Source organism: Neoarius graeffei, chromosome 22 (genome assembly GCF_027579695.1).
Source record: "Neoarius graeffei isolate fNeoGra1 chromosome 22, fNeoGra1.pri, whole genome shotgun sequence".
In the NCBI taxonomy this organism is placed as follows: domain Eukaryota; kingdom Metazoa; phylum Chordata; class Actinopteri; order Siluriformes; family Ariidae; genus Neoarius; species Neoarius graeffei.
Window position 1 is genome coordinate 31828054 of NC_083590.1, and position 72089 is coordinate 31900142.

Below are 72089 nucleotides of genomic sequence, written 5' to 3' on the forward strand. Positions count from 1 at the left end.
GGCAATAGGTCATTAACATGACTGGGTATAAAAAGAGCATCTTGGAGTGGCAGCGGCTCTCAGAAGTAAAGATGGGAAGAGGATCACCAATCCCCCTAATTCTGTGCCGACAAATAGTGGAGCAATATCAGAAAGGAGTTCGACAGTGTAAAATTGCAAAGAGTTTGAACATATCATCATCTACAGTGCATAATATCATCAAAAGATTCAAAGAATCTGGAATAATCTCTGTGCGTAAGGGTCAAGGCCGGAAAACCATACTGGGTGCCCGTGATCTTCGGGCCCTTAGACGGCACTGCATCACATACAGGCATGCTTCTGTATTGGAAATCACAAAATGGGCTCAGGAATATTTCCAGAGAACATTATCTGTGAACACAATTCACCGTGCCATCCACCATTGCCAGCTAAAACTCTATAGTTCAAAGAAGAAGCCGTATCTAAACATGATCCAGAAGCGCAGATGTCTTCTCTGGGCCAAGGCTCATTTAAAATGGACTGTGGCAAAGTGGAAAACTGTTCTGTGATCAGACGAATCAAAATGTGAAGTTCTTTATGGAAGTCAGGGATGCCGTGTCATTCGGACTAAAGAGGAGAAGGACGACCCAAGTTGTTATCAGCGCTCAGTTCAGAAGCCTGCATCTCTGATGGTATGGGGTTGCATTAGTGCATGTGGCATGGGCAGCTTACACATCTGGAAAGACACCATCAATGCTGAAAGGTATATCCAGGTTCTAGAGCAACATATGCTCCTATCCAGACGACGTCTCTTTCAGGGAAGACCTTGCATTTTCCAACATGACAATGCCAAACCACATACTGCATCAATTACAGCATCATGGCTGCGTAGAAGAAGGGTCCGGGTACTGAACTGGCCAGCCTGCAGTCCAGATCTTTCACCCATAGAAAACATTTGGCGCATCATAAAACAGAAGATACGACAAAAAAGACCTAAGACAGTTGAGCAACTAGAATCCTTCATTAGACAAGAATGGGTTAACATTCCTATCCCTAAACTTGAGCAACTTGTCTCCTCAGTCCCCAGACGTTTACAGACTGTTGTAAAGAGAAAAGGGGATGTCTCACAGTGGTAAACATGGCCTTGTCCCAACTTTTTTGAGATGTTGTTGTCATGAAATTTAAAATCACCTAATTTTTCTCTTTAAATGATACATTTTCTCAGTTTAAACATTTGATGTCATCTATGTTCTATTTTGAATAAAATATGGAATTTTGAAACTTCCACATCATTGCATTCCGTTTTTATTTACAATTTGTACTTTGTCCCAACTTTTTTGGAATCGGGGTTGTACGTTTACTCTCGAGCTATAACATTCATATAACAACCAAATGGGCAAAGGCAATTAGAATACTTGTTTGGCAGAGGTTGGCACTCAGTGAATGTTGTAGCAATAGACAGAGCACAGTTTATTCCAAAGATACCATTTATTGAAATAGCTGATGTGAATTAGCAAACTAATACTGATCAGATATAGCAACAATTGCAGCCAAGGAATAATTCAATATAAATGGTGATACAATGTATACAAATAAGAATCAGTAGTGTATGATGATAACTAAGGCACTAATAGTGATCAGAAGTAATAAGCTACATGCCAGTGTTACAGTGTAGGGACGAGTGGATGTTAAAATGTGAGAGGGAAATCACATGTTTGTGTGTCTTTGTGAGAGTGTGCATGAGTAGGTGTGTGTGTAAGAGAGTGTGTGCGTGTGTGTGTGTGTGTGTGTGTGTGTGTATGGAATGTGAAAGGAATGCACGAGCCTTGTGCTAGGCCTCGCCTAGAGGGGGATGTCAACAAGGAGAGTGCGCGAAAGAGAGACAAAGGATCTGTAGTTTAAAAACTAGTCTCGGCTAGGCCTTAAACCCAACTTCTACTCAACCCTTAGCTACTCCTGAAATCCCAATGTTGAGGAGTGTAGTACGATGGAGGGAGTTAAAAAGAGAGTGAGAGAGAGAGAGAAAGAGAGAGAGAGAGCATGCACGATCTAACTAAATACAGATAGTAAACAAAGTAAATCAAACAACACGCGGTCTAAGACCGACTTTCATGTGAATCAAAATGCGTGCATTTAAACCATAAATTAATTCAAATAAACCACACTCTTCACAATAACTAGCCACAACTAAGACTAACAATTGCCCAGATGCCAGCCTTACTTGAGATCGCTCTTGCTTGGTGACTGAAAGTGTGCCGTCTGTTATCCGAAGACAGTGCGGAGCGCAAGTCCAGGGAGAAAACAGTGCTGTTACTTTCACTTTTACAGCTCGTCAGCTGAAGATCTTCGGTGTCCCGTCGGTCGTCCGATGATCTGGAAGGAATCTTGCTTGTAGTTTGTCGACGTTGCGAAAGGGAAAAGGGATCCGGTCACCTTTCCTCTTTAAAATACTGCGTGGGCGGCAGTAACTAACTGGTTCAGTTATTATTGCAACGATGCGAAGATCAAATACATTGAACTTTGGCTAAAGGTCCGGTATCAATAGCTCTTTCTTTGTCCTTTGTTCTTCTGTAGCACAGATGCAACGACGGCTCTCTTTCACATGTGGAAACCCACCTCCAGAGATCAAGAATTTCGATTCCGCTGCAGGTTTAAAGCGCAGTTGTGACGTCACTGTATTTGGTATCCGGTATCATCTCTGTATCCAATACCATCACAGGGAGTCAGAAGAATGGGCGGAGATAGAACATGGCATCGAGTACAGGGATTGGTGTGTTCAATGCTGTACAGTGAAAGGGGGAAGATGGCTACTATGGTTACGGCATGGCAACCCCCCCAACAGTAAATGCAATATTTTTATTATATGCCTTAAATTAAAGATGAAATTCTACACGTCAATCACATCTTGATTCGTTCAGTTCAAATCCATTGTGGGGGTATACAGAGACAAAAAATACTTGTGTGTGTGTGTGTGTGTGTGTGTGTGTGTGTGTGTGTGTGTGTGTGTGTGTGCATGCATGCGTGCATACGGTATGTATTCAATACAACATCTGCTGGAAATAAAGAAGAGTTCTCTTTTATTCTTAAAATATTAATTTTAAAATAAAAGAAAACATTTGACCCACCTATTTCTGTCTTTTATTTGACTATGAACAATGAATAAATGGCATTACTGTGTGTAGAGTGTTTCTGCTTCTGTTCAGCTAGAGAGAATATCTGTGCATGTGGGGGGCTTTTAATATCTTGTTGAGAACCAAATGTCCCCAGATCATGGGAATATCTAAATTTTTACAGTGGTGCTTGAAAGTTTGTGAACCCTTTAGAATTTTCTATATTTCTGCATAAATACGACCTAAAACATCATCGGATTTTCACATGAGCCCTAAAAGTAGATAAAGAGAACCCAGTTAAACAAATGAGACAAAAATATTATACTTGGTCATTTATTTATTGAGGAAAATGATCCAATATTACATATCTGTAAGTGGCAAAAGTATGTGAACCTTTGCTTTCAGTATCTGGTGTGACCCCCTTGTGCAGCAATAACTACAACTAAACGCTTCTGGTAACTGTTGATCAGTCCTGCACACCGGCTTGGAGGAATTTTAGCCCATTCCTTCCTACAGAACAGCTTCAACTCTGGGATGTTGGTGGGTTTCCTCACATGAACTGCTCGCTTCAGGTCCTTCCACAACATTTCGATTGGATTAAGGTCAGGACTTTGATTTGGCCATTCCGAAATATGAACTTTATTCTTCTTTAACCATTCTTTGGTAGAATGACTTGTGTGCTTAGGGTCGTTGTCTTGCTGCATGACCCACCTTCTCTTGAGATTCCGTTCATGGACAGATGTCCTGACATTTTCCTTTAGAATTTGCTGGTATAATTCAGAATTCATTGTTCCATCAATGATGGCAAGCCGTCCTGGCCCAGATGCAGCAAAACAGGCCCAAACCACGATACTACCACCACCATGTTTCACAGATGGGATAAGGTTCTTATGCTGGAATGCAGTGTTTTCCTTTCTCCAAACATAAAGCTTCTCATTTAAACCAAAAAGTTCTATTTTAGTCTCATCCGTCCACAAAACATTTTTCTAATAGCCTTCTGGATTGTCCATGTGATCTTTAGCAAACTGCAGATGAGCAGCAATGTTCTTTTTGGAGAGCAGTAGCTTTCTCCTTGCAACCCTGCCATGCACACCATTGTTGTTCAGTGTTCTCCTGATGGTGGACTCATGAACATTAACATTAGCCAATGTGAGAGAGGCCTTCAGTTGCTTAGAAGTTACCCTGGGGTCCTTTGTGGCCTCACCAACGATTATACGCCTTGCTCTTGGAGTGATCTTTGTTGGTCGACCACTCTTGGGGAGGGTAACAATGGTCTTGAATTTCCTCCATTTGTACACAATCTGTCTGACTGTGGATTGGTGGAGTCCAAACTCTTTAGAGATGGTTTTGTAACCTTTTCCAGCCTGATGAGCATCAACAACGCTTTTTCTGAGGTCCTCAGAAATCTCCTTTGTTCGTGCCATGATACACTTCCACAAACATGTGTTGTGAAGATCAGACTTTGATAGATCCCTGTTCTTTAAATAAAACAGGGTGCCCACTCACACCTGATTGTCATCCCATTGATTGAAAACACCTGACTCTAATTTCACCTTCAAATTAACTGCTAATCCTAGAGGTTCACATACTTTTGCCACTCACAGATATGTAATATTGGATCATTTCCCTCAATAAATAAATGACCAAGTATAATATTTTTGTCTCATTTGTTTAACTGGGTTCTCTTTATCTACTTTTAGGACTTGTGTGAAAATCTGATGATGTTTTAGGTCATTTTTATGCAGAAATATAGAAAATTCTAAAGGGTTCACAAACTTTCAAGCACCACTGTAGATTGTGAGTTCATTTGGCTGGTTTTCACATGGACGACTGCTTTAGTTTTTACAAAAACTGCAGCTTGTATTTAAATATTAAAACATTGCAAAAGATTTTGGTTGGTTAGGGTTAGATTTCAGGTTAGATTTAGGCATAGCCTTAATTAGCTGCATATGTGAATAGAGTATCCTCAGAAGGTGTGTGGGTGTGTGTGTGTGTGTGTGTTGTTCACAGTGATGCATCTGACATTTAGTATGCAAGGAAGTCAAACAATGCCAAATGATGTTTAAAGATGGCATTGTGCCCTATATCTAGTTTTTATTTATTAAAACATTTGAACATGAGCCTTGTTTTAACAACATGGAACAGTATATGTAGTGCCTGGGTGATAATAACCGTATGCTGAAGAAGAATATGTAGCTGACTTAGCCTAATTAGACATTACACATTCATAGTTGCATCAGCATGCATCAAAATGAAAGTTCCTTTAATTCATATGAACAGGCTCTTAATGTTGTTGATCTAATTAGTGGAGCGGTGATGACAGAGGGACAATGGGGTCACATCAGGTCTGTGTTCAGAGTCAGGTGCCTGACAGATGTAAATTACTGAAATCGCACACACACACACACACACACACAGAGAGAGTAAAACATCCATTTTCCCCTCATCTGTTCTTGGAACCAACAAAAATCATGAGAAAACAAATACAGTAAATAATTTCTGGCTTTACAGTATTTCAGAAACCCTTGCAGTTTCAACAAAGGTGTGTGGATGGTTCTTATCCACTGTTCTTGATCCAGAAAAGTCAGTGGAGATATTTGCTCCATTTGCAGGCTGAATTCATTCATAAAGCTGAAAACAAAAGATTACAGTCTTTGCACTAAGCACTCTGTATGTCTTGCACAAAATAAAAAAGAAGATGAATGCTGCAGTTACAGTGAGGTCTAGAATCTGCATCAAAGCAATTCATAATGGGTCATTACAGCAAAGATATCCAACTTTCCTCAGAGAGATATATAGAGAGACTGCTTTAATAAACCAAGGTCAAAAAGACTCGCCAACCAGTATGGTCTTCTGAATGAATAAGCATTTCATTTGACACCTTCTGCACAGACCCAGTATATGACTGACAGCTGCTTGATTAAGGTCATGCGGTATTCATGTGTATTCTGTAGAGGTCTATTTCATGCCGACTGTTAAAGGGTTATTACATTTTAATATACTAATTTTATACTGTTTTATTATTGACCAGTAGAAGACTTGACGCTTAAAGATAGTGTTGAAGTATTTGAGATTGGTTTTGGTCTCAAGAACACTATTTGAATGTCTCAGTCTCATTTCAGAGTCGACCGTGTTTTTACTTGGGCTTTGTTTGGGTCTCAGACATAGAGAACTTGGGATTTTATTTCAAGACCGGTCAAGACCACAACTGCGGGGATATGACTAAATTGCCTGTGCATTGACTGATATATTTGTTAACATCATTACTGTGATTGGATGTAAAAAACTTTTTATGGTTAACAGCTTTCAGCCCTCCCTGTCCCCCTTTACATGCACTATCTCACCCTGCCTTGGTCCTGGACTTGATTTGGTCTCAGACCCCTCAAAGTCTTGGTCTTGAGACACTCTGATCTTGACCATGACTTGGTCTCAGTTTAGGGGGTCTTGACTACAACACTACTTGAATATACTTTACTTCAACATTTATTCACTTACATCAAGCAAGTAATTAACTTTTATTGCAGCATGTCAGATTTTGACAAGACTAGTGGATACAACTGAAGGTTAATACTGTATAAGTGCTGTGGTTTGTTAGCAAAATTGGCCCAAGATTATATAGCAAGCAAAAAGAGCAAAGAGCACATGTGCCAAGGCAAAAGGGATAAAGCAGTTATCAAAAAACAAGCCAAGCATGAAAATCATAGGCTATACTTGCAAACAAAGCAGAATATATATATAGGTTTAATGAGATGGGTAAATGAGTAACAGATGAGATGAACCAAAATGCTGGTGAAATTGAGGAATTTGAGCAATTGTAGTTGCAGGAGAGTGAGGGGTGTCGGCATGGTTAATGACTGGGAATTGTTGGAGTTGGAGTTCCAGGACATAGAAATGTTTCTGACGGGGTTTCAACAGAGACACATAAAATGATGGTGAGATGCAGGAATTGAGTGAGAATTTGTAACCTGTAGATGACATCAATATAAATTAAATGGACCAATGTCATGGTTTAAACCTTGAAGAGATCCAACCACAAATGCACTGGACTTTCTTTACAGCATAGGTCTGTCTGTTTGATTTGCTCCTCAAAATGACAATTCAGTTAAAATAATAAAGTTTCTCAATTTTGTGAATTAATATTACGAATAGAAATTGCTGGTGGTCAAGCAAAGCAAAACGGCTGCCATAGTGCAAACAACTAGTGATAACTTATCAGAGTATGCTCGTAATCTAGAAGCCACTGCTGGCTTTAGATATATTCTGAAGATTGCTATGTGCAATGGAATCGACCCCTACAGTCTGGGAAAGAAGGATTTGTCATACGATCTCAAAAACTACCCTTCAGTCGAGTTCCCCGACATCTCGAACTATTTGGTGTTGCAGACGTCCTTCTACACCACAAAACAGATGAAAGTGTGGAAGAGTATGGAGGCTTACAACGTTTTTGTATGTGGCTGGGTAAAGGACCTCGGTATCAAGTCGCTGCCGAATGTATCCTGTATTGTTTTTGCCCATGAAAGTATGTTTTTTTTTTTAAAAGCTTTTCGTTCACGTCTTTACAACGAAGTGCTGCAAGTTGAGGTGTAAACAAACAACAGCTGGCTTGATTCTCACTTGTGTTGGCTCTTATCTCTCAGGTAAATCATTCACAAAGATCATCAGAAACCCCTTTAAAGACCTGGATCTTAGTTAAACAAGATAGAGAAGTGATCACGGCGCATTGTAACTGTCAGGTGAACGTGATAACCACTACGCTATGGGAACTGAGCCAAGGCGCATTGTAACTGTATGGCTGGGTAAGAATTTTGTCGCGACCTTCATACATATGGACTTTATTATTCATGGTTGTTTTGATTGCGTGGACTTGCTGAAAGACTCGTTGAAAAGACCACGAGGACACCCTGTGAAAGAAAGCGAGACACGTATTGTTTTCAGTATGGCGGCCATTGAGTGAGGAGTAAACAAAGAAACAGCTGGGGACTTTAGCATTTTGTGATTAAAAAAGTACTGTAAAATAACAACACATAGCAAGAAAAGTACTTGAAAAACACTAACGCCATAGCTGAGAGGGAAATACAAACCTTTCACCAAGTGATCACTGCAAACTCGAGCATGCTTCGACTCGGCTCCCTTCAATTTCAGTGAGAGGTTCAAAAGCCACCTTTCTCCATGGCTTTTGGGGAAATCCTGTGTTCATTCACCATTTTTTATTAGTTCATGGGGAAACCTGAAGAAACTTTTATCAGTTCCACAGTTTGATCGATTTGAAAAACCTAAAACAACGCAAGCAAAAGGCATTTTTCATGTAAGCAATGCACCTTCTCCAAACAAATGCTTTGTCAACTGAGCTTTGGTAGACCACCAGCTAAAGTTTTGAATAACTAATGAGGCGGATGTGACGTCGCATGAAACCCAAGAATCCCCTTCTTCCACTGGACAATCAGATGGAAATGTCCTCATGAATATTAACTCAAGATTCATGAGGCAGTTCTCGAGCCATGAGTATAGATAGTTTTCACTGACATCACGGCATTCCGGGGAACGCCCCCCAGCTGCCATCTTGGGGGGCAAACAAAACGGACCATCGCCACTACTGGCTATGTTATCTCGGATGAATTTATGAAGTTATATAGTCAGTTTTCTAAAATAAAGATCAATGTCAGCAAAATCAAGCAAACAGAAGTATATAGATACATTAGACGACATCTCACGATAACGGTATGCAGCCAAACTGGCCTTGATTGGGGGAATTGACCCCTACGAAGTGGACAAAGATGCATTTTCAAGTGACTATGCAGGGCTGCCAAAGCCTGAAACTGCCAAAGCCTGCTCCAAAGCCTGAAACTGACTTCATCAAACTTTAAAGGCTGTCTGATATATACAACTTTATATATTCACAGCGCGCCTTTTGGCGGATGCCGCCTGAATCGTGCAGATCCGATTTTTTTTTTTGGGGGGGGGGCGTTGGAGTGTCTGATTATAATTTCAAAGTAAATTCTGTATTAAAATTACTAAATAAGCAAATCCGTTACAGTCCATGAAACAGGAAGTATAAGGATGAGAAAAAAAAACAGTTTAAATCGGGAAGCTGCGCACATTTGCACAGTCCTGCACACCGCTCAGGCTGCGCAAATGTGCGCAGCTTTCCGATTTAAACTGTTTTTTTCTCATCCTTATACTTCCTGTTTCATGGACTGTAACGGATTTGCTTATTTAGTAATTTTAATACAGAATTTACTTTGAAATTATAATCAGACACTCCAACGCCCCACCTAAAAAAAAACACCCGGATCTGCGCGATTCAGGCGGCATCCGCCAAAAAGCGTGCTGTTTGCATCCCAAACACAAATCAAACAGAATAGACCTGAAATGTTTTTCAAAAATGACCCTTGCATGAGTGAAGTGACAAGTTTCAAATAGAAACGTGACAAACGAGCAATATTAAGTGTACATTACAGTGTAAATGTACACTCAGCGGTTCCAGTTAGGCATTCTCCAGAGATTGTTCACATGATGTTTTGGTTTCCAAAAACAAACTTAAACACAATTGATTGTTTATTTAAACAACTTACCACTTATAAAATGATTGGAGCAGACTTTGCTGTGTTTGGAAGGCTGATAATCCTTGCGGTTGATTCTCGCAAGCCATAGATTTCTCCTTTGTATGCAGAGTTTGTTTGCTCGCCTTCGTGCTCCCGTACAGTGGGAATTCCATAAAAGCTCCGCTTGACGTCATCATTTGACCTATTACGACAGCCGTGAATACAACAGGTGTGCACCATTGCTAGCTTTAAATAGCCTGCTTGGGTTCTTTTGAAGACTTTGTACTCGTGCGTTACAATGTGTGCTCAGTGACCCATACGGTAAGCTTGACCCCCAAGATGGCCACCACTAGGGAATCCCCGACTCTGTGACGTCATGTGAAAACTATCTATAGACATACTTAGAAGTACATGTTTTCTGAAAAGTACCTGACTGTGGTCTTATTTCAGAGTTTGTGGGTTGGTAGGCTCCAGATACCCAAATGTGTCAGGACAAACAGACAAGGACCCAAGAGCGCAAGTTAAATGTTGAATTTATTGATAGCAGGGGAAAGGGAGTTGGGAGGATGTGTGTGAAGTTCAGTGGCAGGAAGACTGAGAGGCAGGGATGGCTGGTGGGAGCGTGGTGGTGATGTCTGAGGTCTCCCATCCAAGTACTAACCAGGCCCAACCATGCTTAGCTTCTGAGATCAGACGGGATGAGGCGTTGTCAGAGTAGTTTGGCTGCAAGCTGACAGCCCTTGGTGTTCAGGTGGTCTCCCAGCGAGCAGGCTCTCAGCAGGCAGACAGGACAGCACGACAGACAGGAGTTTGGGAACAGGCTGAAACACAGAGTCGCAGGTCAGGTAGCGAGAAAGGGGACAGAAATGCAGGGTCAGATTACCAGGGCTGAAGAGTTGACAGAGTCGATGCCTTGAAAGACGATCTGACACTGAAGCTTAGGAGGACTGCAGTTTAAATACACACAGGGAAGGGAGCAGGTGATAGGCAACAGCCAATGACAGCCACTGAAAGTCAAATGAGAGTTAATGATGGTAATTGACAGCAGGTGAGCCTGATGGGGAAGGAGCATGCGGGCGTGGCAGGTAATACTGAATGGAGAGGAGTGGAATGTAAACTGATGAGAGGAAACCACAGGTAGGACCATGACACAAATGTATGTGCAAAAGCACTGAAAAAATGAGTTTTTCAAAATATGTCCCCTTCAATATATGCAATATACTGTGTATGATGCATCATTAATCATGTGTAAAAATTTCAGTTGCACTTCAGAAAATAATTCATCTGAAATCATGACAGCTGTCAAGAACACGCTGTATGCCCAAAAACTTCATTTACTGTTTCCTTCCATAAATTTGCACATGCTGTCAGTTCTTCAATTATATATATATATATATATATATATATATATATATATATATATATATATATATATAAATTTTTTTAATCATCCACAACACACCCACAAACCGCATATGCCATTGATCAGAGTGTGCATGCAAATTTGTTCTCTTTATTTGGGATCCTCGTAAATCAGGGCATTAGTTATTTGGCAGAAATTCTTCTCCAAAGCAACTTGTGGATATGGGAACAGCTGAAGGTGTAATGTTACAAATGGTTTGGCAAATCTGTAAGACTTCATAATGTGAAAGCTGTAGTCAGCTGGTTGAACAAGTCTTATCAATTCCAAAACATTGTCAGACGTAAGTAAGTGCGTGAGCAATAAATGCCAGTTCTGAGAAGCATGAACAATTGTTAGATCTATAGGCCTTTGCCAAACAGATGGACATAATGTTTTGTTACCCCGTAATACCATCTCTGGGTGTAAAAGGATGTTCTTATTTACGTAAGTCAGATTCATTCATTTGGGCAATTTCTCCAATGTGACTTACATACAGTATAAGCCATAATCCAGTGAAAGCACAGGGCTAAGCTTTAAAGTCTTTGCTCAAACGTCAAAAGCTCTTGACAGCAAGGATTTTGTCTAATGGTCTTTTGTCCACTTGTAAAATGACCATGTGAATAATTTGAATTGGTATTTAGAAGGAATTCTCACAATTCTAATTGTCTAATATATCGGACCTAGGGTGCAACTTTTTTTTTTGTTATGGAGGAATTAGTGTGATGACCTTGTTTCTTTTTCCTTTATTCTCCCAATCTAATGGTGCTCTCTGTGCTTTTCCCACATTCCCTTAGTCTGTCCTTCTCTATCAGTTCCAATGAAATCCAATCAGTTTCATTTGGCATTTAAATTGAGTCCCAGAGGGGACTGTTTCATGAAGATAGAAGCAGGGGAAGGGGAGAATGTGAGAGCATGAAAGGGTGAGGAAGACCTTGCGAGCTGTGGAAAAATCTGGGCAAATTGTTTAGACAATGCTCTCTTTCTGTCCTCCGTTCTTTTCCAGCTTGCCCCTTTTCATTAAGACTCTCAAGTTGGGTGAACACTGGCAGCAAGTGAGCAATGTGACATGCCTGCGGCCTCGGCTGTATGACAAGCCACCTAATGAAAAGCCTCACTCACACTGGCTGCCTGACACAGCAGCCTCACACATAATTATATCTTAAATAATAAATGGCTATGCACATTTTCATCGCCTGCAAGTCTGAAGCACAGTGGCTGGCTAGTTTGTGGCATTCTGGGATTAGCAAAAAAAGAGTACATAGAGGAAAATATATTGTTGCACTTTGTTTTTGCTTAGTCAGAACTGAGCTGAAACTCAGCTGAGCTTAAGTCAAGAGATATACAACTTAAGCATTGAGACTCTATAATACGCTATAGCATAATACTCTACCAAGAATTTCATACAAATAAAATAAGCTCGCGCGTCTTAATGTAACCTTCAATGTTCAGCTTTTATATTGGGCTCATGCGAATTCTTATTTGTGTTTGAGAGAACATGCAAAAATAATACACACACGGAGAAACCTTTCCAGATGTGTTTCCTTCTTCTCATAAATTCACAGGAATTTTCTACGATGTCATGAGAATGCATCCTCAGCTGAGTTAGTATGAAAGAGCACTCTTCCTAGATCCTTCCGCCTTACCTTATTCACGGTCTGCCACCACACTCATTCATCCATTCACTCTCTCAGCAGTATAGAGGATGTGCAGTCACGTGACCAGCACGTGTGTACTCCGCCATATTGGACGGCATCAGGATTGTTTACCTTGCGCGAGCGTAATGGATCCAGGGAGTAATCCCCAAGAAAATTCGGAAAATACCCCATCTATATCGCGCGATTACTTGTCTAAGTTTGTTCAGCATCTTGAAGGTGACGTGAGGCAGCATTACATGGAAAAGTGTTCCAGGTTGGGGATTGCAGATCCGTACAACTTGCCGCAATCCTTGTTCAGGGAAATTCGGAGCTGCGGTGCTGGCGATTTGCCCGATCTGGCCTACCACGACATTTACAATTTTCTTGTTAATCGTGAATCGTGTTACACTGGCAAAGCCCTCAAAGCTTACAAGAGCCTGGAAGCTTATAAATATTTTGTTGCGGGATGGGTATCCCAACTATACCTCTGGAAGGTTCCGAAGAAGAATGTCTACTTGATAACCTCACGGGTAAGTGGCATTAAGACGTTTATCATAAAGAGACTATGCAGGATGTTTTATCTTAAGAATGTTCGAAATCTAAACTCAGTTCCAGATAATGACAGGGTTGTAAATATGTATGTTTTTGTCTGAAAAACAGTAAATCAGAAAGCTGCGCACGTTTGCACGGAAGCTGCGCAAATGTGCGCAGCTTTCTGATTTACTGTTTTCTTCTCATACTTATACTTCCTGTTTCATGGACTGTAACGGCATTTGCTCATTTAGTAATTTTAATACAGAATTTACTCTGATGAAATTATTCAGACACTCCAACGCCCCCCCTAAAAAAAAAATCGGATCTGCACGATTCAGCCGTGAAAAAGGCGGCATCCGCCGTTTGCATCCCTGTTTAAACTCATAGGTTAACCGACTTTAACCAGCTAATGAGGCTCGGTGGTCGTTCAAGATTTTTTTTTAGTTTTCGCCATCCCTACTATGGATTGGCCTTTCAAAGGCATATATGAGCCAAAAAGATAAAACATTGTCATAGACTAGGCCAGGATAGTAGGGCTAGGCATAGCCATTTTAAACGTTAGAGATCAAGCGGACTGACGGCCACAAACACTGTTCTGTCTAGTTTCTAAGTATGCAGTTATCATTCAATCCGAAAATCAACTTAACAGATGTACTAGGAGTATTGAATTAGAAGATTACACCTACCTGATATGAAGTGTTCACTACAAATTCGGCTGGTAGAACTGGAGTTCCAGTTTTCTCTTCGCACAGCGGACACCCATTTTGCGCGTCTCTTCTCGTCTGCGGGGAATCTATATAATGGCAGGCCCTCCTTTTGGCCATGTCTATTGGTACAACCAAATGCTGAACAAGATATAACCAGTCTCGAAAGATCTACTCCCACACACTTGATAATTAGAACGGGTTCGTCTAAGTTCTATGCGCGGCCTTGCCGTCCAAGATGGCAGATAAACAAATATCACGTGACCTCGTGACGTCACGTGCATGCTCTCTATACACAGCACTCTCACACACTCCAGTCCCCTTCACACACACATGCACACACAAACAAACAAAATCATCAACAGGTTTCTGTGTGGGTCGGCATCATAAAAGCTTCATGTGTATTGAAATTCTTACTTTAACCAAGTTGTGGGGCATCACTCCATATATAATAAGAGAAAAATAAAATAGACCATCTTATAATATTAATTAAATACCATCCATCCATCTATTATCTGTAGCCGCTTATCCTGTCCTACAGGGTTGCAGGCAAGATGGAGCCTATCCCAGCTAACTATGGGTGAGAGGCAGGGTACATCCTGGACAAATCGCCAGATCATCACAGGGCTGACACATAGACAACCATTCACACCTACGGTCAATTTAGAGCCACCGATTAGCCTAACCCGCATGTCTTTGGACTGTCAGGGAAACCGGAGCACCTGGAGGAAACCCATGCGGACACGGGGAGAACACGCAAACTCCACACAGAAAGCCCCTTGTCGGCCACTGGGCTCGAACCCAGGACCTTCTTGCTGTGAGGCGACAGTGCTAACAACTACACCACCATGATGCCCAATTATGTATTGAATGTATTACAATTATAGGGATAAGGTTGAATTGATTAATGTAATCTGCATTGAAAATTCTTAAAATGCTGGTGTGTCAATGAACAAGTTGCCAGACAACCTGTTTTTCTATAGTATACTATGTAACAAGGTGGCACGGTGGTGTAGTGGTTAGCACTGTCACCTCAAAGCAAGAAGGTTCTGGGTTTGAGCCCAGAGGCCAATGGGGGTCTTTCTGTGTGGAGTTTGTATGTTCTCCTCGTGTCTGTGTGGGTTTCCTCCAGGTGCTCCGGTTTTCCTCACAGTCCAAAGACATGCAGGTTAGGCTAATTGGTGGCTTTAAATTGACAGTAGGTGTGAATGTGAGTGTGAATGGTTGTCTGTGTCTATGTGTCAGCCCTGTGATGACCTGACGACTTGTCCAGGGTGTACCCCGCCTTTCGCCCGTAGTCAGCTGGGATAGGCTCCAGCTTGCCTGCCACCCTGTAGAACAGGATAAAGCGGCTAGAGATAATGAGATGAGGGGAATGAGATGAGGGGAATGAGATGAGGTGTGAATGGTTGTTTGTCTGGATGTCTCAGTCCTGCAATGACCTGGTGACTCGTTCAGGGTGTACCCCGCCTCTCGCCCATAGTCAGTTGGGATAGGCTTCAGCTTGCCTGTGACCCTGCACAGGACAAGTGGTTACGGATAATGGAAAAATGGATGGATACATTACAACAAAGTAAAATTTGTAAGTAAACATGTTTATATCTACACCTTGTATGAAATCGAGAAGGTATTTATTTTTGTGTTATTTTTTTTTTCCATCAAAGATCTAGTCGTGTGACATGTTGCCATGATCATAAGATACGATGACATTACTGGCATTCCTTAAGACAGATAATCCTTGAGGTACAGATCTAGGTCACAATAACATTTCAGGCTCTTGTTTGTATATTGTGTCATGAATTGAGTCCTAGTTTTCAACATTTTCTGTTGCATGTTTTATACCTCTGTGTTTTTATGTTTTCTGTCCATCAACTCGGATGTTGTTGGTTCTATGACTATTAGTTACTTGATTTAATGTGATATTCTGCAAAGAAAGTGACTTCACATACACTCTGTTAGGAACACCATGCTAATACAGGGTAGGGATACAGGGTAGGACCTGCCTTTGCTCTCAGAACAGTCTTGATTCGTTATAGCATGAATTCAACAAGGTATTGGAAACATTCCTTTGAGAGTCTGGTCTGGTTCATTCTGTTGACACCAGATTCTGACCATACCAACTGCATGTCACAGCAGAAATCGAGATTCATCAGACCAGGTGACATTTTTTGTTCTTCAACTGTCAGTTTCAGTGAGTCTGTCCCCACTCTTGCCTCAAATTCCTGTTCTTGGCTGACAGGGTTGGAACACAATGTGGTTTTCTACTGTTGTATCCCATCCACCTCAAGCTTCAATGTGTATAGTATTCTGGGATACTTTTCTGCTCACCACAGTTGTAGAGTGGTAATTTAAAGGATATGGGACATGGATTTTTTTCTGGGCAGAATTATGTATAAAGGGCATAAGAAATGCCATCTAAATCACTGCAGGGCATCAAAAATGTGAAAATCATCACATTATTCAAGTTTTTTTATACATCAGCGTAAAACAAGGATTCGTTAATGAGCTAGGTGGTCACGTGACCCGTGACGTAACAAAAACTTTCCAAGGAGCCAGCGCTTGGGAATCTAATGTAAACAGGTTACCGAAATGGACACCATCGACAGTGAGATTCCCGATGTTTCACAGAGATGTGAAGTTAGACCCTATCAATTCGAACCGATAGCTGGAAATTCACATGAACATGGATCTTGTATTTACTCTGACGGGTCAGATGATTCTGAGAGTGAGGGTTCATTCAGTCCCCATGAAACTGAAAGCGGTCGGCTGGATAACACTTCCTGGTAAGTTCAAAACAATTCTGCTCAAAGGCTAATGATCTGTTGAAAGAAGTATTATTTTTGTATCATACATTGAAAGTTCATCATAGATCTAGCTAAAGTCCGTTGCAAGCTATTTTTTTTTTGCTGATATTTTTCGAAATTGATTGAGATACAATGCTTCCAGAGTCCGAGATGAAAACATTCAAAATGGCGAAACGAGTCAGAATTATGATAATCAATAATTGATACACCCAAAATTATAATACTAATCCTTACCTCGGCTTTCAGACGCTTAGCGAATGCACCTCGTGGTGGCCGTAGCACTTCTGGTTTCACTCCGCCGTCTTGTTCCTGAATTGGGACGTTGGGAACGGCTCCATCTTTAAGTAGCCTCTTAAATTTTGCTTGGCAATTAATTTCGTTCAGTATCTGAGTATTAAAGTTGAAAGAATCCTCTGTGAAATGGTCCGAACACAGTTTGTGGGAAACAGTAGGTGCAAAGTTTTTTCTACGGCAGTAGTGAGCCCACACTTTCCTCAGCTTCGGGTCCTTGGGGAATGCAAAAAAACTTACTCCAGGGCATTTCTCATTGGAATTATTGCAACCATAAGCAGCACAATACACCATGATGTCCAATGTATGATGTCCAATGTACTTTAAAGACTATAAAAACAATTTTCTTGTCATCCACTTCTCCATTCATCTACCTGCTTGTGCTGTGCCCGAAAGTTTTTGTGACGTATGATCACGTGACAGCGGCTCTTCCGGTTGTAGAAAATGCATATCGGAAGTCAAGCAGAAATGCCATATAATCATCACGAATATAACGATTTTGCTGAATTTAATAGATGATTTTGTATTTGTTGATGCAATTAATTCATATTTTTAATGGAAAGAAACTGATATAGCGTGCATTTATGTTTCATGTCCCATATCCTTTAAGAAGCCATAGCCTTCAGCTTTCCTGTCAGCTCAAGCTATTCTGGTATTAACAATTCAGTTCAATTGAGTTTTATTTGAAAAGTGCTTTTAACACTGGAAATCTGTACAGAAATGCCATAGTCACTGATATGTTTCTCCTTTCTAATGTTTACCTGTATTTGTGTCATTGTATGCCTTGTGCTGCTGCCATATGATTGGCTGATTGGAAAATTGCATGAGCAGATGCATGTGTTCCTAATAAAATGGCTAGTCAGCCTATATGTCCTGCTAACACTAAGGAACTCAGTTAAGTGAATTTCCATACAATCTACATAAAAATCTGACTGATGAGCTAATGCATTGCGTTGTCTATAATCTTCAAGACATGTTTCTGCTCGTGTGACAGGCTTCATTAATTCTGCCCTAAATTATTTTTTTCTGGTCAGTTGATATTACTGATACAGGATAGTGACGTGAATAATCATTATCTCCACCAACTTTTTTGTAGGAGGTTATGTTTTTGCCTCCATTTGTTACTTGAGAAAATCAGAGATTTTTGCAAGTATGCTTATCTGTCCGTTTATCCATTTGTTTGTTGGTGTGCTAGTGTCATCATTTCTTGACCAACCTTCACCAAAATGCACAGGACAACTCACTAGGGTCACACAAAGACATCATTAGTTTTTGGTGGGTCAAAGGTCAAGGTCAGGAAGGTCAAATCTTGTAAAAACACCTAATCGGCCATAACTTCCATTTCTTTGTGATTTTCGCAAGTATCGTGCTCTGCACACCTTTATTTTGTTTGTTTGTTTGTTTGTTCCCAGCATAACTCAAAAAGTAGTGAACAGATTTTGATGAAGGCTGCATGGTGGTGAAGTGGTTAGCGCTGTCGCCTCACAGCAAGAAGGTCCGGGTTCGAGCCCCGTGGCCGGCGAGGGCCTTTCTGTGCGGAGTTTGCATGTTCTCCCCGTGTCCGTGTGGGTTTCCCCCAAAGACATGCAGGTTAGGTTAACTGGTGACTCTAAATTGACCGTAGGTGTGAGTGTGAATGGTTGTCTGTGTCTATGTGTCAGCCCTGTGATGACCTGGCGACTTGTCCAGGGTGTACCCCGCCGTTCGCCCGTAGTCAGCTGGGATAGGTTCCAGCTTGCCTGCGACCCTGTAGAAGGATAAAGCGGCTAGAGATAATGAGATGAGATGAGATTTTGATGAAATTGTGAGGAAAAGTAGGCCATGGTCCAAGGGACAATTGTTTGGAGTTTGATGCAAATATATATGTATGTATGTATGTGTGTGTGTGTCTCTCTCTCTCTCTCTCTCTCTCTCTCTCTCTCCAGGATTTAAAAAAAAAATTTTCCTCAAAAAGTAGCAAACGAATTTCCATGAAATGTAATGAGATTTTATGAAGTGTACAGCTTTAGTATTATCCTCAGTTCAAGTTACTTGATTTTGATGTTGATAATATGTGGCTTGGCGGAGGTACCGGTATGCACTCTACAAAGTGCCCTTCCAGTTTGCTATTTGTTTCTGAGCTTTCTACAACCTTTCATGAAGGAGGACCATATAAAGTATGAGGTATAAGTATGATACCAAATCATAAGTCTTTTATGTAGTCTGCTGGTTTTATGGCCATCCATGTTCCTGTTCTAGTTTTATTTAATTTGTGCTAGCAGCGCTGGTGCAAAATGTTACTCTCATTCAGGATCTTTCTACTTTATTATTATTATTATTATCCGAACATTTTTAAGACGCTATTTTTCCCTCAATTTTCAACCAATCATCACCAAATTTTACATGAAGAATACCTCTGAGCTGCATTAAGTTGCTATGACTTTTGGTGCTGATCTGGATCACCAAACTGGAATGATCCATAAAAAGGTATGGGATCCATGAAAAACAGGATTTTTTTCCTCACTAACTGTTATTCTCTATCTCTTACCATTCCGAATCTATAGGATAAGGTGACCAGACATTACGGTTTGTAAGAACTAGCAAAAATCACTGTGACTTTTTAGTCACAGTATCTATCTAGTTGTTGTTGTTATTATTATTATTATTATTATTATTATTATCCTAACATTTTTAGGTTGCTATTTCTCCCTCAGGGTGGCACAGTAGTGTAGTGGTTAGCACTGTCGCCTCACAGCAAGAAAGTTCTGGGTTCAAGCCCAGTGGCTGATGGGGGCCTTTCTGTGTGGAGTTTGCATGTTCTCCCCATGTCTGCATGGGTTTCCTCCAGATGTTCTGGTTTCTCCCACAGTCCAAAGACATGCAGGTTAGGTTAACTGGTGGCTCTAAATTGACCATTGATGTGAGTGTGAATTGTTGTTTGTCTCTGTGTGTTGGCCCTGCGATGATCTGGTGACTTGTCTAGGGTGTACCCCACCTCTTGCCCATAGTCAGCTGGAATAGGCTCCAGCTTGCCTGTGACCCTGCACATGATAAACAGTTATGGATAATGGATGGATGGATATTTCTCCCTCAGTTTCAACCACATTTCACATGAAGAATACCTCTGGGCTGAATTAAGTTGCTATGACTTTTGGTGCTCATCTGGATCACTGATCCGGAATGATTTTTGAAAAACAGGATTTTTTTTCAATCACTAATAACTCTGTCAAATTTTCATGATTTTTTTCAATCAGTTTTTTTTTTTTCAGGGCAGCAGGGCACAACCTTTCCTCACTAAGTGTCATTCTCTATTTCTTACCGTTCCGGATCTATAGGGTACAGTGACCAGATGTCCTGGTTTGTAACAGCTAGTGCAAATTACTTTAACTTCAGTCACAGTCTCTGTCTAGTCCTTGACTGACTATTACTGCTACTGATGCTTTAATTTCTGTCAATTTAAAAAAAAAAATTAAAATACATTTACATTTAACTGCTTCAAAATCAGATTCTGTTTTTTGGCAAGAATTAGGAATATCATTTGAGTTTCGAGCAAAAAGTAAAAGTTAATAAACTCCTGCATACGTAACCAAAGACACTTTTGGAGAATATCAAAATATACTGTGTTTTTGAAGAATTCACAGTGATATAAATCAAGTTAGGTCACCTGCTCTGCTTATATTGGTGTGTAAGAGCAGGATCATGACCAGTAAAGTGATATCTCTCTCCCTCTCATTTATTTGGACATCCAGATTTCTGTATCTGATTTCAGTCAACTAAGATGACAAAAAGATCATTTATCACTGAAGTGAAGATTTCTATTCATGATTTTCTACTAGAATTTCTATAAATTCTACTAGAATTTATACAAAAGCCATCACATCTCAGGACTCACACAAAATATATTTTTGTTTACAGTGTATAATTTGTACTAATTAACAACTCTAGTAAAACAACAACTTTCTAATTGCAACTAAAACACGTTTTATTATTTTTATATTTCCATATGTAACAGGGAAATATAAATTACTATAAAAATCTTGGGCACGGTGGTGTAGTGGTTAGCGCTGTCGCCTCACAGCAAGAAGGCCCGGGTTCGAGCCCCGGGGCCGGCGAGGGCCTTTCTGTGCGGAGTTTGCATGTTCTCCCCATGTCCGTGTGGGTTTCCTCCGGGTGCTCCGGTTTCCCCCACAGTCCAAAGACATGCAGGTTAGGTTAAATGGTGGCTCTAAATTGAGCGTAGGTGTGAATGTGAGTGTGAATGGTTGTCTGTGTCTATGTGTCAGCCCTGTGATGACCTGGCGACTTGTCCAGGGTGTACCCCGCCTTTCGCCCGTAGTCAGCTGGGATAGGCTCCAGCTTGCCTGCGACCCTGTAGAACAGGATAAAGCGGCTAGAGATAATGAGATGAGATAAAATATTGGAAAAAAAATCTTAATAATAATAAAATACTATTTTTTAAAAAATGAGGGGGTTACAGGAGAGTTTCTCCATATTATTACTTTTCAGACTCGGTCATCTCCAGTGAGTGATTCAGTCTGTTTCTTTGAAACCTGTAATACTGAGACATCACAAGTCACAAATACTTAAGTATCTCAAACTGCCTAGTCCTGAAATAAATAGTATGTCACAGCACCATTATTGTCTTTAATATTAAGGCTATTTAGGGTATATTGTGTGGTTTAGAACACACCCTTATATGCATTTAAATAAATACACACAGTGCAGCTCAACCCACTTAAAGCATATATGCAGAATCATGGCCTCACTTTTTGTTTATAAATGCCTTGAGACCTCAAGAATGGCACAGGAATAGTTTTAAGCATTAACAATAAATCTAATATAGTAATTTTTATGATTAAAGTGATTTATACAGGTAGCGGTCTGAGTGAATGACCTTGACGTCCGTAACGTCACAGCAGGAAGGCTATCGTTCTCATCACCATTTCCGCTATACTAAAATACAGAGCTGACTGCAACTCCGATCCTCCATTTTGAGCTAATTTATCGCCATGCCACGGAGATTTGTTGCTGCACCCGCCAGCAACACAACAGAAGGATTTACATTGCATTCATGGCCCAAGAATGTTCAAACTGCAAAGATTTGAACGCGTTTTGTGAGAAGTTCACGGGCACTATGAAGTGGTCTCTCCTCTGCTCTGCACATTTTACTGAAGACTCGTACGAGACCTCTGATCTGTTGAGGACCGTTGGCTATAAGCCCATATTAAAAGAGGGTGCAGTACCAACAATTAAATAAAACTACAAGAAAAGGAAAGTAAGTTCAGTTGCACCAGTTCTCCCGGAGTGTGAGCCAAGGGTTGTTGTTAAAACCCGGGATGGAACGGAAAATATTATCGCTCGGGCAGTGACCTCTCCATGGTTGTTGCTAAAACCGATGACGTCCCATCTCGTCCCGTCCCAGGTTTAAGTAATTGCCTGAGCCGAGCAGTAATGGCGGAGTACTCAGTATGGAGAAAATGGAGAATGAGTGGACCAGCCATCTGATTTCTCCGCTGGATATGCTTGCCTCAGCAGCAATATCTCACGCTTACGTGGAAGAAGCAAATGAACGGAGAACTGAACAAACAACTGAATGTCTACTTGTTTCAAAACAATTGACCACAAGATCGGCCTTCAAGAAGCAAGAACACAGACAGGTAAGATGCGACTCATTTGGATACAAAACAACACCACTCATTGTTGACCTGCATTTAGATTAATACATGTAACTTGTATTATGTGTTTAAGTTACCGGTATAAGATTATTCAGTTTGCTTCAGAATGTGATCGTCTCAGTTCATCTGATTATTTAATGAGCCTTTTAGGTTTTATCAGTGAAAATGCATGCATGTACATGTATGTTGCATAAGTTATAACACCCATCCTGTTTTAATGAGAGTCAACCCACAATCAATGAAGTCAAATCAGTCTTAGTTGAGCAAGTCAGTAACAGTATTTCTTATTTTCACCATAATTTTTTATTTATATAACTTTGGTCTATAGCTGTCAAAGGCCTTGGCCTTAAAACCAGTTACCGCTTTGACGTCACACACTCAGGGCTGGCTGGCTCGGCGGGGCAGCTCGAATGCCAACTTTGCGGTTGATTTTTACTCTCAAAAATATATATTTTTATTCCCATTTATGCAGCATACAAGAGTCAAGGATGGAGATACTATCCACTCAGAAATTTATTTAAAAATAAAGGTTCTGGGTATATCCTTTAAGTATGTTCTTTCATAAATAGCTTGAAATAACATTTTTCAAGACGAAAACATGCCCTGCCCCCCCACGCCCCCCTCCCATCACCCCACTGCCCCCCCCCCCCCCCCACACACACACACACACACATACACACACCTAAGCTTATCTCCCTACCCATAAGCTGCAGGTAAAACAGTGTTTGGGATCCCTAAAGAGCTACCCGCTCAAACTCCCGCCAAACTTTATCACATATCAAAAATTATTCACCATAGTCTGCAAAGCTGTCACCTTGTCTGAGCACGTATTCAACCCGCCTTCCATCTCCTTGATTGTAGCCTTCATTGTGTCGAGTTCAGAGTGAATCGCTATCGTGTTATTCTTTATCTCCCCTCTGAAGGTTTGTAACTCGCTTTTAAGAAAGTTGAAGTCTTCTGCAAGTGCATTTTTCAGTTCTGATTTTATCACCTGCGCAATGTCTGCCTTCAACGAGAGGAGAATATCATTTTTCAGGGCTTCAACGTCCATCTTCGCGGTTTCTTCTGATTGAAGCGGAGTCGCGGCTGGCGTGTCAGTGGAACTTGAGGTCAGGGCCGCGTCGGGCCTCGTGCTGCTCGATGGTTTGTACGAATATTTACGCAAGTCGTATGGTTTTGAGGCCATCAACCTAAATCTAAACTGTAGTTTTAACCTTAGCAGACGCTTGGAGTCAATTTCACAGTGTTTTGTAATGTAAGGCGAACCTTAATTCGAAATAAAACAAAAGCTCGACGGGAGCTCAAACCACATACGTCCTACTCCATTGCTTGCTCAATAGCGCCCCCTTGAAATAACATTCTTCTACCACAGAGGATGAAATTCCAGAATTGTACAGTCTGTGTCTTTAAATATGGATATCACTTTATGAATAAATTAACCAATGACCTACCCATTGCCTATAATACCCATTAAACTGTGGCCATTTATGCATTCGAGAAATTAACCAAAATGCATGGACAATAAAATAGCATAATGAAAGCATGAAAACGCATTACCTTAATTTTTTCACATTAGTTCACAGTTTACTATGTCTGAAAAAATAAAAGAATAAATATTGTCATAACCTGTTTGCTCATTTCCCCAGCAGCTCAGTGCTTATTGCTGCTGTATTAGAAAATATTAGTCAGTTTTCAGTGCATAGTGCTGTAACAGTTGGTGACCAAACAATTTATGTTGCAATTTGCATTTTTTTTTTAATCCAAACAGTGACATTTGCAATTTAATGAGATTATTAGGACTAGGGGTCTTTCTCTGTCTGGGTCTTGACAACTCGTGTTGATGTATTCATAATATATTAGGCTACAATGTTTACTTACATATTTCCTTCTTCTGATTTGTATATCCATATACTGTATGTACAGGTAAACTATATCTTTTAAATTGTCTCTTTTTTGTTACATCACAAGTGAAAATAACAGCACAGACCAGCTTGGTGTAATCTCAGTGACCAGCATATGTTTTGGATTGAACATTTTGTCTGTATTTTTCTGATCAACAACACATACATGTTTTTGATCACCACTTCCTGGTTTTATGACTACGGTACAACATATTGTATTTTGATCAATGCATGGTCACCGGCGGCACGGTGGTGTAGTGGTTAGCGCTGTCGCCTCACAGCAAGAAGGTCCGGGTTCGAGCCCCGTGGCCGGCGAGGGCCTTTCTGTGCGGAGTTTGCATGTTCTCCCCGTGTCCGCGTGGGTTTCCTCCAGGTGCTCCGGTTTCCCCCACAGTCCAAAGACATGCAGGTTAGGTTAACTGGTGACTCTAAATTGACCGTAGGTGTGAATGTGAGTGTGAATGGTTGTCTGTGTCTATGTGTCAGCCCTGTGATGACCTGGCGACTTGTCCAGGGTGTACCCCGCCTTTCGCCCGTAGTCAGCTGGGATAGGCTCCAGCTTGCCAGTGACCCTGTAGAACAGGATAAAGCGGCTAGAGATAATGAGATGAGAGATGAAACAAGCTTGTGGTATCATGCTCACTGCCCCATTTAGGTCCACAGAGTTATAACTGAAACTACAATAAGCATTAAAGGGGCCTTTCACTGACATCACAGATTTTTGTTTATCACACAGTGTTCACCATATTACCAGGTAAACAAATAAACATAGCCGTGACAGTTAATAATGAAAACTGAGATGACGGCAGTCAGTACACTCTCTCTCTAGACATGCAAAGTCTAAGAAAGAGAAGAAAACATGTATCTCCTTTTCCCAGTGCCCTTTGTAATTACTTTTGTGTCGTTTGAAATGTCATTGGACTGGAAATTTTGCTGAAGCCAGGCAAACCCAGCTGATGATCTTGTCTTCTGTATACCTGGTTGTCTGTGTATGCAATGGGAAACACACCTGCTATTTTGAACACAGTTGAGCAAATTGACATCTAAAACCATTCAAAATGAGCTGCTCGACTGTATGCTGGATGGCTGTATGTAATTGAATCTCAATTACCTATAACAGAGGTACTTTAAAAATTCAATAAATAGTAGCCCATAGCATAATTCAACTGTTATAGCTTCTCAATTTTAATATTGTTTGAAGCTATCTTGTTTTAAATGCCATTCTGCTCCACCAAAATCTATGATTAATCTATTATTAAATAGATTAAAATCTATGATCCTGGGATTGAGATGCTGGCCTCTTCTGCCCCTCGGACCTGCTTGATCCATCCTGGTGCCCTGTGTCTGGTCAGAGTTTTATCGCCCCACTCCTGTGAAGGATGGCCCCATGAGGACAGTTACCTGTTAAAACTGTTAATATTATAGTCAGGCTGTCTGTTGTTGCCCAAATGAGGATGGGTTCCCTTTTGAGTCTGGTTCCTCTCGAGGTTTCTTCCTCATGTCGTCTGAGGGAGTTTTTCCTTGCCACCGTCGCCACAGGCTTGCTCATTGGGGATAGATTAGGGATAAAATTAGCTCATGTTTTAAGTCGTTCAAATTCTGTAAAGCTGCTTTGCGACAATGTTTATTGTTAAAAGCGCTGTACAAATAAATTTGATTTGATTTGATTACAAGCTACATTCTACTCCTTATTTTCTTAATAATAATAATAATAATAATAATGAGAGGAAGAAGAAGAGGCACGGTGGTGTAGTGGTTAGCACTGTTGTGTCACAGCAAGAAGGTCCTGGGTTCGAGCCCCGTGGCCGGCGAGGGCCTTTCTGTGCGGAGTTTGCATGTTCTCCCCGTGTCTGCATGGGTTTCCTCCGGGTCCTCCAGTTTCCTCCAGAGTCCAAAGGCATGCAGGTTAGATTAATTGGTGACTCTAAATTGACCGTAGGTGTGAATGTGAGTGTGAATGGTTGTTTGTCTCTGTGTGTCAGCCCTGTGATGATCTGGTGACTTGTCCAGGATGTACCCTGCCTCTCACCCATAGTCAGCTGGGATAGGCTCCAGCTCGCCCGCAACCCTGCACAGGACAAGCAGTTATGGATGGATGGATAATCTATATTATATACTATATCAATTCCTCCTTTCTATAACCAATCAAAATATAAAGGCTTTCTATATATATTTTTTTGCATGCAATGTGTGACACATTCGTTGTTATTTTTCATTTTGCCAGAATAATGTAAATTGTGAATTCATTGATGAAGCACAGTGTAGAAACCTTTCGCTAGCAACTTGGAATGTGAGTATTTGATCTGAAGTTTCACCTTCAAATGACAATTAATGCCAATTTAAAATCAAAACCGTGTATTCAAAATAATTTCATGGGTAAATATTGTATGGATGGTTTCCTAATTTACTGCCCTGCTGGTCCTGGTTATACCCTGTTGTCTCAAACCTGAATTAATTGGCAATAATATCAGCTAAATAAAGCTAAATAATTGCTGGCTGAATATGAACAAACAAGATTAAATGTGATTAGTTGAATATAAAATAAGACTGAATTTGTAATTGCTCTCTCTCTCTCTCTCTCTGAGATTGTTGCTAAGGATTGACTGAGTTACACTGTTTATAGTTGTGATTGGTGTAGCAGCCCATCTTAATTGCCAATTAACAGTGCTCACAAAGCAATCAAGCTGGGCAGATGCAAAGAATGTAAATTATCATGTTTATTATTTAACAAGCTTGACTTTGTATCTGTTTTGGAGACAAAGAATTAGAATATTGTACAGTTTTTGTGCTATTGACAGAACTTTCAATCTGCTTCAATACCCATTATATTCCAAATATCACTGAGCAAAATTATGCATAGATGAAAGACACAAACGTTAGTTGAACGATGTACACTTATGAGGTTATGTACACACACACACACACACACACACACACACACACACACACGTGAGGCATTGTTTATCTTGCCATATTTTTAGTTCTTTGGAGTTATTCTTAATTGCTTTGCCTGGAAAGATAATGAACCAGGACTTTCAATCCAGATACACTGCAACCCCATTATAATGAATTCCTTGGGGGATGTCCAAATAGTTCATTATACCGAGAAGTTCATAATACTGAAATGGATCCACTTGTCACACCAAAGATTAACATTATGTGCAAAATTTTAGGCACAATCTCCTTATCATGAATTTCTTCTTCTGGGTCGCTATCGCAATTCACTGACTGAGGCCCTGTCCACACGGCAACGGATTCAGGTCAATCCGATAAAATTGTTTATCGTTTCGGCCTGACATCCACACGGCACCGGCGTTTTGGGTGCCCCAAAACAAAATCTTTTGAGAACGGGTTCCAGAGTGGAAAGATCTGGCAATGGCGCCGTTGCGAAGTCATCTGGATGAGTAGAACGGATTTGTTTATGATGACGTCATCATGTTTACGATGAGTCACAACCACATGTGCTTCACGCCGGGTAGAAGTGGAACGAACTCGATGCGAGTTGTCAACAAATCCTATAACTTGGTTCATGAAACGCGCTTACAAAATATTTTCACTGTGAATATTTATTGTGTAATGGTGCAGAGAGAGAGAGAGAGTGAGAGTCAATCCCGCCAGCAAAAATAGGGGAAAAAAGGAGCGATCTTACCTCTTCAGATGTTGGTTTAAGTCCTACAATACATTCCTCAAAAAGGGCATAGAAGAACAAATTAATCCATCAACGTGTAGCATTCAATTTATTCCGGACCATTAAAGACGCCGCCTTCCGCGTAGAATCATACGTCTTCCTCGCCGCCATATTGGATGGGTCAAAGCGGAGAATAAAGACGCCTCATTCATGTGCTGCGTTTAACTGTCCCAACAGGTTTGCCGTCCAAACGAGATCACATGGGATTACCTTTCACAGGTGAGACTGGAAAAATACTTTTCATTGTATTTGGTCATTATAATGTAATTTTACGAACAGATTTTTCTGACTTTGTGGCTAATATGAAGTCTCGCGCATAATAGTTTATGCGCATGCGTACTTACTTCTTCTATTGTTCTGGTGTCTCCGAAGGGACCGTCTTACAGCGCCCCTAGAGGTGTGGCATGTGTATTGCATCGTTTTCAGCAAGCGTTGCGTTGCCATATGTACCTGATATTTTACTGATCCGTTGCCCATGTGGACGCGATATTTTTTTTAATAACATCTCGTTGCCGTTGTCGTGTGGATGTAGCCTGAGTTAAAGGATCATGAATGGAGGTGATGATTTCTTCATCTGTTATGGAAATGATGGAGGATACTGGTAGATCGTTATTAATCTCCACCCACTGACTCACTCTGTTTTCTAAGCCCATGTTTACATTAGACCGTATCAGCGGGTCATCAGATTAACGTTTTTAAAACGATTAGCGTGCACACAGCAACACCAATACACGATTTGCGTGCACACAGCAACACCAATACATGGATACACTCGGCTCCGCAGGCATCCTGCGCTCCAAATCACTCCGCCCTGAACAGCGAGTGCCCTCTGGAGGGTGCGCACTCCGGCCCTGTGCAGCTCACAGAGTGCGTGAGTGAAGTGCACGAGCCACGATTCGGGACTGAGCCGCTGTGTGTGTGATCCCAGCGCATATCACTTACCACTTGCAAGTGGAAGGATGGCAAGCCTAAAGACAATCATAACTACACAATGGGCAGTATTTGCATCAGTATTTGCAGTATTTTCATACTTTTATACTCTTTAATGAAAGGTGATACAAGGCGGAAGTCCGCGCCGTTTTTCAGCAGTCGCGTCACATGACCAACGCCAGCGAATCAGGAAGGTGGATGTCACAGTGACGTTGTCCAATGAGACGCCAGCTAGAGCTCAGCACAGCATATCCGCGTATTCTGAATGTTTACACAGCACCGGAGCTGACACGATCTGGATTGAATACGTGGACGCTGGCGGATTCCCGTTTCCCGGCGTTTCCAGGCAGTTTAATGTAAACGGACAGTGCATCCGCGAAGAAAACGAGACAGACACGGTCTAATGTAAATGTAGCCTAAATGTTCACCATTCAGTTCATTCATGTGTTGCAAATCACCAATGATGTCATTTATGGGCTGGGGGGGGGGTATAAAAACGCTGCCGGTACATTTTAACTAGGTGTTTAGTGTTAACGCCATAAAACAATCAGCAGTCATTTCGTCCTTTTATTGATCCTTTATTCTTGATAACTGTTAGTGATCGACACCTAAGCAAGGCTCATTAAGCCTTTGTTTTATGGCGTTAACACGCATTGTTAACTTGACTGTGGACTTGATTACTTCTTGTTTGTCTCTGGTGAGAAGAGGAATACATGGCTCAGTGTGTCATGTAAGCAGGCGAATGATGGATGTAATTGCAGGAAAAGTGTATATTTACAAACAGGTAAATAAACAGTTGAAAAATGTAAGACAGGGTCATGAAACAGGCAATGGTCACGTGAGTCACAAACAGAATGGTGGAGGAAAAGATGAAAGGCCGTGTCCAAATACACAAAACAAAGTCAAAACCAGAAAGGCAATGCACAGATACAAGGCTTAATAACATGAGACACAGCACGTATACTTCAACAAGTCTGTGTGTTTAAAGAGTCTTTATAAGTATGCGCTGTGATTGTGCTCTAATCCGGAACAGGTGCATAGTAATTAGCCCGAATGGCGCTGCATGTGGCATGCGCTCCAAGCACAAACACGTGTGGTCGTGACATAGTGATGATTTGTTTTTTTTTGTTTTTTTTGGAAAACTCCAATTCATTGTCACTGAAGGCGGGGGACATGAATTTTGTTTGTTATATATGAAAGTTCGTAGTAAAAGAGTTTGTTATAGCATGGTTGCAGCATATTCCTGGGTTTCACGTGACATCACATCCACCTCATTAGGTATTCAAAACTTTAGCTGGTGGTCAACCAAAGCTCAGTTGACAAAGCGTTTGTCACAAGTTGCTTTGGAGAAGAATTTCTGCCAAATAACTAATGCCCTGATTTATGAGGATCCCAAATAAAGAGAACAAATTTGCATGCACACTCTAATAAATAGCATGTGCAGTTTGTGGGTGTGTCATGGATGATTTAAAAAATATATATATTATAAATTGAAGAACTGACAGCATGTGCAAATTTATGGAAGGAAACAGTAAATGAAGTTTTTGGGCATACAGCGTGTTCTTGACAGCTGTCATGATTTCAGATCAATTATTTTCTGAAGTGCAACTGAAATTTTTACACATGATTAATGATGCATCATATACAGTATATTGCACATATTAAAGAGGACATATTTTGAAAAACTCATTTTTTCCGTGCTTTTGCACATACATTTGGATATCTGGAGCCTACCAACCCACAAACTCTGAAATAAGACCACAGTCAGGTTCTTTTCAGAAAACATGTACTTCTAAGTATGTCTATAGAGAGCGTGCACGTGACGTCACGAGGTCACGTGATATTTGTTTATCTGCCATTTTGGATGGCAAGGTCGTGCATAGAACTTAGACGAACCCGTTCTAATTATCAAGTGTGTGGGAGTAGATCTTTCGAGAATGGTTATATCTTGTTCAGCATTTGGTTGTATCAATAGACAGGGCCAAAAGGAGGGCCTGTCATTTTATAGATTCCCCGCAGACGCGGAGAGACGCGCAAAATGGGTGTCCGCTGTGCGAAGAGAAAACTGGTACCCCAGTTCTACCAGCCGAATTTGTAGTGAACACTTCATATCAGGTGGGTGTAATCTTCTAATACAATACTTCTAGTACATCTGTTAAGTTGATTTTCGGATTGAATGATAGCTGCATACTTAGAAACTAGACAGTCTCTAACGTTTAAAATGGCTATGCCTAGCCCTACTACCCTGGCCTAGTCTATGACAATGTTTTATCTTTTTGGCTCATATATGCCTTTGAAAGGCCAATTCATAGTAGGGATGGCGAAAACTAAAAAAAAATCTTGACCGACCACCGAGCCTCATTGGCCGGTTAAAGTCGGTTAACCTATGAGTTTAAACAGGGATGCAAACGGCGGATGCCGCCTTTTTCACGGCTGAATCGTGCAGATCCGATTTTTTTTTTGGGGGGGGGGCGTTGGGGTGTCTGAATAATTTCATCAAAGTAAATTCTGTATTAAAATTATTAAATAAGCGATAAAACGTCCTGCATAGTCTCTTTATGATAAACGTCTTAATGCCACTTACCCGTGAGGTTATCAAGTAGACTTCCTTCTTCGGAACCTTCCAGAGGTATAGTTGAGATATCCATCCTGCAACAAAATATTTATAAGCTTCCAGGCTCTTGTAAGCTTTGAGGGCTTTGCCAGTGTAACATGATTCACGATTAACGAGAAAGTTGTAAATGTTGTGGTAGGCCAGATCGGGCAAATCGCCAGCACCGCAGCTCCGAATTTCCCTGAACAAGGATTGCAGCAAGTTGTACAGATCTGCAATCCCCAACCTGGAACACTTTTCCACGTAACGCTGCCTCACGTCACCTTCAAGATGCTGAACAAACTTAGACAAGTAATCGAGCGATGTAGATGGGGTATTTTCCGAATTTTCTTGGGGATTACTCCCTGGATCCATTACACTCGCACAAGGTAAACAATCCTGAAGCCGTCCAATATGGCGGAGTAGGCAGAGTAAACATGGACGGGTCACATGACTGCACATCCTCTATTGAGGTATTTCACTCACGTGACCAAGTCATGTGACGCTGCCATTTTGGACGGCACGGCTCGAATCAGTTTGAATGCGAGGAAGGCGACAAACGAAAAACATAAAAGAAAAAGGAGCGAGATGCAGAAAACACCTTCACTATCCAGCGACGTAGGGCATTTACAGGGCGAGCAGAGGGAGAGGTATTTGCAAAAATTGAGGTTAGCAGGCTTAGAGAACGACGTTTACCTGCTTCCACCAGGATTGTTCACTGACGTACGGAAGTACACGAAGCCCTCGTCTTTACCTGACTTCGGCCCACATGATCTGTATACCTATGTCATTAAAAACCCATCGCCATACACAGGTATTGATCTGAAAGCGTATAAGAGTTTGGATGCCTACAAATATTTTGTGTCAGGCTGGGTAACATGCCTACATCAGTGGGTCGTCCCTGGAGCCGGTGGTCGCCATCTGATTACAGCTAAGGTTTGTTCACATTTTCATTTACTTTCGGTCCTCAGGATAAACAAAATGTTATTAAATGGCATTGAAATAACTTCTTAGTCTGTTGAGACATGGCCCGTTATAAATTTGCTGTTACCAGGCAATGACCAAGAACTGTATTATTAGGGTCGGTGTAGTTGTAGCAGTGTATTAGCAACTAGCTGTTAGCACTAGCTAATGTCAACAACAGTAACTAGTATGTTACTGTAGCAATATTTACGTTCAGTCATTTGGATGACTGTTAAAACCTTTCAGTCTCAAGTTTTTCCTTTACTGGATTTACTAGTTTACTGAGCTAGCGCGCTCGGGCAAGCTGGGAGCCATCGCGCGCTCTCCGGCCGAGCCGGGAGCCATCGCGCGCTCGGCGGCCGAGCCGGGAGCCATCGCGCGCTCTCCGGCCGAGCCGGGAGCCATCGCGCGCTCTCCGGCCGAGCCGGGAGCCATCGCGCGCTCTCCGGCCGAGCCGGGAGCCATCGCGCGCTCGGCGGCCGAGCCCGGAGCCATCGCGCGCTCTCCGGCCGAGCCGGGAGCCATCGCGCGCTCTCCGGCCGAGCCGGGAGCCATCGCGCGCTCTCCGGCCGAGCCGGGAGCCATCGCGCGCTCTCCGGCCGAGCCGGGAGCCATCGCGCGCTAGCTCAGTAAACTAGTAAATCCAGTAAAGGAAAAACTTGAGACTGAAAGGTTTTAACAGTCATCCAAATGACTGAACGTAAATATTGCTACAGTAACATACTAGCTACTGTTGTTGACATTAGCTAGCTTGCCGTCCAAAATGGTGGACACCGGGGCGTCACGTGACCCTGTGACGTCAGGTGAAATACCTCAATACTCATGGCTTGAGAACTGCCTCATGAATCTTGAGTTAATATTCATGAGGACATTTCCATCTGATTGTCCAGTGGAAGAGGGGGATTCTTGGGTTTCATGTGACGTCACATCCACCTCATTAGTTATTCAAAACTTTAGCTGGTGGTCTACCAAAGCTCAGTTGACAAAGCGTTTGTACGGAGAAGGTTCATTGCTCGCATGAAAAATGCCTTACACTTGCGTTGTTTTAGGTTGTTTGAATCGATCAAACCGTGAAACTCATAAAAGTTTCTTCAGGTTTCCCCGTGAACTAATAAAAAAGGGTGAACGAACACAGGATTTCACAAAAAGCCATGGAGAAAGGTGGCTTTTGAACCTCTCACTGAAATCGAAGGGAGCTGAGTCGAAGCATGCTCGAGTTTGCAGTGATCACTTGGTGAAAGGTCTGTATTTCCCTCTCAGCTATGGCGTTAGTGTTTTTCAAGTACTTTTCTTGCTATGTGTTGTTATTTTACAGTACTTTTTTTTAGTCAAGAAGCGCTAAAGTCCCCAGCTGTTTCTTTATTTATTCCTCACAAAGTCCATATGCATGAAGGTCGTGACAAAATTCTTCCCCAGCTGTACAGTTACAATGCGCCGTGATCACTTCTCCGTCTTATTTAACTAAGATCCAGGTCTTTTAAGGGGTTTCTGATGATCTTTGTGAATGATTTACCTGAGAGATAAGAGCCAACACAAGTGAGAATCAAGCCAACTGTTGTTTGTTTACATCTCAGCTTGCAGCACTTCGTTGTAAAGACACAAATGAAAAGCTTTAAAAAAAAAAACATACTTACACGGGCAAAAACAATACAGGATTCATTTGGCAGCGACTTGATACCGAGGTCCTTTACCCAGCCACATACGGTACAAAAAGGTTTTAAGCCTCCATCTCTTCCACACTTTCATCTGTTTTGCGGTGTAGAAGGAGGTCTGCAACACCAGATAGTTCGAGATGTCAGGGAACTCGAGTGAAGGGTAGTTTTCAAGATAGTATGACAAATCCTTCTTTCCCAGACTGTAGGGGTCGATTCCATTGCACATAGCAATCTTCTGAATATATCTAAAGCCAGCAGTGGCTTCTAGATTATGAGCGTACTCTGATAAGTTATCGCTAGTTGTTTGCACTACGGCAGCCGTTTAGACCGCCAGCTATTTCACTTCCGGTAAAACCGCTAAGAAAAGTCACATGACTGAAACCCAGCAATTAACATGTTGATAACAATGGTGAGGATGTTCATACAGACAAGCAAGGCAATTGAGTAGAACAACGTTTCAGCAAAGGAAGATCAATATATAAAACAATTTTGCCACCTATTTGAAGTTGAATCTCAATGTATAAAATTATACGACGCTCTCTGAGAGTGTTCTGTAAACATAGCAAATGAACTACTATCCTCATTAGCACATGATAACCTACTGGCACCATTTCCAATTAACTTACAGCTTGCAAAGGGTCAACTGTGGCCACTTGTTCATGTGTGCACAAAAGCTCTAAAACACCTGTGACCTGACACAAAATTAGATTTTGTTTTGGTGTTGGAGTTAACAGAGAACACAATTCTCACAATATACAATATGCAATATACACTGTGGTCAAGTTGTAAAATCAAACCGGGGGGGGGGTGGTGAAATTTTTAGTCGCGTGTCGACCCATCGGTCGGTCCGTCGGTGGGAAACTGGTTTGCTTTTAGGAGGGTTTGCACACAACGTAGGTCTGTGGACCTTGTTCATTTACCAGACATACAGTATTTTGTGCTGATAAAGTGTGTAGTACACACTGTGTACCCTTTTTATTGTTGTAAAAAAAACATAATACACTGGTATTTTACTGTAAAACATGCACAGTGTGGATGTCGTGTCATATTTAGTCAGTCTCCTGGCTGACATACCTACCACATTCTCCATATTAGGGTGAAATGCAGATGACAGATTTGAAGTGTAAGTTCATAGTCATGGTAGGTTCCTTTTAAATCGTTTGGTAAATAATTTATTAAAACCTCAGCAGGCAATGCAAATGAACAACTGAATCTTTTCATATCAAGTCAATAGAATTTTTATTCAAAGCTGAACATTGGGAACATTGAGTTAAATACAGAGGTAGATGGGTAACCAATAAGCTAAAACAAGCAACAGTAAACTGTAAATCTTCAGCTGTTGGTTCTCCTGCTTGCTCCTGTATTGTCTCACACTCCGGGTCCTCCAGCTTCTGTCGCACTGTGTTGCAGTTGCTGCTGACTGTCATCTGGAATAAAGAGCAGTGGATAAGATAATTTAATTAAATATAATTATAATGGGGGTGGCACGGTGGTGTAGTGGTTAGCGCTGTCGCCTCACAGCAAGAAGGTCCTGGGTTCGAGCCCCATGGCCGGCGAGGGCCTTTCTGTGCGGAGTTTGCATGTTCTCCCCGTGTCCGCGTGGGTTTCCTCCGGGTGCTCCGGTTTCCCCCACAGTCCAAAGACATGCAGGTTCGGTTAACTGGTGACTCTAAATTGACCGTAGGTGTGAATGTGAGTGTGAATGGTTGTCTGTGTCTATGTGTCAGCCCTGTGATGACCTGGCGACTTGTCCAGGGTGTACCCCGCCTTTCGCCCGTAGTCAGCTGGGATAGGCTCCAGCTTGCCTGCGACCCTGTAGAAGGATAAAGCGGCTAGAGATGATGAGATGAGATGAGATAATTATAATGGGGGTGGCACGGTGGTGTAGTGGTTAGCGCTGTCGCCTCACAGCAAGAAGGTCCTGGGTTCGAGCCCCATGGCCGGCGAGGGCCTTTCTGTGCGGAGTTTGCATGTTCTCCCCGTGTCCGCGTGGGTTTCCTCCGGGTGCTCCGGTTTCCCCCACAGTCCAAAGACATGCAGGTTCGGTTAACTGGTGACTCTAAATTGACCGTAGGTGTGAATGTGAGTGTGAATGGTTGTCTGTGTCTATGTGTCAGCCCTGTGATGACCTGGCGACTTATCCAGGGTGTACCCCGCCTTTCGCCTGTAGTCAGCTGGGATAGGCTCCAGCTTGCCTGCGACCCTGTAGAAGGATACAGCGGCTAGAGATAATGAGATGAGATGGGAGATAATTATAATGTTATTTCTGATTTACTTATTATCTGAATGAGGATTTGAGCTTTGAAAAATGACCGGATTCTTTCTGTAACGTTGATTCCCGCTGTTATCTAGGTCACGTGACACCTTAACGTTGACGGTTACCAAGGAGCTGCCTTGGATACTTTGATACTTTGCTTTGATACATAGCAGCACTTTGATACATACTGGATACAAGCTAGCAAAATGAGTTAAAAGCAGGCATCTTTGGAAAGTTTCTTTGGAAAGGGGAAAAGGCCCATTGTGTGAGGAGACAGAAGAAGAGCCTATGACGAAGAAAAAGCTGCATTTTAGCAGACACTTTGTCGAGTCCTACACCAATCCTGCTCTGCCTTACGTACATGTTGTGACCGGCTCTCTAATAAGGCAATGAAGCCTTCAAAACTGCTAGTGTCGTTTATTTTAGCCTTCCTGTCTTGAATAACACTTTTTGTTGCCTGAAGAATAACAAACGAACGTCCAGGCTGATTAAATTAATGGCCTTATACAAGAAATCAAAGCTAACATGAACCTGAGTAAGCTATCGATAGCTGGCTAGACTCCAAACTAACATTCATTATGATAGCTGTGTTGTTATCCGCCGCCCACAAATTAGGCTACATATCGGTAACTTTACAGCATGATAGCGGGCTCACAGAAAGTGTGACTGATATTCGTAACTCTTGACTTACCTCCTGAAATGTTTTTTCTTGCGATCTTAAATCCGAACTTGCTTAGGTCTTGCTGTCCACTCCGCTTGGCCATGATGCTGCAATCCGCTGCTGTCACTGACGCCGAATGAAATCAAAAATAACAGAGCCCCAACTGAATGTCACCTCCTCAAACGCTTCACTTGCGCGTGCCCTCTCTCGCGGTAGCTTATTGTATGCTCAGTTTCAGCAAAGCTGCGTGGAATGGCATTTCTAATTCCAATGTTAAATAGAAGAAATGTCCACATTTATTGATAAAATTGCTCAAGGGAAGGGAGGGGGGATGCCCGTTTTAGAGGGGGGATGATTTTGACCATTTTTTATTCCAGGGGGGATGGCATCCCCCCCATCCCCCCTCAACTCGAGTACAGAATATACATACATTACAGAGAGGATATTACACAGTGGCAAGAAGAGACGAAGTTTATCTTTGAGTGGTGAATATATTTTTCAACATGAGAAGATAAATGTCATATCTTCATGCCACCATGTAATATCCTTTTTATTATATAGACACAGCCACAAAAAATACACAAGTTAATCAAAACAATTTTAATTTTGAACTGGTTCTTCATGAACGCATGTCAAGTCAGCAGGAAAACAATGAGAGTGACATTATGGGAGTAAGGATATTGGAAAATATATCACTCAGGTTCGGGATGTATTTTGTATGAAAAGTCCAAGTTTTTCAACACGAGAAGATAAACTTCATATCTTCAAACTAACATGTAATTTTTTTTAACATATAGACAGATTCACACAAAAATATATGCAAATTTATCCAAACAATTAATCTCATGAGGATATTGGAAAATATGTTACTCAATATAATAAAATAATAATATCATAAAATAATTTATATAATGAAAATCTCATCTCTCATCTCATTATCTCTAGCCGCTTTATCCTTCTCCAGGGTCGCAGGCAAGCTGGAGCCTATCCCAGCTGACTACGGGCGAAAGGCGGGGTACACCCTGGACAAGTCACCAGGTCATCACAGGGCTGACACATAGACACAGACAACCATTCACACTCACATTCACACCTACGGTCAATTTAGAGTCACCAGTTAACCTAACCTGCATGTCTTTGGACTGTGGGGGAAACCGGAGCACCCGGAGGAAACCCACGCGGACACGGGGAGAACATGCAAACTCCGCACAGAAAGGCCCTCGCCGGCCACGGGGCTCGAACCCGGACCTTCTTGCTGTGAGGCGACAGCACTAACCACTGCACCACCGTGCCGCCGCCACTGCACCACCGTGCCGCCGATAATGAAAATTATAATGAAATTGTAAAATAATTTCATCTGGAGACTTTCAGAGGGGGGGCGGTATGGTAGTGTAGTGGTCAGCACTCTTGCCTTACAGCAAGAAGGTTCTGGGTTTGAGCCTAGTGCCTAACGGGGGCCTTTCTGTGTGGAGTTTGCATGTTTTCTGCATGGGTTTCCTCCGGGTGCTCCGGTTTCCCCCACAGTCCAAAGACATGCAGGTTAGGCTAATTGGTGGCTCTAAATTGACCATAGGTGTGAATGTGAGTGTGAATGGTTGTTTGTCTCTATGTGTCAGGCCTGCGATGATCTGGCGACTTGTCCAGGGTGTACCCCACCTCTCGCCCATAGTCAGCTGGGATAGGCTCCAATTTACCCGTGGCCCTGCACAAGATAAGCAGTTACTGTTGATGGATGGATGGTCTTTCAGAAAGGCCGATTGACTGTGACCACCAACTGGCAACACTAGACAAAGCCATCCACCTGATTGAGAATCCCCTGATGATTTATCTGGGGGGAACAAGCTCCTATCTTTCTTTCTCTCCCTCTAATATCCATTCCCAGCCCTATTCGCATTCCAGTTTCTCAGAAACAAGAAGCTTTCCTACCAGTTCCCCAGGGCTGGCTTCCTTTCTGTTCCTCTCCTTTCAACCATTTCAACCCTCTCTCTACCCTTTCTCCACCCCTCTCTGCCCACACAGGTTGAACCTCACAGGGTCCCAGGTGTAGGGGTAAGGCCCTGGCAGTTGCCAGGGTAAGACCCAAATACTTCTAAGATCAGTGTCCCACTTTGGAGATGAGGACATTTATCTGAACCTCTGACATTCCTCAAGCCTCCCGCAATTGAGCTGGTACATATCACATCATATCATACCATGACATGCCAGTGAGAATCCAAGTACCCACAGTGTAGCCTTGTTGGAACCAGACTTCAACTGACCAAAGCCAGGTTCAAGCTGGGGCATTTAAGAGGGTACACTGGGTAACATTCAGAAATGCACTGGTGCCTATCATTGTAAAATTCTGCAGGTAATTATAATAATATCCAGAAAACCAACTGATGTAATCCAGTTCTGAATGTGGAGATTTGAGATTTATGTTGACATAACTACTGAATTTAACCATTGTGTGGTGTTTGTATTTTTGTTACTCAGCCAGTGTTTGTGGGTCTGGTGGACCCGCTGCATTTTGGTGCTTGAAATTCAACACAAACAATTTTACATTAAATACTTAACAGATGTTTACTTCACCCCAGTTACAAGCAACATAAACAACATATATGGTTAATATTTGCCCTTTACTTTTGTTAGATTACATTTATTTAAAAAAAAAAAAAGGTGGGGTGGCATGGTAGTGTAGTGGTTAGCGCTGTCACCTCACAGCAAGAAGGTCCGGGTTCGAGCCCCGTGGCCGGTGAGGGCCTTTCTGTGCAGAGTTTGCATGTTCTCCCCGTGTCCGCCTGGGTTTCCTCCGGGTGCTCCGGTTTCCCCCACAGTCCAAAGACATGCAGGTTAGGTTAACTGGTGACTCTAAATTGACCGTAGGTGTGAATGTGAGTGTGAATGGTTGTCTGTGTCTATGTGTCAGCCCTGTGATGACCTGGCGACTTGTCCAGGGTGTACCCCGCCTTTCGCCCGTAGTCAGCTGGGATAGGCTCCAGCTTGCCTGCGACCTTGTAGAAGGATAAAGCGGCTAGAGATAATGAGATGAGATGAGAAAATCAATTACAGTCAAGATATGAGCGGAAAAAAAAGATGTTTGTCTTCAAATTTACAAATGAAGCAAGGTTTTTCATAACAACTGGTTTTTATTTCTTTGAATTTCATTAGAAATTTAACCCATTAAGTTCAGTTTACACAACACAAGCTGAACACATACAGTAACCATGTCAGTCTATACAACACATCATCCCCATGCACGTCTTCGTTTTGGGACCGGCTGATGCTCCATCTCATCCTCTTCTTCAAAGTCACTGTCAGACTCTGAATTTTCAGAAATGTGATCCTCACGTTCTGAAACGTCTTCCTCTACATCATCATCAAAAGCTTCTCTCACTTCCAAAATCATTTGCAAGTCCATCTGAGCAGAGAATCTTTTGGCCATCTTGATCAGCTGTGAGAAGGAGCCACATTGGAAAAGCTATATTTATTGTGTCCCGCTCCCAATTTATGGGAGCTTCTGTCTTGGTTCCTGCAAGACAGAGGGTAAAATGTGTAGAAATGTGAGAGCAGACAGGTGTCGGTGCTTGAACGACAGGGGCAGAAACACAAAACTCTCTCACACACACACATTAACAGCAGGCCCAGACAGGAGGAGGACAGAGTGAAGATACACACTTTTATTAGCCCCGGGTCCAGTGGACCCGAACATCCTGTATGTAATATAAATGTGTAGGGGGGAGTGTACAGTGTGTGGTCATCGAAAATGTGTTCTGATATATGTTCTTCACAGAAAATGAGCCAAGGCCAATGAGTCTGAGTTTGAAAAAAATAATTAATCGTATCATTGTCCCTTTGATAAAAAATGAAAACGGGTCCCACAGACCCGAACACCATACAAGGGTTAAGTTGCAGATATAAGTTGCCAAATCTGAATATGCCCCTTCGTGAATAATTAGGCAAAACCATTGCTTCCGCAATATTCACACAGCACATTCTCAAAGGGACCCACAAATTTTGTTTTCCATTTCTGTTCTTGATATGCTCATACCCTGATGCCAAATCTAACTTCAAATATTCATTTCATGGACACTCAGACCTGGAATGAATACAACTGTACAAGGAGGGTTTCAATAATCACAGAAAAAACATCCATCTGAATGAGCAGCTCTAGTGTTTAACATTGACACACCAATGAATGCTAACTGCAGTGAGTTCAGTGAAAAGTATGGCTGAGAAGCACATTAGTTCAACACGTTACTCTGGCATTGGAGCCACCAAACTCCACACGCCCACAAGTAAAGAAGTGTGTTTCCACAGTCATGAGTATGTATGACATACATTTGACATCAGTTTCACCTTTTATTAATCTTGTCATCTGCACAGGAAATATCGTATGCACTTTTTGTGGCACATTTTGTGCACACCCAGTGTTTAGATATCAGGCCTCAATTAATGGCTTTTCGAACGCGAACAAAGAGTGCAATCAATGGTTATCATGGTTAGAGTAAGAAAAGAAAAACAGAAAACAGAAAATAAAACCAAACCAGGTATGCTGTGTGCTGAAATATTAAAGGTGGAGAAGCATTAAAGAAAAGGGGAAAATGTATGCTTTTTTTTTTACTTATTCTTATCAAAATTGGAACATTGGCTTGAGGGTGGCGTGGTGGTGTAGTGGTTAGCGCTGTCGCCTCACAGCAAGAAGGTTCTGGGTTTGAGCCCAGTGGCCAATGGGGGTCTTTCTGTGCGGAGTTTGCATGTTCTCCCCGTGTCCGCGTGGGTTTCCTCCGGGTGCTCCGGTTTCCCCCACAGTCCAAAGACATGCAGGTTAGGTTAACTGGTGGCTCTAAGTTGACCGTAGGTGTGAATGATTGTCTCTATGTGTCAGCCCTGCAATGACCTCATGACTTGCCCAGGGTGTACCCCACCTCTTGCCCATAGTCAGCTGGGATAGGTTCCAGCTTGCCTGTGACCCTGTACAGGAAAAGCAGTTACAGATAATGGATGGTGGATATTCTAGCAAGAGGGTTCCAGGTTCAAGACTCATGGCTGACTGGGGGCTTTCTGTGTGGAGTTTGCATGTTCTCCCTGTTCTCTCTGTGATAGATTGGCAACCTGTCAAAAAGATAATGGATGGATGTTGTTTTGACTTCAGTGGAAATACACAGTGAAGATAATTTGCTGCTTGAAGATGATTACATGAATACAGAAATTAATTCATCCGAATTACATACATTTAACATCTATCCATCCATCACCGCTTGTCCTGTACAGGGTCACGGGCAAGCTGGAGCCTATTCCAGCTGACTATGGGTGAGAGGCAGGGTACACCCTGGACAAGTCGCCAGATCATTGCAGGGCTGACACATACCCCTTTTCCACCAAATCAGTTCCAGGGCTGGTTCGGAGCCAGTGCTGGTGCTAGTTTACAACTCGTTCAACTTGTGAGCCAGCTGAGAACCAGTTTGCTTTTCCATAGCTCGGGGTGCTAAGGGAAGCCACGTCATTATGTCACTGTATACGCCAGTTACGTCGCTGTATACGTCAGTTACGTTGCTGCGTTTGCATAAACCTTGGCGTGAACATCGAAACAACAACAACACGGAGAAGAAGAAGCAGCAATAACAACAATAATGGATGACTTCGTGTTTGTACAGCTGCTGCTTCTCATCACTTAGAAATGGCGACCTTTCGCGGTCTTGCTATTGTTGTTGGTCTTAACAACTCCACCCCCCCCCGCTGACGTAAGCGGTTCTTTCCTCTGGCCCAGCAAAGAGTTGGTGCTAGCCTGGAACCGGTTTTTCTGGCCCCAGAGCCAGTTCTTTGTCAGTGGAAACAGAAAACCCGGTTCCAAACTAAGCACTGGCCCCGAACCAGCCCTGGAACTGCTTTGGTGGAAAAGGGGCAACATAGAGACAAACAACCATTCACACTCACATTCACAGCTACGGTCAATTTAGAGCCACCAGTTAACCTAACCTGCATGTCTTTGGACTGTGGGGGAAACCGGAGCACCCGGAGGAAACCCACACGGACACGGGGAGAATATGCAAACTCCACACAGAAAGGCCCAGAACCCAGAACCTTCTTGCTGTAAGGCGACAGTGCTAACCACTACACCAACGTGCTGCCTACATTTAACATTGATTCAGTTATTAGGTGGTCCAGATGAGCTATGAATAGTTATAAAACATAATATATGTTATTTACCAGCTGGGAGGTCCATATCGTGAAATTCCATGACCGAGGTCTTGAAAGTACTGAGTGAGGCCCTCTGGACTGAGGTCAGTATTCAAGGTCGAGCTCACGGTATTTCGCCATACGGACTGACCTTAAGCTGGTAAATAATATATTTATTTTTTTTCTTTACCAAATTCTAACAGAAAACGAGAGCACCTGAAAGGGAAAACCAAGGCGAGCCACCATTTTGAATCCTCATTCACGGCTGTAATGCAAATTGCTTCCTCCTCGGTATACAAGTGCACTTCTATGGCAGGAAAAAAACTACATTTTGCCACCTATGTAGTCCCCTATTTATACAAAATTGAGTCATTCAGGATTCAGCCATGTTTGTGCTCGGCATTAGCAACAGTTACAGGTTTTTAGCTTTCTCCTGAAATGTTTTCTTTTATTTCTTGTTCCTCAGGGTAGTAAAACTCGCTTTCGCTGTGAACACTGTCATTATCGCTATCCATGATGTAAAATTAATGCTATTCTACTGAGAAATGCGAAAATAAATGTTGACAAAAATTGCAACTATGTTTGTTGTTGTGAACGAGCGAGTCGCCAGAGGTCCGTAACCGGGGTCCGTAACTGGGGTCCATACCGTAGGATACAGACCCGCTCACCAGCCAATCAGAGTGCAGGATTTGATGGAAACCGGACTGCGAAAAAAATAAACACTTATATACAAGGCAATGGCATTTTAATAAATATGACCCATGTTAACATTACGACGTAGTTATCTTACTGCCTTTCCTCAAAAGACTGTGATTCACATTTTCTTAAGGCAACAATTCATGTTTCTTGAGTGTTCTTTGGGAAATCGGATTTCTTTCTTTCTATTTCTCTCTCTCTCTCTGAGCACTCTGCTGAGCGTGTGTGTGTGTGTGTGTGTGTGTGGCCATGAGCATAGAAAAGACAAAGCTGAGCAGAAAGTGGTGAGCAAGCTGGAAAATTGCCACATTACTTGTGTTGAAAAAAAAGAGCTTTACATTATTTTCCTGACTGACGACCATGCCAAGACCATGAGCCCAAATAAAAAGCTTATGTGTACTCTACTGGGTTCTACAAGATTGCAACACACAGTAAGAAAAAAAAAAAACTTCCATAAAATATGACACATTTTAACACTCCTTTTGGAAAATCCCATAGCATCTACTATTGTTTTTTCTTTTTCATTAAAAATTATTAAAATGTCTTTTTTTTCCCCAAACTGACTTTCTAGTGATGCAGAAAACAGTCTTAACATCTACTGCTACAGGAAGTGACAGTACACTTTTGCAGAGTTTAATATAATAGATCAAATGTTGTTCAAGGTCTGTGTAGGAAGAAGAGAGAGAATTACAACAAACACTGCCCAAAACACCTTAGAATCTCGAGATGGTTTTGCACGAATATTTCAACCTATGACCCATACGTGATTAAATCCATTTTAGGTAGGCTTTGATCACAGCATTGTCAAAAAAAAAAAATAAATAATAAATCTCCAGATATTCTCTAGATGGGCGGCACGGTGGTGTAGTGGTTAGCGCTGTCGCCTCACAGCAAGAAGGTCCTGGGTTCGAGCCCCGGGGCCGGCGAGGGCCTTTCTGTGTGGAGTTTGCATGTTCTCCCCGTGTCCGCGTGGGTTTCCTCCGGGTGCTCCGGTTTCCCCCACAGTCCAAAGACATGCAGGTTAGGTTAACTGGTGACTCTAAATTGACCGTAGGTGTGAATGTGAGTGTGAATGGTTGTCTGTGTCTATGTGTCAGCCCTGTGATGACCTGGCGACTTGTCCAGGGTGTACCCCGCCTTTCGCCCATAGTCAGCTGGGATAGGCTCCAGCTTGCCTGCGACCCTGTAGAAGGATAAAGCGGCTAGAGATAATGAGATGAGATGAGATCTCTGGATTCTTAGGGTTTTTGGTGTAGTGAAAATTAAAAGTTTTGAACTTTTTGAATTATATTAGTGGAAGGTCCTTACACAGATAGTAAGACAAATATCTGTGTGTGTGTGTGTGTGTGTGTGGTTATTTTTCATTGTATTGATCTTTCTAATTGCAGTGTCTTGGTTAAACAATAGATCAAGGAAGTAGAATGCAACAATATAGGCACTAATGGATACAATGAATTAATTATTCAAGCATTCACAAGTGTGTTAGTGAATTAATGAGTAAATGTTGATCAACATGAACATTTGAAAAATTCAGGGGGAAAAAAGCACTTTCTTTGACACAAACGGCATGAGAAACATTCCAGGAAAGTGCTGAAATTATGTAGGTAGAAACCTCTTACAGTTAATTTTAATTTCTTTGATTTCTCATGGGGGCGGCACAGTGGTGTAGTGGTTAGCACTGTCGCCTCACAGCAAGAAGGTACGGGTTCGAGCCCCATGGCCGGCGAGGGCCTTTCTGTGTGGAGTTTGCATGTTCTCCCCATGTCCGCATGGGTTTCCTCCGGGTGCTCCGGTTTCGCCCACAGTCCAAAGACATGCAGGTTAGGTTAACTGGTGACTCTAAATTGACCGTAGGTGTGAATGTGAGTGTGAATGGTTGTCTGTGTCTATGTGTCAGCCCTGTGATGACCTGGCGACTTGTCCAGGGTGTACCCCGCCTTTCGCCCGTAGTCAGCTGGGATAGGCTCCAGCTTGCCTGCGACCCTGTAGAACAGGATAAAGCGGCTAGAGATGATTTGTCATGTAGTTAATGACATGGGAGGAATACAGGGCAAAGACCCAATAAATTTTCAATCCCTTTGCTTTGGCATAGGTTTTACACCAGACGCCCTTCCTGATGCAACCTTTCCCAATCTATTTGGGCTTGGGACCAGCACTAAGTATGCACTGGCTTGTGCAACCCCAGTGGCTGGGTATTTTGACCTAATCTGCATGTCTTTGGACTGTGGGGGAAACCGGAGCACCCGAAGGAAACCCACGCAGACACGGGGAGAACATGCAAACTCCACACAGAAAGGCCTTCGCCGGCCACGGGGCTCGAACCCGGACCTTCTTGCTGTGAGGTGACAGTGCTAACCACTACACCACCATAACCAAGCAAGGTAAATATATAATGTAAAATTCAATATGAAATATAAAAAATCTAATGTGAAATATGATTGCAAAGTATTTAAGCTTGAGGATTACATCCTGATGTTTCTGCCCTCCCATAGGAATACTGGAAGGCATTTTACATTGCAGGTGTTAAATTTGAAGCAGCATCCACAACACCACCTCCTACTACTGCAGAATCCTGGAGATTTATATGTATGCAAAAGGTTATTTTGAATCAATGTACATGTATGCACAATAATAGATGTGTGAAGAGCTACGGTATATACTAGCGTTTCACAGGCCAAATGGTTACAAACCTGAATTTATTGTTTTATTTCATGTTAATCATGGCAACGGGGTGGCATGGTGGTGTAGTGGTTAGCACTGTCGCCTCACAGCAAGAAGGTTCTGGGTTTGAGCCCAGTGGCTGACAGGGGCCTTTCTCTGTGGTGTTTACATGTTCTCTCTGCGTGGGTTTCCTCCGGGTGCTCTGGTTTCCCCCACAGTCCAAAGACATGCAGGTTAGGCTAATTGGTGGCTCTAAATTGACAATAGGTGTGAGTGTGAATGGTTGTTTGTCTCTATGTGTCAGCCCTGCGATGATCTGGTGACTTGTCCAGGGTGTACCCCGCATCTCGCCCATAGTCAACTGGGATAGGCTCCAGCTTGCATGTGACCCTGCACAGGATAAGTGGCTACAGATAATGGATGGATGGCAACAGGTAAGTCTGGGGCTTCAAAATAGTCAGTGCATATGCAATAACATCATATATCTCCATCTGATTTTTTTATTTTAATAAAAAGACATTTGTCATTTAGGTGTCATTGAGGTTTAATTCCGCCAAAATAGAATGTTGTACATTTGGCAAACGCTACTGACACCTTCATCAGTTTTGGTTTGGTATCTGAATAATGATGAACTTGTTGAAAACAATAGTATAAAGTACCTTGCTGTTACACTGTCTCGTAGTCAGAAATCAGTGTATGTAGATAACCGAGTGAAGGCCTGTTGGAATGCGTTTTTCTCATTCCAAGGTGTAGGATTATGTACACATGGATCTGATGCTGAAACTCTCAGATATGTATGGAATACAGTGATTAGACTGGTACTTATAAATGGTATACACTGTATTAACATGACAAAATCCTTGTTGGCCAACTTGGAGCCAATCCAAGTGAAGTTGATCAAGGCTGCAATCGGTGTTCATTAGTTTTGTCGAAATAGTCCCCTGTTGAATGCTATAGGAGTACATCGGATTGAGACCACATAGGGCATTGGCCATTTACAATTGTTATGAACTTATTGTCAGTGTTGGTGACTGATTCTAGGGCCAGATCATTTTATATCGTTTTACTTTGCCAAAAAATCATGTGATAAATCATCTAGTCAAGACAACCTAGTTGCACAAGCTAGTCAAATGTGTCTTAACCATGGAATATCTCTTATTACCTTGCCTGGGACAGAGTCCACCAGGGGGCGAGGTATTGTTTCCAGTGGAATTTCTTTGTTTTTTTCTTCGCAACATTACGGGAAAACAGCTGGACCAATCTTCATGAAACTTTCAGGATAGATGGGCATTGGTCTCAAACAGAACCTCCAACATTTTGAGGGTCATCCGGTCAAGGTCAAGATCACCAAAAAGGTCAAAATCGTTTTTGGTGCAAATGGTGTCCCAATGTCCTGAATGTGTCCCAAATCACTCCTTACTCACTACATAGCAGACTATATAGTCAGGGTGCCATTTTGTAGTGCTGTCCGGATGTATAGTGAGCATTATTACACCCTATATAGTGCATTTAAAGTATCTCACAATGCATCATGAAAAGTAGTGTCGCAGCAAAGAAGAAAAAAAAAGGCCAAAGCAAAGAAGACGTTTTATCATTTAATCAATGAGCTTGGTATATAGTCCTCTATATACAGTAGTAATTCCCTATATAGTGAGTCAGGCGTAGTGAACGAGTGAGTGATTTAGGACACAGCGTTTGCAACCAATCAGCACTTATCCTGATCAAGTTTGATTACCTGTTCTATTTCTTGATAATCTTCGGAACTAATCAGAACTAGAAACGAAATAAGAGAAACCTCGTTATAACTTTGTAGTATCAGAAGATAATCAGCAGATAAAAAGATAAATTAAATTCACCTGGTGGTTCGCCAAGGCTACGGATTCGATATCAAGTAAGTGGTGTTTATTTTAAGAAAATTTACCTTTTGATTATCACAGCTTTTGTTTGGTCCTTCTGAGAAGTCAAATAAGTTTTGTAAGGTTTTTTTTTAGCTTTTTGGCAGATATTTAGAGTATTTACACTACACTTATGAAACAAAATGTTCTCATTAGTATTAGTGACCTTGAAAGAACAGAGACCACACTTGTGAGATTGAATCAGTTGTTATAACACCAGGCGAGGTTTGTTTTGCCTGGTAACACTTGTTAAGTGTATTTTTTATGATTATTATGCACAATGTTGCCAACGCACCGTGAAATGTTTTACCAGAGATGATGGCCTAGTCAATTCCATTCACCAGTGATTGCTAAGTCATGATCTATATGACAGAAATGTTCTTAATATGATGTTCATGCCATTTTAAAATTTTAACATGATTATTATTTCTAATTGCTACTGTAAGTATATTGTTCTGATCTTCTCTTCTCATCTCATCTCATTATCTCTAGCCGCTTTATCCTTCTACAGGGTCGCAGGCAAGCTGGAGCCTATCCCAGCTGACTACGGGCGAAAGGCGGGGTACACCCTGGACAAGTCGCCAGGTCATCACAGGGCTGACACATAGACACAGACAACCATTCACACTCACATTCACACCTACGCTCAATTTAGAGTCACCAGTTAACCTAACCTGCATGTCTTTGGACTGTGGGGGAAACCGGAGCACCCGGAGGAAACCCACGTGGACACGGGGAGAACATGCAAACTCCACACAGAAAGGGCCTCGCCGGCCATGGGACTCGAACCCGGACCTTCTTGCTGTGAGGCGACAGCGCTAACCACTACACCACCGTGCCGCCCTGTTCTGATCTTATGTATTTTATTTTATGTTCTCTCCTTTTGGAGGCAATAAACACTAAATACTACTATTTAGTTTGCCTCAGCAAGGTGATCTCTGGAAAAGCAGAAGAGAAAGCAGATGGGACCAGATTTGTGTGCATGTTGCTTTTTTATTCACTGTCATTTTTAATGGAGCTCATTAGATATCTGAGAGAACGTGCTTGAAAGAAATTATCTGCTCCATCTGATCCATCAAGGTTTACTTGTGTCTTTGACAAATGAAGCACACGTTCTGAACGATGTACAATTTTGTGCTGACACCTCTTGAACACAATTACAGCTTGATAGTATTCTTATTCCCTGACCTATTTGTACTAGTTTCAAGGCATGTTGTAACCATCTGCTGTTGTTGTTGCTGCTATTGTTTAACTTGGTAATATTGTCGGTGTAATATTTAAGGGGGAAAAAAAGTTCTGTTTCCAACCTCACAGATAAATCTCACAGATAAACCAGGTTTTATAAGGCTCTGTCTGCCAGCCAGTCATCATCCAGGATGAAAATAGCACGAATTTAACATAAGCAGCATAGCTCAATTATTAATATCCATGTTCAGTTTACATTCTGACTGAAAAGAGCAACCTTGAAGCTGGAGAAGGATGTTGCATATAAATGAAAGAGTAAGACATCAGAGTATAACCCTGATTCCAAAAAAGTTGGGACAAAGTACAAATTGTAAATAAAAATGGAATGCAATAATTTACAAATCTCAAAAACTGATATTGTATTCACAATAGAACATAGACAACATATTAAATGTCGAAAGTGAGACATTTTGAAATTTCATACCAAACATTGGCTCATTTGAAATTTCATGACAGCAACACATCTCAAAAAAGTTGGGACAGGGGCAATAAGAGGCTGGAAAAGTTAAAGGTACAAAAAAGGAACAGCTGGAGGACCAAATTGCAACTCATTAGGTCAATTGGCAATAGGTCATTAACATGACTGGATATAAAAAGAGCATCTTGGAGTGGCAGCGGCTCTCAGAAGCAAAGATGGGAAGAGGATCACCAATCCCCCTAATTCTGCACCAACAAATAGTGGCGCAATATCAGAAAGGAGTTCGACAGTGTAAAATTGCAAAGAGTTTGAACATATCATCATCTACAGTGCATAATATCATCAAAAGATTCAGAGAATCTGGAAGAATCTCTGTGCGTAAGGGTCAAGGCCGGAAAACCATACTGGGTGCCTGTGATCTTCGGGCCCTTAGACGCCACTGCATCACATACAGGCATGCTTCTGTATTGGAAATCACAAAATGGGCTCAGGAATATTTCCAGAGAACATTATCTGTGAACACAATTCACCGTGCCATCCGCCGTTGCCAGCTAAAACTCTATAGTTCAAAGAAGAAGCCGTATCTAAACATGATCCAGAAGCGCAGACGTCTTCTCTGGGCCAAGGCTCATTTAAAATGGACTGTGGCAAAGTGGAAAATTGTTCTGTGGTTAGACGAATCAAAATTTGAAGTTCTTTATGGAAATCAGGGACGCTGTGTCATTCGGACTAAAGAGGAGAAGGACGACCCAAGTTGTTATCAGCGCTCAGTTCAGAAGCCTGCATCTCTGATGGTATGGGGTTGCATTAGTGCGTGTGGCATGGGCAGCTTACACATCTGGAAAGACACCATCAATGCTGAAAGGTATATCCAGGTTCTAGAGCAACATATGCTCCCATCCAGATGACGTCTCTTTCAGGGAAGACCTTGCATTTTCCAACATGACAATGCCAAACCACATACTGCATCAATTACAGCATCATGGCTGCGTAGAAGAAGGGTCCGGGTACTGAACTGGCCAGGCTGCAGTCTAGATCTTTCACCCATAGAAAGCATTTGGCGCATCATAAAATGGAAGATACGACAAAAAAGACCTAAGACAGTTGAGCAACTAGAATCCTACATTAGACAAGAATGGGTTAACATTCCTATCCCTAAACTTGAGCAACTTGTCTCCTCAGTCCCCAGACGTTTACAGACTGTTGTAAAGAGAAAAGGGGATGTCTCACAGTGGTAAACATGGCCTTGTCCCAACTTTTTTGAGATGTGTTGTTGTCATGAAATTTAAAATCACCTAATTTTTCTCTTTAAATGATACATTTTCTCAGTTTAAACATTTGATATGTCATCTATGTTCTATTCTGAATAAAATATGGAATTTTGAAACTTCCACATCATTGCATTCCGTTTTTATTTCCAATTTGTACTTTGTCCCAACTTTTTTGGAATTGGGGTTGTATAAATAAGATACAGTACAGGTCAACTCTAATAGTTTGTTTTATAATATATAAATGCTTTGGCACAAATGCAGTCTTTAGTGTAGCAGAAAACTAATATTATGATCAGCTAACGTTCGCATCACTATCATTCGCTACCCTGCAAAAAATGATATCTTAGCAAGTGAAAATATCTTGAAAATAGTTGAAACAATCTAGCATTTCCTATGAGAAGAATACAAGACACCAATTCTGAGATTAAACCTAGTTCTAGATTGTAACCAACTTATTCTAAGATGTCTTATCAAGTGAAGTTATCTGTCCATGCAGCAAGATAATTTCACAAGCATGAAGAAATTTTCTCCTCAAATTCAGTTTAAAATTTTTTTGCAGTGTAGCTACACTTTTAAACAAGTGTTGCCAGGTAAAACAAACCTCACCCCAGTAGCACTTATGATGAATATGAAGGAAGATATCGCCAAAAAAAGGGAAAAAAAAAGGTACCCTATGGGTACATGTGGCTACTGCTTATAAATAAAACAGTTTTCTGAGTTTTCTGATCCCATGTCCATACAGTAAATATATATATATATATATATATATATATATATATATATATATATATATATATATATACACACACACACTGCAAATACCGTACATTATATATATATATATATATATATATATTTAAACATACACTACCGTTCAAAAGTTTGGGGTCACTTTGAAATGTCCTTATTTTTGAAAGAAAAGCACTGTTCTTTTCAATGAAGATCACTTTAAACTAATCAGAAATCCACTCTATACATTGCTAATGTGGTAAATGACTATTCTAGCTGCAAATGTCTGGTTTTTGGTGCAATATCTCCATAGGTGTATAGAGGCCCATTTCCAGCAACTCTCACTCCAGTGTTCTAATGGTACAATGTGTTTGCTCATTGCCTCAGAAGGCTAATGGATGATTAGAAAACCCTTGTACAATCATGTTAGCACAGCTGAAAACAGTTGAGCTCTTTAGAGAAGCTATAAAACTGACCTTCCTTTGAGCAGATTGAGTTTCTGGAGCATCACATTTGTGGGGTCGATTAAATGCTCAAAATGGCCAGAAAAATGTCTTGACTATATTTTCTATGCATTTTACAACTTATGGTGGTAAATAAAAGTGTGACTTTTCATGGAAAACACAAAATTGTCTGGGTGACCCCAAACTTTTGAACGGTAGTGTATATATTATATTTACTCTATGAGGCAGTAGCCACAAAAATGAAGCGTAATCCAAAAATTACCAATTTAAAAATCACAGAAGTAAAATATACCAAGTGCCTGTACTTTATATTATTCTACTCTTACCTTTCACAGTTTTCGAAACTGAAACCTACGAACCGAGGCTGACATGTACATCCTGTCGCCATGACCCAAACTCTTATTTCCCGGAAATGGCCCAGCACTAGAGCTTAGTGGAACGCACTTTCCCTCTGTAATAAGTATAAACATGTCTGAAAGTGATTTCTTTAGTCTAGTCCATTTATTTCGAATGGTGAACCAAATTGTATACACTCACCGGCCATTTTAATAATAATAATAATAATAATAATTTCAATTTATATTGCACCTTTCTCAAAGCCCAAGGTTGCTTTACAATTATAGGGAAAAAAAATTCCACCAAATAAAGGTCAGGATGTTATTCCAATGGTGTAGCAGCCACAGTCCCACCAAAAGGCGCACGAAAACAAGTCCTACACTGCCAGCACAGCCGCTGCGACACTGCCGGGCAACATCACTCAGAACATCACGCCATGGATCCACAAAGCGAGCACAGATGCACTGCTACGCAGAATGCTGGTATGTCCCAAACCGCCTGCACAGCCACTGCGACGCCACCAAGCAACATCACTCGAAACATCACGCCAAGCACTAAAGCACCGTTGCACAGAGCACTGGACAACCACGATGTTAAAATGAGCAACAGGCTCACTGCAGTCCATAGCTACGAGCACAGGCATCACCCACAGCAAACCAAGGCCTGGAGGGAACTGACACCCAAAACTGGGTCCGAAGCTACACCACAACCAATGGACAAAAACACTCAAACAGAAACAAACATCAAACTACACAAACACAAAAAAGAAAAACAAAAGAGAAAATAAAATAAACATAAAAAGCTCTGGTGAGAAGCGGCAGCCAGAATGTGCACAGCGTACTCTCAACCGGAAGTGGAAATTATTTTAAATCAGAACATATGTATGCACATGCACAGTGTGCGACTGTTACACTCTTACATTCTTACAGCATGATGATGTAGTGGCTAGCGCCTCTATATGAGGCAGTAGCCACAACAAAAATTGACTTTGACCTTTTTGGTGACCTTGACCAAATCACCCTCAAAATGTTGACGGTTCTATTTGAGACCAATGCCCATCTATCCTGAAAGTTTCATGAAGAATGATCCAGCCGTTTTCCAGTAATATCGTTTACAAAAAAAAACAAAGAAACGTGACCGAAAACAATATCTCACCCCCTGCTGGACTCCATCCCGGGCGAGGTAATAATGGAACTTTCAAGTGCAATTGGGACAGAAGTGTGGTTGCACAGAGACATGTGTTGTATGTTCTAATATATTTAACTGCTTTTTAATGTACTACAATGAAATTCTAAGGTAAACTATCGTCTTTAGGAATTTTAAAAGTGAGATATCTTTGTATTTTCGATCTTAGAGCCTAAAGTCAAGAAATAAAACTTATTGAAAAGCATTTATGACCGTAATGTGGTCCTAATAGTCTCAAAGTGTCTTTCGCTGCTGAGATTATTACCATTTATTAGTCATTTACTGAGAAATTATAAGAAACGGGCTGATATAACTTCATAAATCCAAACAGTATTTGATTTGGCTAGTGCCTGATTCTCACCAGTGTAAATTTGAAGTAACCTGAAAGTTCAGACCTTGTTGAGCTGTAAATCTAAATTTTAGGATTTAATCGTTTTGTTTAGCCTGGCAAGCCAGACTAAATGTGAATATTTAGTCTGGCCTCGATCCGTAGACATTTCCGACGGGTGGGGGTGGAACAACCCGCTGTCTTTCAAACTGTCTCTGTGCGTATAGGCCAACGCTCTGACCAATCAGCGCAACAGTGACTGTGACGTAGTCAGAGCGACAGAAAGCAGTGGGGGAGACCTTGAAATAAATAATTTTTCAAAAGGCGTATTAATTAATAAACAGGTTCTAGATATTAAGAAGTTTGGAGATAATGACCACAAGTTTGGAGTCTGTACCACATAACTCTTATTTTTTTTCAAGTGTTTTTCAAGAGTTTGCTTAAACTGTTTTTGAGAGTTTTTATTTTTATTTAGTGGTGTTTGGTGAAATAATTTCCCTTAAATTTAAAATAATGGGAAAATAAGAAACAATCAAAAAGTAATGTTTCAAAGCTGTTTATTAATTCTTCGTACTGCACAAACTAGCCCCATCCTTTTGGCTACGAGCGGAGCCAGCTGGTAGATCAGACTTTTGCCATAGCCGGTCGGCAAAACAGCGAAAATGTCCTTCTTGAAAAGGAATGAGCGGAGAGCCTCTTCCTGCTCATGTTTCAACGAAAACTCCAAGTCTAATTCTTCTAAAACTGATTCCAAAGCGGAGTCAAACGCGCGCTGTTCACTAGCCGTAGCCATCTTTCCTGTTGTGCTTTCTCCAGCGTCGCGCAGCTTTGTCGTCACTCCTGCAAAAGCCCGCCCAAAGAATCCAAACAAAAACCTTGTGTTGTGATTGGCGGGCACGATTTGATGCCCGGGGTGTTTTTGTTTATATGGTGTGAGGCTAGACCCACTCGCTAAGCAAAAATATTTTTGGCTGCTAGGCAGGTGGGTCTAGTTTACTAGGCTAAGTTTTGTTAGCTGGAATGTTAAAAAAAAAAGCTTCATATCTCAAAACAACTCTTTAACCAGATAAATCCATGATCATAAGGTCACGTCATTCTAAAAGAAATATCAAGAAGAAGAAGAAGGTTATCTTTTTGGGGGCCAATACACAAAATTTTAAGTCTTCTCATTCTTCTTGCTGGTGCACAACGGATACCAGATTGGTGTGAAGTATCTTTTTCATTGCTGAAATACAAGGTTTTAATTGCATCACTGCAAAGACCGCACAGAGAGTGGTCACATGACAAAATGATGTGGCTAATTCATTGTTAGAGTTAATGATCTCTTTTATATTCACCTCCTGTTGATGTCAGATGCTGCCAGTGCCTGGAGGAGAGGACACAATGCCCAGATTGAAGCAGGGCATTACATTTGGTGGTCTCTGGGTGCTGTGGGTGGATGGCATGGAAGTGCTCTGATAGGGCATTGACTGCGGAGGCAGAGGGCACGGTCCTTTTTAGTGAGGAGAATTGCTTTGAACATCCAAGCTTGGCAGAGGCTCACCTCTCTCACCCTAGTCGAGGAGGTTTAATGAGGATGGCCACAGAAAGGGGAAAAAAATAGTGCTAGTGGTCAATTTCCTGGAGGAATTAAAAAGGGAAAAGGAGAGCAACTGCAGGATGTTCCCTTTATTAACCCTTCTGTTCTTTTGGGGTCAAATTGACACCTTTTTGAATTGCTTTGAAATAATTCTTTGTTTGTTTGTTTTACAAACTGACCCTTGGGAATAATTGTGAAAAATAATTGCAGATAATCATATGTATTATACTTAATTGCCACGGATCTCGTTGCTGACAGACTATGTTGTTTAATAAACTGATCTGTGTCCAATGTTACATTCATTGTTTCAGAAAATGGACAGCTCAAATCTCATATCCCCATCTATCCATTTGCTTCAAAGCAGGAGATGCAAACTAGGACACAACACCTGTTCAGAACAAGCAACAGGACAAGTACGCTCACTACACGAGTGAACAATTTATCATTTCTATCATTTGATTGAGCATGTGGCCAACTTTCCATTCAGACCTTATTGCAATATTCCAATGATTTGCTGTGTCCTGCTGTTTGTGTATAATTTGTGCTACCAGGTGGTAGAATGAATTTTACTGCATACTGTCTTCTTGAGAATGTGTCCATTAAAATGGCATTAAACTTTCATGTTGTATTGATGTTGCTAACATCAGCATTATGACCCGAGCATGTAACATTACTGTGTAATGTTACATCAGGCTTACTGCATTTATTTTGGTTTTACCCAGTGGTCGAGTTGTAAAATCAAACCAGGGAGGATGGTGACATTTTTAGTCGCGTGTCGACCCATCGGTCGGTCCGTCGGTGGGAAACTGGTTTGCTTTTAGGAGGGTTTGCACACAACGTAGGTCTGTGGACCTTGTTCATTTACCAGACATACAGTATTGTGTGCTGATAAAGTGTGTAGTGCACACTGTGTACCCTTTTTATTGTTGTAAAAACAATAAAACATAGGGTGCTGTATACTTATTACCTCGGTGGGTTAAGCAGGTGCTACATGCAAAGTAAGTCCTTCCTGCAGTGGATTTAAATCCCAAATCTGGTGACCCTTTGCTGCATGTCATTCCCCCTTTCTATGCTTCCCCAATTCCCATACTTTTTTCAACTATAAATAAAAGGCAAAACCCAAAGAGAAGATTCTTCAAACCTACCCTCTTCACCTGTTGGTTCTCCTGCTTGCTCCTGCTCCTGTATTGTCTCACACTCCGGGTCCTCCAGCTCCTGTCGCACTGTGTTGCAGTTGCTGCTGACTGTCATCTGGAATAAAGAGCAGCGGATAAGATAATTTAATTAAATATAATTATAATGTTATTTCTGATTTACTTATTATCTGAACGAGGATTTGAGCTTTGAAAAATGACCGGATTCTTTCTGTAACGTTGATTCCCGCTGTTATCTAGGTCACGTGACACCTTAACGTTGACGGTTACCAAGGAGCTGCCTTGGATACTTTGATACTTTGCTTCGATACATAGCAGCACTTTGATACATACTGGATACAAGCTAGCAAAATGAGTTAAAAGCAAGCATCTTTGGAAAGTTTCTTTGGAAAGGGGAAAAGGCCCATTGTGTGAGGAGACAGAAGAAGAGCCTATGATGAAGAAAAAGAAAGCTGCATTTTAGCAGACACTTTGTCGAGTCCTACACCAATCCTGCTCTGCCTTACATGTTGTGACCGGCTCTCTAATGAGGCAATGAAGCCTTCAAAACTGCTAGTGTCGTTTATTTTAGCCTTCCTGTCTTGAATAACACTTTTTGTTGCCTGAAGAATAACAAACGAACGTCCAGGCTGATTAAATTAATGGCCTTATACAAGAAATCAAAGCTAACATGAACCTGAGTAAGCTATCGATAGCTGGCTAGACTCCAAACTAACATTCATTATGATAGCTGTGTTGTTATCCGCCGCCCACAAATTAGGCTACATATCGGGAACTTTACAGCGTGATAGTGGGCTCACAGAAAGTGTGACTGATATTCGTAACTCTTGACTTACCTCCTGAAATGTTTTTTCTTGCAATCTTGAATCCGAACTTGCTTAGGTCTTGCTGTCCACTCCGCTTGGCCATGATGCTGCAATCCGCTGCGGTCACTGACGCCGAATGAAATAAAAAATAACGGAACCCCAACTGAATGTCCCCTCCTCAAACGCTTCACTTGCGCGTGCCCTCTCTCGCGGTAGCTTATTGTATGCTCAGTTTCAGCAAAGCTACGTGGAATGGCATTTCTAATTCCAATGTTAAATAGAAGAAATGTCTACATTTATTGATAAAATTGCTCAAGGGAAGGGAGGGGGGATGCCCGTTTTAGAGGGGGGATGATTTTGACCATTTTTTATTCCAGGGGGGTTGGCACCCCCCCCATCCCCCCTCAACTCGAGTACAGGTTTTACCATGCATGATAGACTCACAATTTCAAAATGCTCCACAAATAAAGTTGGGACCATTCAGGACATTGTGTGGAACATTGCAATTCTTTTTTTAGAAACCAGTCTTGAGTTAGTTGGCTTTGTTGAAACATCCATCTTCTCTCCAGATTCAGTTATAATGACCACTGACAGGTGGACAAACTGCTGAAAAACTGAATGCTGGCTAAAACAGAAAGGTGTCAGCATTAACTTTTTCAGCAGTTTGTGCTACAGTAGCTCTTCTGTGGGATCAGACCATTTGTGAATCAGTGAACCTTCGACACCCATGACCCTGTCGCCAGTTGTCCTTCCTTGGACCATTTTTGGTAGGTACTAACCACTACATGCTGGGAACACCCCACAAGATGTGCCATTTTGGAGATGCTCAGACCCAGTCATCTAGCCATCACAATCTGGCCCTTGTCAAAGTTGCTCAGATCCTTACACTTGCCCATTTTTCCTGCTTCCAACACATCAACTTCAAGAACTGACTGTTCTCTTGCTGCCTGATATATCCCACCCCTTGGCAGGTGCCACTGTAATGAGATAATCAATGTTATTCACTTCAGTGGTCAAAATGTTACGGCTGATCAGTGTGTATATATATATATATATATATATATATATATATATATATATATATATATATATACCCACATTTGATATATAGAAGATATTACACAGTTACACAAAGATATGAAGTTCATCTTCGAGTGGTGAATATATTCACTAGTAAGCAAATTATATGGACACATCCACAAAAAAAGCAAGTCAATCAAAAGAATTTTATTTTTGAACCAGTTCACCATTTTGACAATGTATGTCCAGTCAGTGGGAAAACATTGGGAGTGACATCATCAGAGTGAAATATCGGAAGATATATCACTCAGATCCATGATGTATTTCACATGAAAAATGTTAGTTTTTCAGCACAATAAGATAAACTTCATATCTTCAAGCCAACATGTGATTTTTTTAAATTATATAGAAAGATTCACAAACAAAACGTACCCAAATTTATCAAAACAATTTACTGATTTCCTCACGTGTGACATATAGAGATTTATGTCATGGTTTTGGTTCTCCATGTCCCGGATGTAGTGCGTATGAAAAATACGAGTGAACTGTGGGTGGTAGAAAAGGGCAACTGAACTTGCTTGAAGATTCTTGAAAACGTTTCACCTCTCGTCCGAAAGGCTTCCTCAGTTCTGTCTGACTAATAGGGAGTATCAGATATTTATCCATGAGGATAAATATCTGATACTCCCTATTAGTCAGACAGAACTGAGGAAGCCTTTCGGACGAGAGGTGAAACGTTTTCAAGAATCTTCAAGCAAGTCCAGTTGCCCTTTTCTACCACCCACAATTTACTATGACCTGGATGACTGAGAATCTTCACAGACAAAAATATGAGTGGACTATTTCCCAGTAAATATATAATGTCCCAGTACTGTTTGATGATAAGCAGTACTGTAACTGATTTTTTTTTTTGCCAGAAAGTTCTATTTTATGATATATTTTGTTCTCAAGGAGTTCTGATTTGCTTAAATGCTTGTATGCAATTTTTTAGAGTTTTGCATGAGGTGTAGGAACAGAGATGATAACAGCTTACAGCTCATTTCCTTATAAAACTACATTAATTATACTATTTTTTAAAGCAAATGGTCATCACACCAAATATTAACTTTGTTTTATTTATTACTTTTTACTGTAGTATTTTTTAATGTAGAAACATTTATCCATCCATTCATCCATCTATCCATTATATTTTGTTATATTTGAAGGCTCAGCATTTCTTTGCATGTGCATCAGACTTTTACCAAGTAAAAATGAAGAAGAAAAAAAAGACCTGTAAGTAGTTTGATTGAAAACACAAACGTGATGAATCACTAATGAATCATTTCAGTCATCCTTCTTTCACTCTGCTCTCTATCGTTTATCTTAAATGAAAGTATGTAGTTGCTTTGAAAGCCAAGGCCAGCCAGAGCAGCAGTCTCAAGGTGGGGAAAAGACAATAAGAACCTTTTATAACCCTTAAAACACATTAAAGCGGGGCAGGGAATATAACACAGCCATTCATCTCTCTCTCTCTCTTTAACATCTCATCTCATTATCTCTAGCTGCTTTATCCTGTTCTACAGGGTCGCAGGCAAGCTGGAGCCTATCCCAGCTGACTACGGGCGAAAGGCGGGGTACACCCTGGACAAGTCGCCAGGTCATCACAGGGCTGACACATAGACACAGACAACCATTCACACTCACATTCACACCTACGCTCAATTTAGAGTCACCAGTTAACCTAACCTGCATGTCTTTGGACTGTGGGGGAAACCGGAGCACCCAGAGGAAACCCACGCGGACACGGGGAGAACATGCAAACTCCGCACAGAAAGGCCCTCGCCGGCCACGGGGCTCAAACCCGGACCTTCTTGCTGTGAGACGACAGCGCTAACCACTACACCACCATGCCGCCACAGGCCAAAAAAATGTTTTTCAAAATATATTTAAAATTTAATGCTAAAAATGATCTGTTTTATTGAAATAGAATGCATTTGAATAATTTATTTGCTCACCATTAGCTCATTGTATTAACTGTTAAAGCACCATGTATCTTATTTATATGACAAAACATGCATATTCCTAGTAAACATTGCTATTTTTCAAAAAATTAACAATTCGTATAGTCCTCTGTGCATTATGACTTCTGTCGTTTCACAGTAATGGGTGAAATTATAACAATTGTTGGTAGTTGGCTTTGGCTAGGATTAATATCAATGTAGAAATAGAAGAAGAAGCCTTTATTCACCACATGCACAGAAAAATTCCTCCTCAAAGACATGCAGTTAGGTTAACATAGGACGGCCTTGGGCTGAAGTGCCCAAGAGTGGTGGCGCGTACGTATGCAGTGGCTTTGCTCTCCTGTGATGAACTAAAATTTCGTTGTATATTTGTGCAGTGACAATAAAAGCATTCTTTCCTATTCTATTCTCTATGGTTAACTCATCTGAAGCAGTGAACACACACACATGGAGGGGAAAGTGTTGTTCATTCACTCAACTCCCCTCACATGGCCACCCCCTTTCAATAAAAGTTCAGAGAAATAAAAGTTATATGTGAAACCCAAATGACTGGAACTGCACTGAGGTGCCGGCCACATAAAAGTGCATCACTTAAGTCCAGCCAAACAAAACAAATAAAAGTAACGGCAAGTGAATGATGGATGTGAGACACTGCTGCATTTTTCTGTGCAAAAAGCATCAAATCCCAGGATATCCTATAAGTGTGCCAGATGCCCACTCCACGATAGTGCTCAGCCACGGACATACTTCGAGAGAGAACAGGCTACTTGCTGTGCAGACATGCCAGGAGGAAACAATGAAAAGAAAAAGAGAAACAGTTCATTTATGTTAATAGTTAAGTATCTTGTTAGAAACTGTAGTGTCTCGTTCTGCATATGAAAATCCAGCACTAGCACACTAAACACGAAAATCTTCTTATCATTTTAATTTGTCCAATTTCATACAAGCCAAGAGGTAGTGTTGCTCAGAGGTTAAGGCTCTGGGCTACTGGCTGAAAGGGTGTATATTCAAATCCCAGGACCACCAAGCTACCAGTGTTGGGCCTTGAGCAAGGCCTTTATCTTTCTCTGCTCCAGAAGTATTGCACCATGGCTGACCCACTGCACTGTCCCAAGCTCTTTCCAAGCTTGGATACGCAAAGCAAAGAATTTCATTCTACTGTACATGTGTGTGTCTCTCATCTCATTATCTGTAGCCGCTTTATCCTGTTCTACAGGGTCGCAGGCAAGCTGGAGCCTATCCCAGCTGACTACGGGCGAAAGGCGGGGTACACCCTAGACAAGTCGCCAGGTCATCACAGGGCTGACACATAGACACAGACAACCATTCACACGCACATTCACACCTACGGTCAATTTAGAGTCACCAGTTAACCTAACCTGCATGTCTTTGGACTGTGGGGGAAACCAGAGCACCCGGAGGAAACCCACGCGGACACGGGGAGAACATGCAAACTCCACACAGAAAGGCCCTCGCCGGCCACGGGGCTCGAACCCGGACCTTCTTGCTGTGAGGCAACAGTGCTAACCACTACACCACCGTGCCGCCCCACATGTGTGTGTATGTAGATATAATATGATAATAAATTGTGTCCTTTTTTTATTTATTTATCCTATGCTAAAGTTGTATACAAATTATGTAAAGTTGGTTCTGGTTAGTGTAAGGGCTAGGGTTGATCATACATTTTTCTTACTCCATCACAGTAGAAAAACCTCTGTGTTACATGATATCAAAGTCAAAGTCCCTCTCACACCAGAATCTAGTCTTCCCAGGCAGCCTCCTGTCCCAGTACTAACCAACTCTTTAAGGCATATGGGTGCGGCACCGATCTCCATTTCAGTAGTCCTTGGCATCTCGCCTACACAGCTAGGGTTACAGTGGGGGGCTAGTCCTCTGGTAACTCCGAGTGTTTAACTTCCCCCACTCACATCTGTATTGCAGTGTGCCTTGCCAGATGGTAGCAGGTACCATTTGTATGATGGTCTTTGGTATGACCCGACCGCGAGTAGAACTTGTAATCTCCTTCAGTACATGGGCCGATGACTAACTACTTACCCTGACTGTGCAAAAATCCATCCATCCATTATCCGTAACCACTTATCCTGTGCAGGGTCTCAGGCAAGCTGGAGCCTATCCCAGCTGACTACAGGCGAGAGGTGGGGTACACCCTGGACAAGTCACCAGATCATTGCAGGGCTGACACATAGAAACAAACAAACATTCACACTCACATTCACACATACAGTCAATTTAGAGCCACCAATTAGCCTAACCTGCATGTCTTTGGACTGTGAGGGAAACCGGAGCACCTGGAGGAAACCCACACAGACAGAACATGCAAACTCCATACAGAAAGGCCCCCCATAGGCCACTGGGCTTGAACCCAGAACCTTTTTGCTGTGAGGAGACAGTGCTAACCACTACACCACCATGCCGCCCCATGTGCAAAAATCTCCTGCCCAAAAACATCTCATCTCATCTCATTATTTGTAGCCACTTTATCCTGTTCTACAGGGTCGCAGGCAAGCTGGAGCCTATCCCAGCTGACTACGGGTGAAAGGCGGGATACACCCTGGACAAGTCGCCAGGTCATCACAGGGCTGACACATAGACACAAACAACCATTCACACTCACATTCACACCTACGGTCAATTTAGAGTCACCAGTTAACCTAACCTGCATGTCTTTGGACTGTGAGGGAAACCGGAGCACCTGGAGGAAACCCACGCGGACACGGCGAGAACATGCAAACTCCACACAGAAAGGCCCTCGTCGGCCATGGGGCTCAAACCCGGACCTTCTTGCTGTGAGGCGACAGCGCTAACCACTACACCACCGTGCCGCCCTGCCCAAAAACATATTTATCGGAAATTTTCCTTCAGCTAAAATTAACCTGGGCAGAATGCTGGCACAGCAGGATTTTTAAGGATCATTCTCTGTTTCTCCCTTAATTTGGTCAGTTCCCACCAACCAACTCACCCTTATCATAAGACAACTTTACGAACAGGCGCTTGTGTTGCATTACAGGGAAGCATAACACATTCAGAGGAAAGCGTTATATGCCTTGTTCCATATACAGTACATGAGCTCACAGATGCACACAATTGGCTAGTATCACTGTGATTGACAGGGTAATAAGAGTATGATATCCTTCCAATCCATTGAGTATGGCCAGTTTTGCTCTTCTGGCTTCCATTTTCTGGATTTGAACTTGCAATCTCCCAATGATAAGGTGAAAGCTTTTTTTGTTGTTGTCTGTTTAGTTTCCTCCATATTCACTTGGTTTCCTGTAGGTTCTCTGGTTTCCTCTCACCTTCCAAAAAAAAAAAAAAACCTGATGATGCATTCCCACTCAGTTCTCTCAGGATAGGCTCTGAATCAACCACAACCCTGATCAGGACAAAGCTCTTCCTAAAGATGAATGCATTAACAAAATGAGCCTAACAAAATAATTTGGTTGATGTTTTGGACATAAGGGCATAGACTGAAACATATGGTAAGGGCAGCATGGTGGTGCAGTGATTAGCACTGTCACCTCACAGCAAGAGGATTCTGGGTTCAAGCCCAGTGGCCAGTGGGGACCCTTCCTGTATGGAGTTTGCACGTTCTCCTCCTGTCTGCATGGGTTTCCTCCAGGTTCTCCGGTTTCCCCCACAATCCAAAGACATGCAGTTAGGTGAAATGGCTACTCTAAATTGCCCATATGTGTGAATGTGTGTGTGTGAGTGTGTAGAAAGGAACTGGCCACCCTCCTGCTGCAATTCTGGCCAAGTTAACCAAACGTGGTTTGCCTCAAGCCCGGCTCGGGTACGGCAATGACGATAACAGAAATATAAGGAGGAGAATGTTGCTGCATTGTACTGAAAAAGAAGGCAGGGATATGCACCTGCAGTATAGCCTAATGCGGTTCTTTATGAGGTTCTTCGAAGGAGATGAAAGGGTGCTGGAAAGTCCTCTTCCCTCTCTGTCTTCTTACTTCCTTTCATGATCTCAAACATTCTTGCAGCCTCCACAACAGTGTCTTTCACACACACAAGCTTTCTATAAGCCAAGCATCTCTCTAATGTTTATATAAGATTTGTGAAGCTGATAGTAGTCTCTGGGAGCATTCACTCAGATAAGGAGTTTCATTTTCTTCAATGTCTTGTATCAATCCAAGCAGAGCTTTGTCTTATCCTGACAGATGCAAAAGCAACACTGCCTTAAATCCCATACTTATTGTTTAAATAAATTTTCCAAGCTAGACAAGATGGCACTGATAAAATGTTGCCTGAAATGTTATTTTCTCTCCATCCATCCACTCATATATCGAGACACACTTGTCCTCTTCTCTGCTGTGCTCTGCCCCAGTCCTGCCCACAACCTTTATTTGAGCTAGCATGCTTTATTTGTTATTAGATTTATCTCTCTCTAACTCCCTCTGTAACACATTTCTCTAAAACTATGTGATTCAAAGTCAGCAGCCCAAATAAATTCGGGTCATGCAGTAAGATTTAATCCAGCTGTCCTAAGGGATCTCTGCTGAGTGGAAAGAGAATGCTACTATTGTACAGGATCACTAGACAGACCCTGAGGCGTCGAAACAACACTCCACTGTATTTTCAGATCTTGTAATAGATTTTCATTCTGAAAATAAACTCCAGCATATACCTCTTTTATTTTTCAGTGTGAAATATTTGAAGTAGCATTTCAGGTACGCAAACAGAGCTGCATTTGCATGCCAGTGGTTATGTGTGTGCAGGCCAAACCTTGAATTTAAGTCATGGTACATGAAATCAGTCTTGGTCTCAAGACCGGTCTCAAGACCTCTTTTTGAAGGTTTCGGTTTCATCTCGGAATTGACCACATTTTTACTTGGTCTTCTCTCAGTCTCGGATATAGAGGACTCCGGATTTTATTTCAAGACTGATCAGGACCACAAATGCAGGGATAGTACTAAATTGCCTGTACATTGTCTAATTTATTTGTGAAAATCATTACTGTGATTGGATGTCAAAATGTCCTGCTTCAAATGCCACCAATAACAACTGATTGCTAATTTGAAATTTTTTCTTCCTGTTAACAGCTGTCACCCCTCCCACCTCTTTTCATACACCCTGGTCTAGTTCTGGTCTTGACTCAGTCTTGTCCTGCCTTGGTCTTGGTCTTGACTTGATCTCAACCCCTCAAAGTCTTGGTCTTGTCTTGGTCTCGATACACTTTGGGCTTGGTCATGACTTGGTCTTGAATACAACGCTACCTTGAATCATGATTACAAACATCTAATCATACCGTAGTTAGGAATAGGAAAGTTTAGGGCAAGAATGCTAAGAAGCTTTGTAAAACTCTTGAATACAACAAAATCTCTCGCTTGTTCGAATTTTTACTAATTTTATATGAGATCGGGTTGCTGAAGCAATGTAACTGACTGGAAAATGAGACTCCAGCCAAACTAATCTCTCATTCACTCTGCAGATTTCTGGAGTGTAACATTTTGAGTAACTAATTATAATAATTGAGAATGGAGCAAATTTGCAGCGATTGTAGCAAGGCTTAGTGTGTAAACAGTGCCTCTAATAAGCATTCTGCAGCATAATGAGAATTGCAGTGTGGCACAGCTGTGTCTGCAGGTAACCTCTGATTAGTATGTAAATATGCGCTCAGACACACCATCACGATACCCAATAGAGGTGCCTATTTTATTTTTGGACACTTTCACTATTTGACACTATTTCTAATGATCTCTAATGGTATTTGCATCTTCTGCATCATACTGTACATCACTGCAAACAAATATCCATCCATAGTCTTCCTGGAATATCATGTCTTGATTAGGGTAGATAGTTGTGGTGTGGCTTTTATTTTAATGCACTCAATGAACGCAAAGTTAAATTCCCTACTGTTCTGATCTCCTCTGCCAGCACCTTTTCCTCAACTAGTCTTGGCAGGATCGAAAGACGAAATCTAATAACAGTCCAATCCCTGACAGCCCCATGCAGACACTCTTGGGTTTATAACAACTATAAATCCATAAACACTCACTTTTACTGCTGAAATATCATCGACTTCACAAATGCAGATACAGATTAACCTTGGTTAGTCTTAAATCATTCTCAACATAAAAGTATACCAGAGTTTCACGTTGCCAGTTTTATGTTTAGTGCATTGCAACAGGCATTAGTATTTGCATAAGTCAAGAGTGCCACTTGTGTTATCAAATTTGAAGATTTTTTTTCATAGGTTGTAATGTATAATCATTTTGTGAGCTGATGCAGGATCAAGGCAGCAACACATGAATATAATAATTATTTCAGCAGTTTGTTGTTCCAATGATTGCATTCTTCAGGCCTGAGATTGATGTTGCCATCTAGAAATCTGTTGGAGCTTTAACTCTAAACATGAATCAGATCATAGAAAAGTAATCAGAGATACAATAAATCTATATTTCTCCGCAGTTGTGAGGGTCAAAACTCAAAACAGAAAAATATACCATACTTGTCAAGTTATACGGTTTCCCCGTATTTTGTACGGGAAAATGCAATTTTTTTGGTTAATACGGCGTACACTGATTTTCATATGGGAAAATTATGTTTTGTATCGGAGATTTTTTCCGTTACTCCGAGAATTTTCTTAGCATCCACCATTTATTTTTTCAAACACACATACCCAATGAAACGGAGCTATTTTCGATTTATGTGGTTTTATAGTTGCACGTGGTTTTCTCGGTCATTTAAGTACATCGGCTCGGACTGCCCAGACTTCTGTGACGGCTGCAGAAGTTATGTTCTGCCAATATCTCCTGGAACACAACATCCCCCCGACTGTGGCAGACCATTTTTCACAGCTAGCGAAAAAAAAAGTTTCCCGATTCAAAGACTGCACAGGTAAGCATTGTGTTTGTTTGTTTTTTAAGTTTTTACTGTTTGCATGTAGGAAAGCTTCCTCCATTATCATGATAATTTCCGGAGGCGATACTGGGAGTCGCCATTTATACAACGGCAACTGTAGTTACCCAGCGATTTCTGGTTTCGCTTCCCTAAACATTTTAATTGCTGGTGGACATGAAATGTAGACAAAGATGACCAACACTCATTACTACAATCAGTCATCAGTAAACTGGAAAAGTACTGAATGAAGAGTGATGGTGGTAACGACCGTTGGTAACCTGTCTCTAAAATGTGTAGTAGGGGATGGAAGCAATTTAACACCATCTACATGTTTGCCGTGCTCTGATTTTCTTTTATTGACCAGGAAAATAATAGATGTATACTGGGGAAAGGTCTTTGATGTAAAAACTGCTCTGGGTGTTGCCAGGGTTCCAGTGCTGAAACAACTTTTTACTGCTTTGCTGTGCCTCCCACATAGCAATGCAGATAGTGAGAGGGCTTTTTCATTGGTTAGGAAAATTCATACTGAGTACAGAAAAAATATGGCTGCAGACACATTAACTGCATATCTGCAAATTAAAATGAACTGTGATGAGGAGCTACAACTGCGACCCAAGCAGTGATATTATAGCTAGTGCCAAATCTGCAACATCTTTGTACTGTACAACGAAGAACTCTCCAAAAAGGAATACGATTTAAATTATTGTTATAAATTACTGGGAAGATGTTAGGTTTTATTATTATGTAGGTTTATAAATAATTGTAATTCTTGACCAAGAAGCCAGCAATTTATTTTTGTGTCAAAATTATATTCTTAGTTGAAATGACCTTCTGTCTCGGCTGGACATTGTTTGGGAACATTTTGCTTATTTTGATATGAAATGTGTATTATTGATCAGAGATATGTCTGGATAGCGCCAAGGTCTGCAATGATGTCGATCAACCCACACACACCCGCACAGCTGCATAGCTAATGTGTATTTGGGAATAAAAATTAAACTTAAAGCCATGATTTAAGTTAGTTTTATAGCTAGGATTGTGATTTAAGAGTGTTAAAGTTAACCAGTTTCTTTAATGTTGAATCTGAAGTTGAAATGATTGAATGTTGGATGTAATGGTAGCCTGCACAAAGTGTTAAGATCCTTTATTATTTTTGGACTATTGCATATACTATGGCATTGATTTAGATTTAATTGTTAGGTCTAAGATGCATTTTAGTGATTAATGTTAGTTTTATAGTTTTAAGTTAGTTTTATAATTACAGAATATAATTTAGGATTGTTAAGACTTTATGATTCTAATGTTAAGACTTTATGAGTTTAATCCTGAATCCTGTTTGACCTTCCTCATTTCTTTGGTTTGCCAGACATATTCTTATTTTTCTTATGTTTCGTATGACTTTCTTTGTTTAAGTTTATTCTTATTTTTGTTTACTTTCTTTTAACATATCTTTGTTTAAAATTGTTAGAGACATATTCTTATTTGTTATTTTGCTTATGATTGTCTTACTACATATTGATGAAATCAAGATGTAATTTGCTGACTTAGCACACATTCATGTGTTAAGAAATTATGATTTTAATATTTTAGCTTTTCATCCTTTAGCTATTAAATCCTTTAAACTATTTTTGTTTAATTTGGCATTAATTTCTGATGTATTTTGACCTTCTTTGACTAAGACTTCGTAGACTAGATATATTATCTGTGTTTAAAAAATTCCATCACCATCTTAAGTACATATTGCCCTATGTTATATCTGACCTGAAGGGATGTACGTAAGCAAAGACCTTTAAAATCTGTCTGTACCTTGCTATCATGTCATATGATCAGAAATATGTTATTATGTTATGATTGAGTCAAGATTTATACACACACACTGATGGAGATTATTTGACCTGCTCCAGATCATCCTACACACATTCCTATGCCACATCCCTATGACGCACACACATAACACACACACACACACCTATTCACGCACACACATAGAGCCAAGGTCTCCAGTGATTCGCACACAGACACACACACCCACACTCTGCCTTCAGAGAGATAAACAAAATGTATAAAAAGTTTCTGTGAATTTTCCATCTTTGACGAGGGAACTGTGAATAAACTGGCTGTGAAACCATATTTCTGGTTTTCCTGGTCTGTTTCTTTCGCGGTGTCTCCGTCCCGGATCCGTGGGGGCACGAAGGCATTGGGGTCTCAAGAAGTAAGGACCGTTCAGACTGGGTGAACCTTAACAGAAGATTTTCAATTTAACTTCATAATTTATTAATATTTTCATTTACCTTTGTTTACATAATATACTTGATGTGGTTCAGTCATCTTTAGTTGGATCGAACACTGCGTGTGGTTTCAACACTTTTTTCTCAAATGGAACTTTTACTAACCTTCATTTACTGTTTGACATGATTATATATAATTTATTACATGTCTCATCTCATCTCATTATCTCTAGCCGCTTTATCCTTCTACAGGGTCGCAGGCAAGCTGGACCCTATCCCAGCTGACTATGGGCGAAAGGCGGGGTACACCCTGGACAAGTCGCCAGGTCATCACAGGGCTGACACATAGACACAGACAACCATTCACACTCACATTCACACCTACGGTCAATTTAGAGTCACCAGTTAACCTAACCTGCATGTCTTTGGACGGTGGGGGAAACCAGAGCACCCGGAGGAAACCCACGCAGACACGGGGAGAACATGCAAACTCCGCACAGAAAGCCCCTCGCCGGCCCCGGGGCTCGAACCCGGACCTTCTTGCTGTGAGGCGACAGCGCTAACCACTACACCACCGTGCCGCCCCTTTATTACATGTAACCTACTATTTTAATTAGCATACCTACTTAGTACTGCTGTTATATTTCAAGTAATTTTCTTTGGTGGAATGGAATATTGTAGGTGATGTCAACACTTGTCAAATAGAACTTTGTGTAATTTTTATGAACTATTTAATATGAATACATTTTATTTGCAAAATTTACATCAATAATTCTGGTATTACTGATACAATGTATATTAAATAATTAAGTTTATAGTTCAGTCATTCTCTTTAGTAGATAATTGTTTACTTGACTGTACATATAGTCCTTTTTAATTCAGTTGTTTTCTCTGGGATCTAAAATTTCTTTTTATTCAGTACATGCTTATTTGATCCCTTTAACTTGATGCAGTGTGATAAATATGCCTATTACAATAGGAGTGTATAATGTGGAATAAAACAATCGATGCTTTGGATTATATATTGGAATTTTTTCTCGTGTATAAGGGCTCATGGGTAAGGGAAACGTACAGATTTAGTAAGGGCATGGGAAACTAAAGGTTGACATGTATGATATACAAAAACATAAATGACTAAGAACTAGGATTAGAAGTAGAGAAAAGGTTTCAGGGACAAATAACTAGAAATGCTGCTGTGAAACAATGCTAAAACACAAAATCATTTCCTTGTCAAAGGGGTGGTATCCTCAAGGGTGCTTTTTTTTTAACCACAATATGCATATATCTAGGTAAAACATACAGTGGCACTTGAAAGTCTGGGAACCCTTTTGAATTTTCTATATTTTTGCATTAATATGACCTAAAACATCATCAAATTTTCACACAAGTCCTATAAAGAAGATAAAGAGAACCCAATTAAACAAATGAGACAAAAATACTTTGTCATTTATTTATTGCAGAAAATGAAATATTACATATCTGTGAGTGACAAAAGTATGTGAATCTTGAGGATTAGTAGTTAATCTGAAGGCCAAATTAGAGTCATGTGTTTAACATCAATAGGATGACAACCAGGGGTTGAGTGGGACCCCGTTATATTTAAAGAACAGGTATCAGAAGTCTGTTTTGTTGAACTGTATCATGGCATGAACAAAGGAGGTTTCTGAGAACCTCAGAAAATAGTTGTTGACGCTCATCAGGCACCATACTACCAAAAAGGAAAAGTATAGATTAGTGCACTTTTTTTTTTTCTGACAGCATGGGTAAACT